Source organism: Pinus tabuliformis, chromosome 5_2, assembly GCF_031772625.1.
Source record: "Pinus tabuliformis cultivar Carrire ecotype Pingquan chromosome 5_2, CPIR1, whole genome shotgun sequence".
Lineage (NCBI taxonomy): Eukaryota > Viridiplantae > Streptophyta > Pinopsida > Pinales > Pinaceae > Pinus > Pinus tabuliformis.
Window position 1 is genome coordinate 797,246,287 of NC_142306.1, and position 72,089 is coordinate 797,318,375.

General features: G+C 40.6%; 4 pseudogenes; 2 read left to right on the forward strand and 2 right to left on the reverse strand.

The window, feature by feature from the left end:
- The first annotated feature begins 7,710 nt into the window (after positions 1–7,710).
- Positions 7,711–15,034, forward strand: LOC149161717 (uncharacterized; annotated as a pseudogene).
- LOC149161718 (inactive leucine-rich repeat receptor-like serine/threonine-protein kinase At1g60630 pseudogene) lies at positions 10,148–13,464 on the forward strand (annotated as a pseudogene).
- Positions 15,035–27,112: 12,078 nt separating the features above from the next.
- LOC149161719 (uncharacterized) lies at positions 27,113–33,714 on the reverse strand (annotated as a pseudogene).
- A 2,020-nt stretch (positions 33,715–35,734) lies between these two features.
- On the reverse strand, positions 35,735–37,398 carry LOC149161720 (dnaJ protein homolog 2-like; annotated as a pseudogene).
- Positions 37,399–72,089: the final 34,691 nt, after the last annotated feature.

Genomic DNA, 72,089 nt, shown 5'->3' on the forward strand with positions numbered 1-72,089 from the left:
ACTAATGCATCTTGTTATGCTTGGTATCAAAAATATCAGAATCTAACTTGAAACAGCACCTATAAAACTGCCTCTATAGACGCTCTGCCTTCCATTCATTACATGAGGAATATATATAACAAACACACATTTAAGGAAGTTGAAACAACGCTCTAGAAAACATGAACATAATCCTAATCTAAGGTTCGGTTTGAACTCTTAATCCATTAATTTAAGGTTCAGTTTGAACTTTTACTCTATTAAGCCATTTCTACATTAATCTCAACACTCCCCCTTAATGGAGAGATGGATTCACAAATATGCCTAACAGTTCCCTAAAGGACTCAAATTTGATTCTACGAAGAGGTTTGGTAAAAATATCAACATCATTGTCACAACTATTACAATATTCAATATGGATTTCTTTTGACTGAAGTTTATCCCTGACAAAATGAAAATGTGTATCGATATGCTTTGTGTTCTTATGAAATAATTGATTATTTGCAAGTTTGATGGAGCTCTGGTTGTCGCATTTGATCACTGTTGCAACCTTCTGTTCTCCTCAAGCATCAAGGAGAAGTCTCCTCAACCAAACTTCTTCACATATTGTTGCACACATAGCTGGATATTCAGCGTCCACAGAAGACAAGGAGACTGTGTTCTACTTTTTGCTGCTCCATGTAATGACCCTGGATCCAATGCTAAATGCATAGTCTGTTAGGGATCGTCTTTCATCTACATTTCCAAGCCAATCAGAGTCTGAAAAACCTGTCAATCTAACATCACACAAATCAATATAAACAATACCAAAATCTAAGGTTCTGTCACCTGTGGAGATACCTTGAAACACCTTTTTCTGCAACCCAATGTCTCTCAAGGGGCTTTGACATAAATTAGCTCAATGCACTAATTGCATATGCCAAATCAGGCCTAGTTGTAGTCAAGTAGATTAGACTCCCAACCAGCTACCTATACAAAGTCGCATCTACCTCTTTAGATCCATCATCATTCTAAAGTTTTAAGTTCTGTTGTAAAGGTACTGGTGCAACTTTGCACTAATCCATTCTGAACTTTTCTAGTAAGCTCCATACATACTTACTTTGTGATAGAAAAGTTTGTTCAGAATCCCTCTAGACTTCCAACCCCAAACAATAATGTAGCTCTCCAAGGTATTTCATCTCAAATACTTGTGACATCTGCTCCTTGATTTCTTTAATGAGATTATCAACATTCATGGTAATGATTAGATCATCTACATATAAAGAAATCAAAACAATCCTTCCCTCTTTATCAAACACAATATAAAAATTAGGGTCATTTTTTCTCCTTTTATAACCATGTTGCTGGAAAAATGAATCAATTTTGTCATACCATGACTTGGGTGCCTATTTTAGTCCATACAACACTTTCTTCAACCTGCAAACTAAATGTTTTTCACCCAGTTTGACAAACCCCTCAGGTTGCACTAAGTAGACTTCTTCTTTTAAGTCCCCATTTAAAAATGCAGATTTAACATCTAGCTAGTGAGTCATCCAATGGTGTTTGGTAGCTAAAGCAATTATCATTCTTATTGTGTTTAGTTTAGCTACAAGGGAAAATGTTTCATCATAATCTATGCCTTCTTGCTGCAAATACCCCTTTGCAACCAGCTTAGCTTTATACTTATCTATGCTCCCGTCTACTTTAAATTTAGGCTTATACAACCATTTGTATCCTATGGGTTGTTTGCCTTTAGGTAGTTTAACTAAATACCAGGTTTTATTTTTGAGGATTGATTCATATTCTTCTTCACTAGTAGCCCTCCATTCACTATATTGATTGGCTTCTGTATAACTAGAGGGTTCAAGAACATTAATCATACTAGCTATAAAAGCATTTTCCCTATATCTTGTTGGAAACAACTAAACCTTCCTACCTGATCTCCTGAGTGGTGGGGTAGCTTCAAACCTTGTTTGATCATCATTTTCTGGACTTGGCTTCACAGCTACACCATCTTCTTTCCCTTCTTGCTGCTGTTGCTCATTGTTGTCATCTCATTCATCACTTCCTTCTTCCACCAACAAGGGCACATGCCATTCTTCATTAGCATTCTCATGGCTTCCTTCATTAACTTGCTCATGCAACACTACATCTCTGCTCGCAAAAAATTTATGGGTAAAGGGATTAAACAGTTTCTAAGCCTTAAATTTTGTATAATACCCAACAAAAATACATTTGATGGCCTTTGAGTCCAGTTTCTTTCTATCTTCCTTTGGAACATGGGCAAAGGCTTTACTACCAAAAACTCTCAAATGCTTAACTGCAAACTTATAACCAAATAAAGCTTCAAAAGAAGTTTTAAAGTCTAAACTTATTGTTGGACTCTTATTCTTTAGATATACTGCATTATTAATCGCTTCAGCCCAAAAGTTGTTAGAAAGATTCTTACCTTTTAACGTACTATGAGCACACTCCACAAGGGTTTTGTTCTTCCTCTCTGCAACCCTGTTCTGTTGAGGAGTGTGGGGTACTGTAAACTGCTATTGTATCCCATTATCTTTGCAGTATTTGAGGACACAATCTTTCTTGTACTCTCCCCCTTGATCCGAGTGGAGAATTCTTATGCTTTTACCTATCTAGTTTTCAACCATACTTCTAAACTCTTTGAAGTATCCAAAAGTGTGGCTCTTCTTCCTGAGGAAATAAATCCAAGTAAATCTAGTATAGTCATCAATAAATAGTAAAAAATAGTATGCACTGCCTAACGATCTTGTCTGCATAGATCTGTGTGTACCAGCTCAAGTATATCTCTCTTCTTTCTGTCAGGGTTCACAGGAAATTCATATCTATGCAACTTTCCTCGTGCACATGCATCACAGTCAATATGAACAAGTTTTAAAACAAGAAGACCTTCAACTATACCTCTTTTTGTAAAAGCAATAGAACATTGAAGGTAATATGGCCAAACCTATGTTGCATTAAGTCCAATGTAGTCATGGCAGGTGATGTCAATGCTTGATGTGGTGCGCTTTTGACATTTAACTTGTACAATCCTCCGACACGAATACCTGATGAAATAGGTTTCATACAATCCAACATGTCTTTAATGACACAATATGATTTATAAAACTCTACCTTGAGATTCTGATGAGTTATGGTAGAAACAAAGATCAGATTCTTTTTGATCCCAGGTACATACATCACATTATCAATATGTCTAATATTTCCATCAAGAAAAACAATATGAATATTACCATAACCTTTGATTTGGTACCCTCTATCATCGCCAAGATATATGTTTGCTCCACTGCTGGTTTCTTTGACATCTTCAAACCACTGTCTATTCTTTTTCATGTGGATGGATGCACTTGGGTCCACAAACCAGGTATCTGCTTCATCATCCTTAGCCGGAAGCGTAAAGTCAGATATGTTAAATAGACTTTTCAAAAGCACACCCAAGTTTCAAATCCACGTTCAAGGCACGTTTAATATGTTAAATAGTTGATAATGATCTTGCCAATTGTAAATCAAAACAGGAATAGACTGAGGAAACTTAAAAACGGTATTTGGAAACATATGATTTTATCAATTAAATCATGTATGCTAGAAGGAATACTCATATATTGTTTAGTCTAAACTATCTCTAACTTTTTATAGTTAAAAAGATGAAAATTTAAATTACTTTTAAACAAATATACCATGGCCATGCTAACAAAAACAAAAATAGTTTTATTATAGTTTTAAATAATAAATATGGTTTTTTTTTTAATAATAAATATAGTTTGATATTATGTTTGACTAAAAAACAAATATCTAAGTGTCTATGTGAATGTAAAAGAAATTAAAATATGGTTTAGGAAGAGAGGAAAACGAAAATCCTGTAAACAGGGCCCCACTCTGATACTGTCCATGTTGGCCGACAGGCCACATGCACCCTCGTGCAGATATGCAGTAGTTGTTTGTTGCCTTTGATGTTGCTGTTCAGTCTAGGTGGATCCCATTATAAGCTTTTATAGGGCAACAGGACGGCTCGCTATCTTGATAACATCTGCCACGTCCTTTGTATTCCCGACGGAAATGAAATTTTACCTACTATACGGAAAAACGGAATACGACGCGGTATCTTGAATTCATCCTTTCCAACATTTTTCAGTAGAGCGGAGCTCCATATTCATTTGTATCATAAATTTCGTGATTACTTATGCTATTAATTTTAATAGGGTCAATGATTTGGTCGGCCACATATCTCAGATATTGAAAATTAAATACTGCAACCATATCAAAAACATAGGCATATAGGTTGGAAAAGTTTTGTAATAATTATAGTTTGCTGTTAATGTGATATGATATATTTTGCCCTACTAATTACTGGTAATAATCATCACCGCCAGATCTGAGGTGAAGCATAGAAAAGTTGAGGTGAAGCATATTTAAGGTAATTTTAAGCCGAAAATGAGAAACATCGTGGAAGCTGAGTCATGTTATGAGTGGGCAAGCTAGGGACTAGTCATAATTATTATCAACAAATCTGCATAGATTAATTTTTTGATTTCCTGGTACGTATAAATTTTCGGATGCAGAGTATTTACGCTGATTCGAAATGGGTAGTCGGAAACTATAGATATATAATATCAGTGTGTAGTGTCACTGGGATAATTGATATCTTTCTGGATGGACTGTGGTGATCTATGATATGCGTTAATGTGTCCCTGCTTGTCTTATTGCATCGCTTTCCTTATATTGAAAGCTTGCCCTCGTACTAACTATATCATGTAATTCTGAAATGTTATCGTACGAACTTTCCTCTTCTGTCGATGTGATCGAATTTGGATCTCTCATATACTTCTTCTAATATTATCATAAAACAAATTCTGTCTCTGATATAATATTATCATAAAACAAACTATCACTATGTATATAGTGATCATGTGCATATTAGTATAGTTAGCATTCTTGCTCGTCAACTAAATGCGTGGTGAGTTGAGTTTTATTAGATCAGATGCTTTACTTATACTCCACTTTTGCCTTGAAGATGAACCACGCAGGATTTAGAAATACAATTTGTTAATTGAAATTTAGAGCGAAAATCATTTTGATACCTGGAAAAGAGTGAAATGGATCAAGAAAAGGATAAGTTCACGGCAATTGAACCAAAACAGTTTACTTGTTGGCTGCACAGTTGGGGTTCCTTTAACTACATCATGCCTCCATTGAATTTCTAAGGCCAACTCTGTTATTATAACTTGTACCTTTGTTCCAACCAACAAAATTATATGTATACTTTACAGATAAAATGACATAAAACCCAAAGAATTCAATCAAAAAAATTGTTATGATTATTATCTCCCATTATCAATAATTCAGTGTCATATAAGTCCAAGATTTTTGTGCACTTACATCTAAGGGAACTAAAGAGAGCCAACCCAATGAATACCAATAGTAGCAGAAACACAAATTTTAAGAATATGCAGATTGAAGTCAATAGAAACATAGATAGAGTGTTGAAGACTTACCATACACACTGAGAAGCAAAAATATTACAGAAAAGGCTCACGATGGAGGACTATAGATAACCCTTTTTAACCCTTCTTAGTTCCTCTTTTCTTGTTGCCCTTACTCATCTTACTAACGATCACACCCTTTTTAACCCTTCTTAGTTCCTCTTTTCTTGTTGCCCTTATTCATTTTACTAATGAGCAATAGTATTAAGTATTGTCTCCTCTTAGTTGAAGTCATTCCATAGCCTCCTAAAAATGGGAAGCTTTTTTTGGCCAGATGTCATAGCCAAAAAGTTTCCAAAAACAACAAGACCTATTTAAAGCAATGGACATTGAGTACTAGCTCTTTACCCTTCACCTACTAATTTTCATCTTCAATGATTCTTTGTATGTCACAATGCTTCTTGAATTTATGCCTTACGGGGTTTCTTTTGCAACATCTGGTGCAAATGCTAGTTTATTTTTATGATCAAAAAGAAGGGAAAGAAGCATTCCTAGATCACTATAATTTTGTTGACTTAACAAGTTAAGAAGGTTGGTAGTGTGGCAAATGTTTTGGAAATGAGAACAGATGTGAATGAGAGATTAACAATCCAAGAGAAATTGTTTTTCATCTTTAACCCTCTTAGTATCACAACAATGACAAATTCTTCCATGCCAAGGTGTTTTGGGAATTGACAAATGTTTGGATTCACTTTGAAGCTCATGAGAATTAGTTCTTATCTTCGTAATGTTCATTTTCATGAGAATTAGTTCTTATCTTCGTAATGTTCATTTTCTACTTAGAACTGGTCAAGATAGAAAGATAATTATGGTTAGCAAAGATTGAGGTTAATCACCTCCTTATAACACATTAACTTTCTTTTCCCCTCTAACATCTTATCATCCCACAACTTATCATTAAATTTGGAATTAATAGTATTTTAATATTATCCTTCTTCTCCAAGTTGATCTCCACCTTTATCCCCTAATGGTTAAGCCAAGATTGGGCATCCTTGTGCCATCCCACTTGAGCTAGAGGTGGGGATTTCGGCTAGAATTAGAAGCAATTTTGAGGAAACTCTTCGCTTCCATGTTGTAAAGCTTCTTCTTATATATTAAATACCTAAACATAGTCATGATTTCAATGGGGGAAATGCTAGCTTCAATCGAGAGGATAGAAGATTGACTATTTCCTTTAATCGTGAGGTTGTAGGTTATAAATTGCTTTTGGATCAACTCAATCTTCCTCCACGATTCTCTAGATATATTGCAACCACAAACCTCACAACCATACAAAATAACAAGGGTGATGAGAGTCTCAAAAAAAACTTTTATTTTACTCCAAACTCAAATATCAGTGAACTTACAACTTTTTTCAAGCTCATAATAAATTTTCCAACTTCCAATAATCATGTTCTCAATGTTATAATTCCACTTGAGCTAAAGATGAAAGTCAATACCCAAATATTTGTAGGAAGAAGCATTCTCCAAATAATTTTTATCATAAATAAAATTATAATAAATTTATTTTTTAAATTTAATTATCATAACTTTAATCTTATTGGTATTAACGATTATACCCATCTTAAAACAATAATCATTAAAAAAACAAACAAACAAAACAAAAGAACTACATTTACTTTACTTTATACAACATCAACCAATAAACAAATAAATATAAAAATATTAACTTCAATCAAATAACATAAAATAAATAAACTCCTTCCCTATCTACTAATTAATTCACCCCATTAAAAGTTATTATATATTATTATAATATATAAGTATTTACTTTACTTTTTACTTTATACTACCAACAATTAAATAGAAAAATATTAACTCCAATTTAAAAACATAAAGTAAATGACCTCCTTCCTTATGTACTAAGTAACTCACCCTGTTAAAAATTATTATAATATATAAATATTTACTTTAATTTTTACTTTATGTTGTATGAACCAACAAATAAATATAGAAATATTAACTCCAATTAAAAAACATGAAGTAAAGTGCCCACATTGTAGTAACTTCTCGAGCTTATTTTCACGTTTTCTTTGCAACGATGGGATTCGAACCCAACGCAAAGGGCCACTCATAAATGCTAGACGATTCACTGTAGTTAGGCCGATAGGCCTTCCTTTGAAACAGAATTTCGTCGTCTTTTTCATTCTCAGGTCGACACGTGGCGTGAAATTTGGGTCCAGCGAAACGCGATTTGCAGAGGAAGGTCGGGCATTCAGGATGGCACGTGGCGTAAAATTTGGGTTCCGCCCCCTTGCCTCTGGAAGTTGCGTCACTGGCCAGACTCCGGTACCTCCATCTCGGCGGAAATTATTTCTAGGGTTCGGTTCCTGCTTGCTACGGAAACCTGACGAGTCTCCACTACCTGGGCCTCAACGGAAATGGCCTCACCGGTAACTTGCCGCCAGAGCTCGGCAAACTCGCCGAGCTGAGATACCTCTTCATCGGCCACTACAACAATTATTCCTGCGAGATCCCGCCTCAGTTTGGGAACTTAAAGAAGCTCATCCGACTGGACATGTCTAACTGCGGGCTCACGGGTTCGATTCCCGCGGAGCTAGGCAATCTGAGCTCGCTCGACTCGCTCTTGCTCTTCTTGAACGTCCTGTCAGACCCCATTCCTCCCCAGCTCGGCAATCTGAGAAACCTCAAGTCGTTGGATCTTTCATTCAATGAGCTGACTGGACAAATCCCGGAAGAATTCAAGAACCTGGTCTCTCTCACGCTCCTGAATCTGTTCCATAACAGGCTCCATGGTGGAATCCCCGATTCCATCGGCGACCTGTCGAACCTCAAGGTGCTGAATCTCTGGAGCAACCTTGGGGTCCTGCAAATCTCTTGTCATTATTTAATATCATCTTCGAACAATAATAATTTGCAGAAGAATGCTGTAAGTCATCACCGTATTATCTGCTTTCTTACTATTTTCTTGCATTTTTCGTGTCTTTATTTATATCTATTGATGCTTCTGTAGGTTGATGAAGGTGGAGAGTGCACTACTGAACAGAAGAGAAGCAGCGATCAAGCCGGGCTTTCCAATGCGGCTTTCAAGAAGCCTAGAACAGAATCTTTTTCGGGCCCTCCGATGAAGGTCACAAGCTCGATTCCCACCCGGTGTAGTAATAACCTTAAATTTTACTAATTAAAGAGGCTTCTGCCCAAGGTTTTCTTAATATGCTCAGCGGACCCCTACCTCGGACTATAGGTAAGTTCGTTGGTTTAACAGAGATTTTGCTTAATGGAAATGAATTCACAGGACCTATTCCTACTGAGATTAATGAACTAAGACAACTGAGCAAGTTGGATTTCAGTAACAATAGATTCTCGGGGAAAATCCCAGATGGGATAAGCTAATGCAAGCTTTTATCATATATAGATTTGAGTAGGAATAATCTGAGTGGCCCAATTCATTCCACAATCACCAGTCTGGGCATCCTTAATTATCTGAATATCTCACAAAATCATTTCTCTGGAAGCATTCCTAATGAATTAGAGCAGATGCAGAGCTTGACTTCTGTGGATTTCTCCTACAATAATCTGTCTGCTGTTGTACCAAATGGTGGCCAGTTCACTTTCTTCAATGCAACTTCCTTCGTTGGGAACCCTGGATTGTGTGGGCTGTATCTGGGACCTTGCACAGTTCAGCCCAATTCGCCGCATGCTCATGTTAAGGGTTCTTTGATTTCTTCCACTGTAAAGCTGGTTCTGGTCATAGGTTTGCTATTATGCTCACTGGTTTTTGCCTCTGCTGCCATCATCAAAGCCAGGGCTTTGAAGAAAAGCAATGCTTCAAGATCCTGGAAGCTAACAACATTCCAGAGGCTGGACTTCACCTGTGAAGATGTCTTGGAGTGTTTGAAAGAGGAAAATATTATTGGAAAGGGAGGAGCAGGGGTTGTGTACAAGGGTTCGATGCGGAGAGATGAGGAATTTGCAGTGAAGAGGTTGTCTGGGATTGGAAGAGAGTCTTCTCATGACCATGGTTTTTCTATAGAGATTCAGACTTTGGGCAAGATTCGACATCGCCATATAGTGAGACTATTGGGGTTTTGCTCAAATCAAGAAATCAATCTACTTGTTTACGAGTACATGCCAAACGGAAGCCTGGGAGAGTTATTGCACGGGAAGAAAGGTGGGCATTTACAATGGGCTACCAGATACAAGATTGCTGTTGAGGGAGCTAAAGGGCTCTGCTATTTACACCATGATTGCAGCCCGATTATAATACACCATGATGTAAAGTCCAACAACATTCTCTTGGATTCCAATTTTTAGGCCCATGTAGCCGATTTCGGCCTTGCTTTGCAGGATTCTGGGGCTTTGGAATGTATGTCTTCCATTGCAGGTTCCTATGGTTGCATTGCTCCAGGTAAACAATCAAGCTTATCAACTTGCCTTTAATATTATTTCAATGTGAAATTTCCATGCCCTATGTTTCTCTGAAGAGAATCAATTAGATGAAGGTTGCTGATGGATCGAATGCTTATATGTAAGTTCTTATATAGTATTTTTCTTGTGTTATTTTTTCAGAATATGCATACACGCTGAAAGTGGATGAAAAGAGTGATGTTTATAGCTTTGGAGTAGTGCTGCTGGAACTAGTCACTGGTAGAAGGCCGGTGGGGGAGTTTGGAGATGGTGTAGATATTTTTCAATGGGTAAACAAGATGACTTAACTCAACCAAAGAATGAGTTTTAATCAGTCTGGCATGAAAGTATTCAATGTCTCTAATAACCAGCTCTATGGAAGAATACCGGCTACTACAGTTCTGGCTATGTTCAATGCTTCTTCGTTCACAGGAAATCCTGGGCTCTGTGGGAGCCCATTGCCCAGGCCCTGCGTGCTTAATGCAGTAGTGACCCCTTCTCCAAGTCCTATTATTACAAGCTTGCCAATGGAGCAATCTTTTAGGCCAACTGTTAAGAGGCATGAAAGGCTAAATCGGGGAAAAATAGCAGGAATTGTTGCAGGATCCATTGTTGGGGTGATTGTCATGTTGTTCCTTATTAGCTTTTATGGTAAGAGGTACAGTCAGCAGAAGCCTGGGGATGAGGCTGAAAACGTTGCAGGTGAGAAGCTTTCGATCGAGGAAACTGGTTTTGATCTGTATTTGATAATACTGATGCTAAGAGCCTTCAGAATGAGCAACAGCGGAGTGGGGTTCTTATGTTCTGCAGTGGGGAAGCTCAGATGTACACTTTGGAGGATCTGCTTTGCGCATCTGCTGAAATTATGGGTAGAGGCACGTTGGGGACTACTTATAAGGCTCTGATGGAGAACAAAACGACTGTAACTGTGAAGAGATTGAAGAATTCTAACAAGATGACTAGGGATGAATTTGAGAGGCATATGGAGATGGTGGGTAAGCTTCGACACCAGAATATAGTTTCTCTGAGAGCTTATTTCCAGGACAAGGAGGAGAGGCTTCTTGTCTATGATCACTTTCCTAATGGAAGCCTGTTTTCTCTCATACACGGTATGTGCATAATTCCTTCTAAATGCCTTCTCTTCAAGCTATCAAAATAGAAGTAGAGCATTTTTATTTTGTCCATGGTTTTTGTTTCTTAGCCTGATAGCCACTCATGTCTTCCATGGGGTTTGAACATTGCTCTCATCTATTTGAACCCAAGATCTTTACTATTGCTTGCAATCCATGTTGACGAGTTGCAATTGTGTTGAATATACAAGCTCGGCATTGAATAGACCAGCATACAAATAGACTCTGGATAAAAATAAGTACCTTAGGAGTCTCCCTCTGTGCTCTGAGAACCCTTAGATCATAACAAACTCAAGGTCACAATACACATCACAGATATTAACAGATTATTTGTCCTCAGGAGCTGGGGTTTGGACCTCTTTGTATCCCATTCCCTTGACCATTTGGCAATCTCTATGGCTCTCTTTCTAAGTTTCATTTATACTTGAAGGGTTCTCTATGGCTTTCTTTCTGGGTATCATTTGGACTTGTTTATTTTATTTTCTTTTCCCTTCGAAGTCTACCAGAGATATTCCAGTCCCATTAACTTAGTTTGGTTAGTGGGGGTCTCTGATATCAAAATTCCAATTTCGTATATAGACAATTTAATTAAATAATACAAACTTGCAGTGAATTTAAAAAAATTGGTTTGTAACTAGTTAATCAAATAAAGCTCAAAATCATCCCCCACCCTCAGCTTGCTTGTAGTCTGAATACTGATTCTCAGGATTTAAATTGTTTCCAGATCCATTGCATAGGGTTTTTCTCTTTCTTCGATGTTTCGATCATCATCAGGATGAGACACATATGTTGGTTCCAAAGGTCGAAGAAAAAAGAATAATACTAATAACACTATGCAACGGATCCCAAGACAATTTATCAACAGAACTCATCTCGTAGAAGTCTCAAATCTGAAACCCTATATGGTGTTGTCATAAGTCATCCTTTCCTAATAACATGACTTTCAGACCACATATTTAGAAAACGGATATGAAACTACAATGAATATAGGTGTTTCCAGAAAATCACCAGAAAACATAATTTGAGGTGATGAACTGAGAAGAGAGGTTTATAATGGCCCAAGATGGTTGTCTAAAGTTTAAACTCAGCATATGCAATTCTCCAAGGAAATGGACTGCTTGTTATGTCACAATCAACCCAGAAAGTCTTCACTGGCACAACCTTAACTGGTTAAGGGGGATTAAACTTCTAGTCAGGACCAAGCCAGTAAGACTTGTCAAGGCCAACTTTTTGAAGAGTTACCCTTTCAATAAGGATTGCATGCAAAACTAACGGGGATCATTGAATTACACAGGGTTTATATAATTATATAATATCATGTAATTCAAAGAGACAACTTTGTATGTGGAATTCCATGTCTGATTTATGTAATTTGACTAGTTTCTTAGGCTCAAAATCAAAGGGGAAGCCTCTGCACTGGACGTCTTGCTTCAAGATTGCTGAAGATGTAGCCCGTGGCTTGGCCCACCTGCATCAACCATCCAGATTAATTCATGGTAACCTCAAATCTAACAATGTTCTACTAGGAGGGGATTTTGAAGCTTGTATTACAGACTATGGCCTTACCGTGTTTGACACAGAGCAAGCTGAGGACACAGCCCTATTAGTCTACAAGGCTCCTGAATGCCTCAAATATAACAAGAGAATGGGACCCAAAGCAGATGTCTACAGTTTTGGAGTATTGTTACTTGAGCTTCTTACAGGCAAGATCCCATTGCAGTCCATCCTCAATGGAGAAGCCATGGATCTACAAAAATGGGTTCATTATGTTCGAGCAGAAGAACTTGAATTGGGTGTTATTGATGGCTCTGTCTCTTCCACTGACTGCCCTGAGGATAAGTTAATAATACTTCTAGATCTAACAGTTGCCTGTATAGCTCCAGCTCCAGAAAGAAGGCCAACAATGAGGCAGGTTTTGAAGATGATTGAGGAGGTCAAAGAAGGCCAACAATAAGGCAGGTTTTGAGGATGATTGAGGAGGTCAAGGAACATTCAGCTTCTTCATAGAGAGGTGGATCCCCAGTATATTATGTATCCATGGCTCAATGTCTTTATAGAATGCCATGTATTGAGGCTAGCTTATAGAAGTTCTATTATATCATGACTTCAGGTATTCAACTTATCCGTTGAACTCACTGAGAACAATTCATATTTCTGGTTGGAAGTATTGTGCACAGACTTCAAACTTCCATGTCTGGCTGATAAAACATGGTTATCACATCAACCACAACTTTAAATGTGGTTATATTGGTAATCACTGTATTTGGTGCAGGTTTGGCAGAAGATGATGGATATATCATCAACTTGTATTTGTGGTTTTCAGTAATTTATATTTATATAAAGCATAGTTTGATTTGCAAACAACCAGGAGCGCTTTGCTATGAAGATCATAGAGCCTACTTACCACAGGCATAGAGACTTTGATTTATAAACAAAATTAGAAATAAAATATAAATGGGATTTTCCTGTGTATCAAGTTGAAAAATGGAATTCTATATTTCCATCTAGTACAAGTCCAACAAAAGTGCAATTGCCATCGCTGTTTGTTCTCTCTCTTACCATGATTTGAGGTGCTATACAATTCCGAAGGGTTTATAACTTTATATTGGTTAGATATATGCATGTTTTTATAGTTTTTCAACATACATATATATTTTAACATGTACATATATAGTCTGTTGTTGTACCGAATGGTGGCCAATTCACTTTCTTCAATGCAACTTCCTTCGTTGGGAACCCTGGATTGTGTGGGCTGTATATGGGACCTTGCACAGTTCAGCCCAATTCGCCGCATGCTCATGTTAAGGGTTCTTTGATTTCTTCCACTGTAAAGCTGGTTCTGGTCATAGGTTTGCTATTATGCTCACTGGTTTTTGCCTCTGCTGCCATCATCAAAGCCAGGGCTTTGAAGAAAAGCAATGCTTCAAGATCCTGGAAGCTAACAGCATTCCAGAGGCTGGACTTCACCTGTGAAGATGTCTTGGAGTGTTTGAAAGAGGAAAATATTATTGGAAAGGGAGGAGCAGGGGTTGTGTACGAGGGTTCGATGCGGAGCGGTGAGGAATTTGCAGTGAAGAGGTTGCCTGGGATTGGAAGAGGGTCTTCTCATGACCATGGTTTTGCTGTAGAGATTTAGACTTTGGGCAAGATTCGACATCGCCATATAGTGAGACTGTTGGGGTTTTGCTCAAATCAAGAAATCAATCTGCTTGTTTACGAGTACATGCCAAACGGAAGCCTGGGAGAGTTACTGCATGGGAAGAAAGGTGGGCATTTACAATGGGCTACCAGATACAAGATTGCTGTTGAGGGAGCTAAAGGGCTCTACTATTTACACCATGATTGCAGCCCGATTATAATACACCATGATGTAAAGTCCAACAACATTCTCTTGGATTCCAATTTTGAGGCCCATGTAGCCGATTTCGGCCTTGCAAAGTTTTTGCAGGATTCTGGGGCTTCGGAATGTATGTCTTCCATTGCAGGTTCCTATGGTTGCATTGCTCCAGGGAAACAATCAAGCTTATCTCCTTGCCTTTAATATTATTTCAATGTGAAATTTCCATGCCCTTTGTTTCTCTGAAGAGAATCAATTATATGAAGGCTGCTGATGGATCGAATGCTTATATGTAAGTTCTCATACAATATTTTTCTTTTGTTATTTTTTCAGAATATGCATACACGCTGAAAGTGGATGAAAAGAGTGATGTTTATAGCTTTGGAGTAGTGCTGCTGGAACTAGTCACTGGTAGAAGGCCAGTGGGGGAGTTTGGAGATGGTGTAGATATTGTTCAATGGGTAAACAAGATGACTTAACTCAACCAAGGAAGGAGTTTCAAACATTTTGGACGAGAGGCTGTCTTCAGTTCCTTTGCACGACGTTATCCACGTTTTCTGTGTGGCAATGGCATGTGTTCAAGAAAATAGCGTAGAGAGGCTACCATGAGAGAGGTTGTTCAGATGCCCAGTGAAATTCCAAAGATCAAACCTTCTGAAAATCCCCTACCTGCTTCAGAAGGAGATGAATCCCCCCAACAAGCCGGTGCTGCCCACCCTCTTGATCTCCTCTCTATTTGAATCCATTTTCAAATTTTCATTGTTAGGATACATGGTCAATGCTAGTTAATATTGTCAAAATTCATACACAGAATATCAGTTAGGAATCGCCACCTCAAAATTCCTTTCAGGAGGGTGATTACTTTACTCAGATGCATTCTGTGAGTCCTGTTGTTTGTTGTGGGAGTGAAATTTATTCACTCATTTTCCTCTTGTGAGACACCATTTAAACCATGCCCTCTGTAGACGCCATATTCATGAAGGTAAGTCTTGAACTTGCTGAGCTGTCATGTAATTCAATTAGAATGAGCTGAGAGCACGTTTTGACTATACAATTTGTTTGTGCGATATCATCAGTGGATCATGCATGCCTGGGGCGACGAAGACTGTATCAAGATACTGAAGAGATGCAGGAAGGCGATCCCGGAGACGGGGAAGCTCATTATTGTTGACGTAGTGGCGCTGGACTCTAATCACAGAGGTGGTGATAATAATAATGGTGGCCAGAAACAGAAGCCGGTTGTGGATCCTAATTTAGTTCTAGTATTTGATCTAGGAATGGTGGCGCACTACTCTGGTGGGAAGGAAAGAACATAGAAAGAATGGAAGAAGATTTTATTAGGTGGATTCGGTCGTTATAAAATAATCATCATCCCTGATTTCCAGTTTGTGATTGAAGCATTTCCTTCTTGATTATCTGCTCTTTATAAGCTTATTTTTAGTATTTACAGTGTTAAAATGCAATCAAATTATTGTATTTACAAAATAAACGAAGATTTATCAAAGGCCTTATGGAGACATGAAACATCCGTAGCTAGTGATTTTCTTTAGTCTTACCTCGCAGTCCTGAGAAGACAATGCATCAATGAGTCATGGGACGCTCCTCATCTCCTTCAGAGACATGGAGGATCCGTAGACAGTGCTGTCCTTTCATCTTACCTCTCTCTGAGTAGATAATGTATTAACGGGTCAGGGGGTTTTGTTTTTTGTGGTTCTGTTATGGCTCATGAATGGATGCGTTTATGGATTGAAATTTAAGGAAAATATGGGTTTATTGTAGCATATGAATGGGATGCATCCAAGCATTGAAATTTTAGAAGTTGGGTTTATTGTGCATATGAAATGGCATGTGTTCATGCTTTTGAAATTTTACTCAAAGAAAAGAAAAGATGGATTTGGTATTGCATATGAATGAGATGTATTCTTCGTATATGCTTGACCATCTATAGAGGTTTCTTGATTTTGGGTATTAACTTAACCTCTTCATTTTGGGTAATTAACTTACTCTAAAATGAAATAAGACATTCAATGTGTACCTTCTAATCTAGATATAAACAAAACATCTAAAGAAAAGTAATCGCACAATGATTCAGTGCAAGATAACAAGGTTTTCCACAGACCAATTATCTCTTCTAGAAAAATTCAACAATTTCAATTTAATAATCCTATCGGCCTCTCTTTGTACCTTTTGGGACAATTGCTAGTTTTCTATCCATATTATTAGGGACGAGGAGATACATACTGTATACATCGCTTGTGGGGAATCCGAGATTATCTGCGGTACCCTGCCAATGGTACGCCACGGATTGAAAAAGAGTGTGAGACGCCATGGATGGTACGCCATAGCGGGTTATGTGACGGTAAGTGAGCGCTAGAAAAGGGGAATGCCAAAGTTAATGGTGTGAATTGAAAAGGTGTGTGAAACCCTACCATAGTGGGTTATGTAATGGTAGGTGAGCGCTAGAAAAGGGGAAGGCCAAAGTTAATGGTGATGATGAGGCAGGTGAACATATCCTTTCAATCAGTGTTTAAAATTTAACACGTCATAGCTCTTGAAGAGGTTTGTGGTATATCAAATAAGTATTCATTAAAATTTACCCATACCACATATTTATTTTAAATACGGATTTAATATAAGTCGAGAAGAATCTAATTTTTCTAATTTTTTTCGAGTGCAAGTTTTTTTAGGAGTTAATGTTATTTAAATGTTTTATATAGTTTTTTATATATATATTTTTTAAAATTTTTATTTTTGCGTGACCAAAATTTCAATTATGATGACAGACAGACATTGTTACACATCATAATAGGTTGTAGAATGTTATTTAAATGTTTTATATAGTTTTTTTTATATATATTTTTTAAATTTTTTATTTTTGCGTGACCAAAATTTCAATTATGATGACGGACAGACATTGTTACACATCATAGTAGGTTGTAGAATGAGCCTCTCGGCTCAATAAAAAAAATGATTTCTACAATTTTAAAAAATAAAATAAATAATATTATAAAATGTCGTGTGAAGGGCTATGTATCCACCTAAATTTCTGAAAATTTAGGTTATCTTTGAAATTTTTGGTTACCTATTACCTCGATCATCCGGGTCGGTCATCGACGCTAGGTCTTGGTTGTAACTTTCCTCAATGCCTTGTTCTTTGACAAACGTGTAGAGTCACTCTAGAGTCTAAGGTAGTGGTACTCAGGGGAGGTCGTTGCAGCATTAAAGAAAGTAATGGGTAACTTGTAATGGAGGTTGTTGCATTGAATTTTCCAGGGCAATAGTCATAATGGCAGGTGCGACACTGATATTTTACTATGCCTCTGGTGGGGTGTGTCGTGCAATTCAGAAGATAGAAATCTATTTACATTAACTTGCTAGCATTTTCTTGCTCCCACATACCTTTGACATACCTAGTATAGAAATCTATTTACATTAACTTGCTAGCCTTTTCTTGCTCCCACATACCTTTGATATACCTGGTCTGGGACTATCATCTAGGAAGACAGGGGTTCGTTACTAGAGAAGAACCTAACTAGCAGTTGCCCCAAAAGGTGCAAAAAGAGGTTAATAAGTTTTTGAAATTGGAGAATTTGTAAGAAAATTGGAAAAATGGTATGAAAATCGCATTTGTAGATATGTATGCCATATACCATATGTATTGGAAAATTTAAATTTTATATATACCATTTGTAGATATGTATGCCATATACCATATGTATTGGAAAATTTAAATTTATATATACCATGACGAATATCTGGAAAATGCGCACAAATGTCAGTGGAGAGCAGAAGGGTAGCCCTAAAAATTTGTGCACAGATGTTAGATAGACATTAAAAGTGTAAATGGTCGACTGATTCAAAAGAAGGCCTATCGGCCTAAAAATCAATATTGCCTACAAATAAAATACTTTAACTTCAACTTTAATTTTACATCAATTTATATAGAGATATAAAGAGACTCAAAGTTATAAAAAAAATTACATTTTAGTATGAGAAAGATATTTAATTTCTTCACTACTTAATATATATTTGCAGATGGCATGTGAAAATAATATTATTAACCTTACATGATATATACTCATTCCATGTTCAATTGACATGTAATATTTTAAAAATATATATTAATAAAAAAATAATAATAATAATCATAAATAAAATTCATATTAAATAAGATAATTTTATATCAATTTTGTGTAGAGAAAATTAAAATAATTAAAATTAAAACTAATTTTTTTCTTATATGTTGATTTTCCATTTCCAATAAAATGTATAATTTATTCCATTTTTAATATGAGGTTGATATATAACATTTTAAAAGAGAGAGCGCAGCAATGGAGTTCTGACCTAGCTAGGGTTTGGCAATTACGCAGTGGTAGCAGGCCTGGAACACCACAGAACCACTCTGGCAGCATTGTTTCGAAGGGGGCAACTGCTGTCGGACTGGATGGGAGCAGAGGGGTCCAGTGGGACCCCAACTTTTAAGCAAGTTGTTTTGCAGAAACAGCCACAGAAGATGAAAGAAGGAGTCAGAATTGAAGGCATGAACAGCAGGATGCAAAGCAGCAGGAAAAACAAGGAAAAAAGGCCAATAATGTCTGACAAGACAGACAAGACCTCAGAAGACGGGAATACAGAGAAGCAGAATAATGCTGATAAACAAGACAAAACTGCTGACAAGTCGCAGCCCTCAGAAAATGAGAAGGAACAACCTACAAAAGACAAAGAACCAAAAAATAAGGGAATAATCCATCCGGAGAAGGAGGGGGAGACAAGCGCGACCCCCAAAAGAACCCACGTGACCAGCAACGCATGTAAGCCTAAAAAAGAAGACAGCCTGCGGGTTACAATCATCGACCCTGAAATCCAAGCCTACAGGGAACACATGGCTGAACATGCCATCATCTGCAAATTTATGGGAATCTGGCCATCTGAGAGGACTCTGTGCCAATGGATAAGACAGCAGTGGAAGCCAAAAGGGGATGTGCAGTTACATTTAGGAGCTAAAGGATTTTTTACAGTTGTCTTCACAAGTCTAGAAGACAAGGATAGAGTGTTTGAGGGCGGCCCATATTTCCTTGCAGCAGCAGGATTATACATGAGACCTTGGAGGCCAAACTTCGTCCCAGAGAAGGAGACTTTTACCCAGGTGCCTGTCTGGATCAGACTTTTTTCTCTCCCAATCGATTATTGGGGTTTGAATGCACTCAAGCAAATAGGGGACAAGCTCGGGACCTTTGTTAAAGCATCGGAAGCCACCATGCAGAAAAGATACACAACCTATGCTAGAATCTGTGTAGAACTGGATGTTTCAGGGGCGCTACACGAGGGGGTATGGCTCGAATATAGGGATGAAGAATACTTTCAGGCACTAGACTACGAGCAAATACCTTTTAGATGTCGAAAATGCCACGAGCATGGACATCTGGTAAGGGATTGTCCTTTGAACAGAAAGGAGGCAGAAGAAGAGAAAATACAGAACACCAGAGACAAGAACAACTTCACCAAACCCAAGAACAGGCAGCGGGCCAACAGGAGGAGGAACACGAAAGGAAACACAGAAAGAAATTATTTCAGTAATCCCTTTGAGATCCTAGACCTGGAGACGGACTCGGAGGAAAAGCAGGATATGCCCAACAGGGAGGCAGGGCAAGAGGATCCGGAAAAACCCACAGGGGAAGGAAGGACGGACGAAGCAATCACAGGAGAAATCCATATGCAGGACAGAACAGTAGAAACGGAAGAAGAAACAGATATGCTAACAAGTGAAGCAGGGAGTGAGGATTTGGAGCTAGAAGAAACCCTAGCAATGGACGGGATGGACCTAACCGCGCTCGTAGAAAGCTGGAAAGCCAAAGGGATTGAAGCAGTACCGGAGGAAGAAATAAGGAAGGTCAATAACCTCTTTATAGCGCGGCAGAAGGCAATAATGGAAACACAGAAGAGAAAGCTAGGTATAATCAAGGGAGGCTCACCTCACTACCAAACACTGCTAGGAAGGACCTCAGGCTCGAGACACAAACGCCGAAGAGGCCGCAAGACAAGCATAGAACACCTACAGGAACTCGGAGAGATGTTAATCAATGCCGGTTTGATAAGGCAGTTAAGTGACTACCCGTCCTTCCAACCAAATATTTAACTATGAAGATTGTCTCATGGAACGCAAGAGGGATAAGCAGTCAGGCCAAACAGAGGGTTCTGAAACGGAAGATGGAAAAGTATAACCCGGACATGCTGTTTCTACAAGAAACCAAATGCAACAGCGCTCTCATAGACAGGCTACGAGGGAAGTTAGGGAGAAATCTTGAAGTTTTGGAGATCGGAAGTAAAGGACGAGAAGGGGGCTTAGCGACCTTCTGGGATACAAGAAGATACCAGCTTATAACAGCTGAAGCTAGCAAAAATTACCTGGCACTGGAAGTGCAGCCCACAGGTAACTCATCATCTTTTTTATGCATCAATGTCTATAGTCCTCAGAAGCTAGAAGATAAAATTAGTTTCCTAGATTCTTTAACCAAATTCATAGATAGGCACCATGATGCTAAACTCATTTTGGGGGGAGATTTCAATATGATAACCTCCCTCCTGGAGAAAAAAGGAGGCCTAAGGAAACTACACAGGGATGGAGAGGCCTTCATAAGTTTCATAGACAATGCAAAACTGGTTGATGTTTATCCCAAGAGTGGCAATTATACTTGGAACAACAGAAGGGGGGGCGAAAGGCTCATTTCATCCAGACTGGACCGTTTTTTAGTCTCAGAAAGCCTGATTTTAGATGGGACGGCTGTTGAATCAAACATCCTCCCTAGTGGAGGTTCAGACCACTGGCCGATATCACTAGCCGTTGAGATACAGGGCACCCCCAGAAACAAACCCTTCAGGTTTGAAAAGTTCTGGATAGAACACCCAACCTTCCTCACGATGGTGGAAAAATGGTGGTCAGAGCCCTTAGGGGAGGAAGGCTCCAAAATGTATATTCTTCAACAGAAATTAAAAAACATCAAAATGAAACTGAAGGATTGGAACAAAAACGTTTTCGGAAATATATTTCAGGAGAAGGCCATCATCGAAAACAAGCTGGAACAGATTCACAAGGAAGGCATGGCAGGACGCAGAGAGGAGGAAACCAGCAAGCTAGAAGACGAGCTAACTCAGCAATGGCACAACAGATGCAAGCAGGAAGAAACATTGTGGAAGCAGAAATCTAGAATCCTTTGGTTGAAAGAAGGGGAGCAAAATACCAAGTTCTTCCACAGATCAGCCATGGACTACAGAAGCGCCAACAAAATACTGGAGCTAAAAAACAGTGAGGGTGTTATCATCAGAAATCATAATGAAATTTCAGCCTCCCTAACAAACCACTTCAGCCTCATAGCGCAAGAACCAGGGATTAATAGGGAGGAAGCCATCAAAGAAATCACCAATGTCATACCAAGAATGATCACAGAAGAGCAGAACTGGACCCTTAGAAGAACAATTACTATGGAAGAAGTTGAGGAGGCAGTTAGAAGCATGCCCAATGACAAAGCTCCGGGTCCGGATGGTTTCACCATCAACTTTTACAAAGCCTGCTGGAACATCGTCAAGCAAGACATTTGGGAGATTGTGGAAGACTCAAGACGATCCAAAACCATCCTTAAATCTTTAAACTCCACCTTCATCGCTCTTGTGCCCAAAGTGGAGGAGGCTAACACTCCGGAAAAATTCAGACCCATAGCACTCTGTAATGTCATCTATAAAATCATTTCAAAAGTCATAGCGAACAGACTGAAGGCTATCCTCCCCGGCATCATATCGCAAGAACAGTCTGGCTATGTGGAGGGAAGGCAAATTATGGACAATATCTTGCTTGCCCAGGAGATGATTCACTCTCTTCATTCGCGAAAAGAAGCTGGTATGCTCATGCAGTTAGACCTATCCAAAGCATATGACAAGGTAAGCTGGTCTTATTTGGAAGCAGTGTTAGCAGCTTTTGGATTTAGTAGACAATGGATCAAGTGGATTCTAGCCCTCATCAAATCGCCCAGATACTCCATCCTGGTGAATGGTGTTCCCTCTGCTCCCTTCCACCCCACCAGAGGCATCAGACAGGGAGATCCCCTGTCCCCCTTTCTGTTTGTCATTCTCATGGAAGGCCTTAGCAGATTGATAGCCAGGAAAAAAGTAGAAGGTCAAATTAGAGGTCTACAACCAATTAGAGCCTGTCCAGCCACAACTCATCAACAGTTTGTGGACGACACCATGTTACATGGCTCCCCCACAGTAAAAGAAGCCTTGGCCTACAGAGATATCCTCAACTTGTTCAGCCAAGCCTCGGGCATGGAGATTAACTTCCCCAAATCCACTCTTTTCTTCTTCAACACGCATCAAGCTATCCAATCTCATCTCTCCCGACTTCTGGGGTTTAAAATTGGCTCTTTACCATCAAGATACCTTGGTGCCCCCCTAACTCTAAAACCGTGGCAGAAAGGACATTGGGAGAAAGTCCTAGCTAGCATGGAAAGGAAGTGTAAACATTGGACCAACAGGGCCTTGAATTTTGCAGGCAGATTAATTCTAACAAAAGTGGTTTTGCAGGCCATTCCTCAATATATGCTCTCTATTCTTCCGGCTCCGAAAGGGGTTTTAAACCAAATACGAGTCATCCAACGTTCCTTTCTGTGGAGTGGAAGCAGCGAGAAGAAAAAATGGTCTCTAGTAGCCTGGCAGAAGCTATGTAAACCTAAGAACAGGGGGGGTCTGAATTTAGTTGATCCCTCGACAGTAAACAAAATCTGCGGAGCCAAGATTTGGTGGAAGTGGATCTCAGAAACGAGCCTTCCCTGGGCAACTCACTGGAAGGAGAAGTATATGCCAAACAACAACTATCTAGACCTAATAAGAATGCAGGATACCCCCAACGGCTCACCGATATGGAATCATGCTCAAGCCAATAGAAGCATTGTCCAGGACTATAGCTTCTGGGAGATAAGAAATGGCAATCAAGCTCTCTTCTGGGAGGATGCCTGGCAGCAGTCTCCCAAATTGGATTCCCCTCAACTCCTTCCCCTGAAACATATTCATCAAAATGAGGGCAGATTCAAAGTGAGTCAATACTGGACTCCCAACAGTGAAGACCAGGATTGGAGGGAGTGGATGGTTTTCGACTCCACCCACAATGAACACACTCAGGAAACCATTCAAGATCTAAATCAACGAATCTTAAAAAGGAAAATTCGAGTTGCTGCTGAAAATGACAAGCTCAGATGGGGTCCAAAAGGCAACGGGGACTTTTCCCTGAAAGAGGCTAGGAGCATCATAGAGGGGGAAGAACAACCGAACATAATGCCCTGGGCCACTAAAGTTTGGGACAGCCTTCAATGGCCGAAGATCAGAACTTTTCTCTGGCTACTTATGCAGAAGAGGACTCTCACTTGGGAGAACTTAATGAAAAAAGGGTTCAGGGGACCCTCCAGATGTCCTATGTGCACAAAGGAGGAGGAAACAATGAATCACCTTTTTAACTCCTGTGATTGGGCCTCCCAGCTCTGGCACTGGATGGAAAACATTCTTGGAGCTTCTGACCGGAACAGAGACTCCATCCAGGAAACTATCACCAACTGGAGGAGTAAATTTTCTAGAGTGAACAGAGTGGAAAGTATCTGGAAATCTGCCCCCGGCTTTATTGTTTGGACAATATGGAAAGAGCGAAACCGGAGAATTTTCAGAGAAGAAACTCGAAGCCTAGAATTAGCACAAGATTCTATAACAATTAACATCAAACAGCTCATACAGGCAAAATGTAAGGTAGAAGCAGATGAAAAACCTACGATTCAGGACTTACAAATCTTAAAGGTGTTTCAATTGGAAGCGTCCAGTAATCAACCAACAGGGGGAAATTCTTCACAACCTTCATCGCAAATCTTAAAATGGCAGTGCCCTCCTGAGGGTGGCCTGAAATTGAACTTTGATGGGGCTTCGCGGGGCAACCCAGGTACAACAGGCATTGGTGGTGCCATTCGCAATCAGGCTGGGGAAATCATCCATATTTTCTGCAGAGCTCTGGGCGAAAGTACAAATAATGAAGCAGAGTTTGCTGCGCTTGAGCAGGGCTTAAAAATTCTAAGGAATCTCCGGCGAGGAAATGTAATAGTCGAGGGGGACTCACTCCTGGCCATCATGGCGGCTAAACGCCTACAAGCAGGAACGAGCATCAGCAAGGCTACCAGACACTGGAGGCTAGCCAAAGCAACGGAGAGCATAGCAGAACTAATTACGGAGATGAGAGGCCTAGTCTTCCAGACCGTAAGGAGAAAGGCTAATGGATTGGCGGATTTTTTGGCAAACTATGGAGCTGACAACCCGAACAATGTTATGGACAGGTGTTGGCAGGAGGTCGCTTGCCCAATCATCAAAGTTACATGCGAACAGCTGGCGGAAAAAGATTTACTCCAGGCCAGCCAACCTTAATTGGTGATGGCATTCGGCTTTGGTACCGGAATTCTAAGGATACCGGTCATGGATGTAAGGCCAAACCATACTACGGGATGACAGGACGTCTCAAACGGTGGAGATCCTGGCGGCGGCAGGTTTTTCAGAAAGGCGATCATTACAGATCGAGAAACGGAATGCACAACATCAGCAAAAGCACAATCAATACGCATGGCGTGGATCCGTATAGCAAGGTTTCAATGACATTAATGGCAATCCTGCTTGAGGAGAGGTGGAACAAGGCTCCGCGGATTAAGATCGAGCATGCAGGCATACGGGGCATCTCAAGCACAACCTTCCACCATCCCCACCGATGGAAAGTACCAAACACATGGCTTAAGGTCAGTCAGATTGGGAGCAGCCATTTGCAATCCTATTCGACCTGCGTCAGCTCCGCTTGTGCGATCCTCAATCACACTTATTATCAAAGTACTCCCACCTTCAACGGCATTAACACCATCCTCATGAGGATGCACAAGGGAATTCGCTATAAAGCAGCGGGCAACTGCCCTGTCTTCCTCACAGTTCTTCAAGTTAGTATTGAGAACGAGACTGTAAACAGAATTTGCTTAAGTCGGAAGAGGCACGAAGCGTCGGTGATGGATGCGGGAGGAAGTCGTTGCGCAGCAGCAAACCGGGACCTCCAGGAGGCCAAGGGAGGTTATGAAACCCGGACAGTAGCAAGAATCAAACGGAAGATTGCTGAACTGGAAGCACAAGCCAAGCAGGAGGAGGAAGGGCGAACGGAGGAGGAAATTGCAGAGGAGGTGGACTGGCTGAAGGACCCGGGAACCCCCTCGAAAAGGGCAACTCAATTTGTCAGGACAAAGGCGGAGAGCTGGCGCACCAAGACCCTTATAGCCAAGGCTCTGGAGTCGATTGAAAAGGAGAAGCAGCACATTGTCACAGAGGTGAACCTCACGGAGGCGCAAATGGCTAAGATTGTTGATTACAATAGCGCGCTGGACAACAAGATCTCCACTGTGCATGAGGCGGTTAAGACTCTCAATCGGATGCTAACGCTGCTCATCAGGCTTCTGAGAGACACTATCAACACGGCTCCTCCGACCCCACAGCCGGCTACCACTGAAGAGTACAAGCCCGAGTCCCTTGAAGCAATGCAAGCGAAGGTGGATCGCCATGTGCGGGAGATAGGACTGGACACCATCGGCCAGATGGGCAAATACATCTAAGGAGGCACCTGTGTAGTTCTCCTCTGCTTTCTTTCTGTCTCGGCATAAGTCTGTTTGTGTTGTTGTTTCTTACTGTAATGTGTCGGCAGTATCAGTGTTAAGGTTTTGTTTTGCTCTGTTCGAGCCACCCTGCGCGGTGAGCTTCTATTTGGTCTTTTTGTGTTTGAACTTCTAAGCAGGTGATTAGCTCTCGTTTATTGTACATCCCTGCTTTGATCTGCCTCGGCAGATTTTTTGTATTATACTCTGTTCTATAATATAATCTTCTAACTTACACAAAAAAAAAGATATATAACATTTTAAAAAGATTATTAGCCCAAAAAAAGTTTCCAGAGAGTTTTAAATCAAATATTTCAATATGCAGATTGAGTAAATGAATTTAACCATTGTATATATATATATAAAGAGCCAAAAAGTGTTTTTTTCATTTACAGGTGAGGTGTTTTCTAATTAAAGATATAATATAGATTTGCAATTACTTAATATGTTGGCTACATCTAACTTTTTAAAATATATCAATAACAAAAACAAAGATATTATATTTTATTGATATATGTTATTTACTTTTGAATATAAGAGAGAAAGTATTAACATAACATATGTCAAATATGTATATATATAAATTAAGTGAAAAAAAAAAAATATTATAATTAAAATATTTTATTAGTGTTGCTCAAAATCATCATAAATTTCTTAACTTGAAATCTATTAAAAGTTAACAAAATTCAAATTTTTAACCATATAAAAATTTCTTCAAATATTATGTAGAATTTTTTTTGCATATTGAAATATTTAATTTCTATAAACTTCAGATAAATAAAAAATCAAAATGAATATATATTGATCATATAAATATACCTATATTCATAGGTTGATTGAAACTTATTCTTAAATAAAAATATTAAAACGAAATGAAATAAAACATGTTTGGAGTGGATCTAAAGTTACGGTTACCAGCTTACAAAATTTCAATGACTCTCATCTCCCGACTACATGTAGTCATGACCAACATTCGGAAGTATATCTCAGTAAATATTTTGTTTTTTACAGATATTTTCTCCCAAATATTTTGTTTTTTTCCCAGATATTTTCTCCCAAATATTTTGTCTTTTATGGATATTTTCTCCCATGATTGGGCCGTCGGCCACATCTGCTTTTTCCATCTAATCATGACAGAGCGATTAATCACGAAGCAAGTCCATGGCAGACTCTACGAGGGATGAAATAGGTAGACGATGCCTACTCAATCCCACACTGCCGGAGAATGTACTGTAACTCTCCAACTCCGACGTCGTCTCCATCACTGCCTCCAGAGCCTCCTCCAATTCCGATCTCATTTCCATGCTTAAACTGCTTAATATTGCAACCCTGTCCATCTCCATGACACCGATCAGAAGCTCGATGCTAAATCTTCTAATACTCAGAAACTCCTTTGACGGACGCGGGTGCCTCCCGAGAACCCTTACAAGTTCCAAAATCAACGATCTCCTTGTTATACCGTTGGATTCTTCGAACAGACGATCGAAATCCGATTTGGTTATGAACTTGAAGATCTGAGCAGCAAGTCCTATTGTTGCTTCCTGATGCTCACCTCGTTTCTCCATCACAAACTTCAAGACCTGACAAAAAAATATCACAATAAATTAATCCATCGGATAAAACTGTTGTGAGATCGAGCCCCAATGCAGAGTTGTAATTTCAAAAAGAAATGCTATTAATTGAATACATTCTTCTACCTTTGTTGTCGTTGCAGTGGCTTTCCTCAATTTAACGTAATTTGCCTCTAAATATGAGCACAGATTCCGAAGAATCCTCACAACATAAAAACCCCGAATTAGTTATCCAACACAGAGATGAGGCTCGCGATCAAATTCAGGCGATTTTTCCGCAGCTTAAGGCTCATCATTCTTCTGCAATTTTGTTTATTCTCCAGTGAAAGCAGAGCCAGGGCTTCTCCTGCCTTCCTCACGAGCTCCCTCATTTCATCGTCGCCCGGTCCTCTTGTAATATTAATATTAATATTAATCCTCTCCATGTGAAACGCAGAGAAGAGACAACGCAAAGCACCGCTAGTGTCGTCAATGCTCTCTCGACCCTCTTTATCACGCCCCCATGCCAGCAGTAGTCTTTCAACCGCTCTTGGCGAGGTGCAGCACCACTGAACAATTTCTTTTCACCAATATTTATGTTCATGGACTACACCTAACCACTTGTCCTACTTAGTTTGTGCTTCTCAACCAAGTAATTATTATGTTTCCTTTATACCAATGAACACCCATACACATTCATTATCATCAGCAATTATACACGAAGAACACAATTGATAGTATAAAGGGAGGGGCAACTCCCAGAACAATGAGTCTGCCCGAATTCAATATATTATAAAACTTTACAATGTTTACAAAGCTTTACAAGTATACTTGGAAACACCAAGTTTCATATTTATCCAATTTTACAACAAGGTCATACCTTCGTGTGCCAACCAAAGTTCCTTGCCTGAGTTGGGCAGGCCCGCCCTCACATGAGCTGCCAACCGCACTCCTCAACCGAACTTCGTTTACTGCTGCATGACGAGCGGGCGACCTCACCTGAGTCATCCCGCGTTTCTTCTTGCACGACGGGCAGGCGACCTACCCGAGTCACCCTTCACACACGCAGGCGGACGACCTACCCGAGTCCCTGTTCACCTCCGCGTTTCCACCTACACATTGGGCGGGCGACTTTACCCAAGTCACCACCCGCACCTTCACCGAACGTCGGGCGCCTTCACCCGTGCCCTAGCCTTTCTCCCAAGTCTGCGTGCTTATCTTCGTGTGGAGATGCTCAAGGATAGGCGCATTAGAATTGCGCCTCATTGTTGCGGCTTTACCTTCCCTTCGCACTCCACTTGCCACCAAAAGACTTTGCTCGAATTGCTTGCCTCCAAATGCCTCATTGCACCGTTTACTTATATCGTTGGTTGGGTAAGTCACGCTACCCAAGCCAACTTGCCAAATGCCCTACACATCGCAACTCTTCGCTCGTTTTGTATGTTGGCCTTCATTCAAGTCGCTCCACATGTAGGTTGGCCCGTGGGTTGAGCCAATGATCCCCATGCCATATAAACACTGTCACTTCACTTCCTCATCGCATTATTAACTTGTCCTTCGCACATTTCTGTCCAAGCTCGCACTTCATCCATGTTCCAACTCGCTCATTCACCAAGTCAAGTCGCACTTCGTGCCAGTGGTCGTGCCAAGGACTGCAGGTCCTTACATCCTCCTCCGCCTGAAGTTGTTGTCGTCCTCGACAACATCCCATCCTGGTAACCATCCACCAAGATCATCATCGCTAACTGTCTCATCCTTGGTCCATGATATCGACTCCTCCCCATACTGCAAACATCCCTGCAACATATGAAGAACCACCATTTCCATCATGTGTCGTCCCATCTTGTGAACTGTCCTCCTGCCTGATGCCAACATCTCTCTGGTACACTGCTAGCCCCCATGACATGAACTAATCGGGTGATCAGTCCAACTGTCACACTCAAATCATAAGAATGTCCATCCTTATGCCTTCACCAGTCTATCTCAGATTCTGCAACATCCTGGACTCGCCAAGAATCTCATCCATGCTCAGGTCCATGAAAACTCCATCCCATCTGCAACATGTCATGATGCTTAATGCTGAACCATTCCTGCACCATCTGTCATACCTGCTCAACTTGTTTTAAGGACTCACTACCATGAGTAGCTAACAATGAGCCCCATCTTCTATGTCATCTAAAAAGATGTAGAGGGAGTAGACCCTGAAGGCTCACCTTCACTAATAAGCTCAATCCATCTGTTAGGATCTTCTATCTCCATCCTCTATAGATATGCAACATGATCCTCCTCATGGATATTTGGTCTCACATAAACCTCCTCGTCATCATCATCCTCAACCTCCTCTAGCCTTCTTGACAAATCCAAGATACTATCAGATAGTGTCCTGATAACCAATGACTGCTCAGTAAGATTTGCCTCAACAGTAGACAACCGCTTACTCATATCTTCCATGCGCTTCTCATCTTCCATCTACATCATTGCCAGTTTACAATCAGGTCTTGTCACACCAATGGTTGGAACACCAATGGGTACATCTTCCCTTCCATCGTAAATGTACAGCTTCTTCAAATGTGGAACAATCATAACATCAAATTGTTTCAAGAATTCCATCCCTAGTACAGCTTCATAGTCATCAATCCGCACTATAGTGAAGTCGACTTTCCCGGTCCACTCACCTAGTGTTGTGTCCACTCTTTCAGCTACACCAAGAACACAATCAGGAGGAGAATTCACTGTCTTCATTTGTGCCTTCACCGGTACAAATTTTAGCCCAATCCTTCTTGCAGTATCTTCACTCATGAAGTTGTGAGTAGCCCCACTATCCACCATAGTGAGTATATCAGCACTCCCAATCTTCATCCGAACATACTCCAAACTATTCCTCTCAGGATCTCTCCGAGAGATCACCTCTGTAGCAATAGCAGCTCCAAGAATCTGCATCATCCCCACAGAAGCTTCTTCATTCTTTGTATTAGACTGTGCAATAGCGGCCACTTTCGGTCTTGAAGGACAATTCTTCACCGTATGTGGTTCAACACATATCCAACACTTCAAGGCTTTCTTCGTCTTCGTCTTATCATCCGATTTCGAAGCATCATCCTTCTTCTTCTCTTTCAGCTTATTGGACTTCTTCTTCTGCTCATCAGAAGTCTCATCATAATGCTCCACCAGTCGATCCACAGAAGCAAAAGCTTCCTCAAGTGTCTTAATCTTCTGCCTCTTCACTTCATTGTGTGCCTAAGGATTCAATCCAATAATGAAGTTGAACACCTTGTCCCTCTCCACCATGTCAGAAAGTTCCAGAACTACACTTGCAAACTCCCGTTGATATGTCTGTAGGCTCCTTGTCTGCTTTATAAACTTAATCTTCATCCTTGCTTCCCATGTTTCATCCTGAGGACTAAAGTGGGTCTGCAAAGACTTTTTCATGTCATCCCACGAAGTTATGTCATCAGCACTGCCATTGGCAATCTAATCCATCCTCCTTCGCCACCACATCTTAGCATCCTTCGTTAAGAATTGAGCAGCCACTTTCACCTTTGTCTCATCATCGGATAAACCCAAGCGTTCCAAGTATTTCTCCATATCCCAAAGAAAGTTACCAAGAGTATTTGCACTTCTTGTATCATCATAAGGTTCTGGTTCCTTGACTTTCACATGAGGCACTCCTCCACCTGATTTATGCCTCACGGCCTTCTCCAACACCGCAATCTCATCTCTGGCTTCATCAAGATATTTTTGCAAGTTCAAGATCTCTGCCAGACCTCGATCCCTCGCTTCTCCAATCTCCTTGACTTCATTTTCAAGTTTTATACACTTAAGATCAGTGTACTCATGTTGAGCCCAGAGTTCATCGAGTTCTTCCCTCATCTTCGAAGTATCCTCTTGATCTTTCATGACCAAGTCCATCTTCTTAGTCTAGTAAGACTCTAATTCCTCCATTCTTTCCAACACTTTTTCGATGAAAGCTAGCAAAGCATCCTTCGCAACATGGCTAGATTCTCCAACCTGAGATTCACCTGCCATTTCTAATAGCTTCCTCCTTTGTGATCTAGTATTGACCATCTACCAGCTTCACCAAGTTCCCTGCACCTTGAACCAGCTCTTGTTCCACTTGTATGTGAAACCAACTTCCTTCACCTGCAAGTACCTGCTTCCACTGTCATCAACCAACTCCAAACACTTGTCAAGATGTGTATCAGCTTCAATGCTTCAACACCTGAACCTGTTCACGAGCTCTAATAATATGCTCCAATACACTGGCTTCACCCACTGTGAACCTGCTCCAATACCACCTGTCATGCCCCTAGGCCGGCGGTAGTCTTTCAACTTCTCTTGGCGAGGTGCGGCACCACCGAACACTTTCTTTTCACCAACACTTATTTTCATGGACTACGCCTAACCGCTTGTCCTACTTAGTTTGTGTTTCTCAACCAAGTAATTATTACGTTTCCTTTATACCAATGAAAACCCATACACATTCATTATCATCAGCAATTATACATGAAGAACACAATTGCACAGTATAAAGGGAGGGGCAACTCCCTGAACAATGAGTCTACCCGAATTCAATATATTATACAACTTTACAATGTTTACAAAGCTTTACAAGTATACTTGGAAACACCAAGTTTCATACTTAGCCAATTTTACAACAAGGCCACACCTTCGTGTGCCAACCAAAGTTCCTTGCCCGAGTTGGGCGGGCGCACCCTCACATGAGCTGCCAACCGCACTCCTCAACCGAACTTTGTTTACTGCTGCACGACGGGCAGGCGACCTCAGCCGAGTCATCCCGCATTTCCTCTTGCACGACGGGCGGGCGACCTACCCAAGTCACCCTTCACACGCACGGGCGAGCGACCTACCCGAGTCCCTGTTCACCTCCGCGTTTCCACCTACACGTTGGGTGGGCGACTTTACCCAAGTCACCACCTGCACCTTCACTGAACATCGGGCGCCTTCACCCGCGCCCTTGCCTTTCTCCCAAGTCTTCGTGCTTATCTTTGTGTGGAGCTGCCCAAGGATAGGTGCATTAGAACTGCGCCTGGTTGCTGTGGCTCTACCTTCCCTTCGCACTCCACTTGCCACCGAAAGACTTCGCTCGAATTGCTTGCCTCCAAATTCCTCATCGCACCATTTACTTATATCGTTGGTTGGGAAAGTCATGCTGCCCAAGCCAACTTTCCAAACGCCCTACACATCACAACTCTTCGCCCGTTTTGTATGTCGGCCTTCATTCAAGTCGCTCCACATGTAGGTTGGCCCGTGGGTTGAGCCAATGATCCCCATGCCATATAAACACCGCCGCTTCACTTCCTCATGCGCATTATTAACTTTTCCTTTGCACATTTCTGTCCAAGCTCGCACTTCGTCCATGTTCCAACTCGCTCGTTCACCAAGTCAAGTCGCACTTCGTGCCGGTGGTCGTGCCAAGGACCGCAGGTCCTTACACTCTTCTTTGAGAGCCAGAATCGTCAATGTGTCGATGGCCAAGATTTGCAAACCATGCGTCGTTACTTCTCTTTAATGAATAACATCTCTTAGATTACTTATGGAGAAGACTATCTCCAAGATGCCTCTCCTGAAGGCCTTTACAGTCGAGCCTATACTACTTGTCAACATTCTCATAAGCTCTAGAGCGAGCTCTGTCATCTTGATCTGGGATTCAAGCACATTAGGATTTAGTTTTTTGAGTCCTATGATTTTGGGAAGCAGCCCTCTGCTGCTTCCGATTTTAGCACATTTTTCGTGCTTGATGGCCAAGCTTTTTAGTAGCCACAGTCCTAGCATAATGAAAACCATGTAATTATATGCATCTCCGTACTGCCTTGAATGGATTTCAATCTGGTTGCTATCATAAAGAAAAGACGCAATAGATTCCATGGAGCCAGCGATGGTCGTGACCCGGACGTGATTCCTGTCTTTCTTAACCAATTTGGAGATGATCTCTGCAGCCGCTCTTCGAATCCCTTGCTCCTGATGGTTCTTCCAATTTAGCATCTCTATTAGCCTCTCCACCACATCTCGCATGCTTACGATCACCCTCAAAGTGTCACTAGAAAACTCATCTTTATTCACAAGCGTCGATAGAACTCGAGCCCCTGTCAATTGTCGATCACTTATACCGCAGGACTGCAACAACTCCATGCTACATGACACAAATTCCATCTTCAAACCATTGAAAATGCTTCCATTGATGCACTGCGAATATGTGTCATAGAAAAATCGTCGAACGGTGGGGAGCTCTGAATCACTGAAGCCATATTTTGTGTTCACCTGTAACAGCAACTTTCGTACAATGATCTTCCATTGCCAGTAGACCTTCTCTAGCAGGAATAGATGCACTTCGGCTAGGGACAGGCCATAGAAAATAATGGGAGAGGATTTCTGATTCTTGGTGTCACTACCTGCCAGAATAAGGCTCCTGTTGACTGCTCGAATACACCGAATTAGGCTTCTATGTTAGGGGTTATACAAGAGCACTATAAGGTCATGCGTGATTGATTATCTCCGTAGCTGAAGTGCTTGGATTTTAAGAGAGAAGGGCAGTTTACAATCTCTGCATGGAGATGAGGCATCGAGTGGAACGCATCCATCGGTTTTTGCCATCCATTGGTTGTTTCTGCCCATAACAGAAATGCCCACCATTCCGCCCGTAAATGAAGACCATGACGAGTTTCGCTAGTAACTGAAGGATGAAGACCATGACAAGTGAAGGATGAAGACCATGACAAGTAACTGAAGGATGAAGACCATGACGAATATTATGAAAATGCACATAGATGTCAGTGAAGAGCAGAAGGGTGGCCCTAAAAATCTGTGCACAGATGTCAAATGGACATTAAAAATGTAGACAGTCGACTAATTGAAAAGAAGGCCTAACGACCTAATTAATGGTTCCATAATCTTACCTGGTTACTATTACTCTGGGCGAGTGCCCACTGCTGAGGATTTTCTTTTATTGCCCCATTTGATGCTTGGAAAACACTAGTTATCTAAGATAAACGTTCCAAAAGGGTATAGTTTATAGATAATAAAACCTAGTTTGAGTTCCCAATGATGGGATCTAGGACTCCTCAAAATAGCATTTTTATTAATAGAAATCCACTGCCCTCCCAGTGGTCGGGGAGTGAATCTTCTCCATGAATTAAGCAGTTTTCCTTTCATCTGGTTGCATTTGTTGAAAGGGAACTTGGTATCTTTCCCAATCAATCTATGTCAGGTATGGGTTGTATCATGAGCGGTAGCAATCCTTTTCTTTTAGACTTGAGAAAGAGTTATCAATCATTTAGACATGGGGGCAAGGCATTTATCAGTCCTTCCTATTACAAGCAGTGAAAGAGTCATTTTCCATTTTTGCAACTATGAAAGAGCCATTTTTACAGGCATTTCTCGACAACCCAAAAGAGTATCTATCTCTATGCCAATTCTAAAACCCAAAAGAAAATATTTGGTCATGTGAATTCTATCACCTTACAACCTTGGTCTGAAATGGGTTTCTACTATATTTTATAGAGACACCATATAACTAGAAACACAATTCTTATCATCATTCAATCTCATTAAATCAATGGAGTATCTTGGGACTAGGAGTGGGTATTTTAGTACGCGAACAATGACATTCCCATTTGGAATTGCACCAAATCTCATGAATTGACCACACCTTGGTCAATGATTCAACAACCAGAAATTTGATTTTTTTTACATTGCTTAACGCAGAGAAATCCTCAGAGAATCGATCTTTGACCTGAGTTATAGACTCACTTGACTATCTTTGTCAACACCATTTACAAGTTGAAGTTGTTACAAATACATTATGCAAAAAATGTATTTCCAACTGGGGGATATTAATTGTCTATTCCACAAGATGAGCATTATTACCATGTGTCTTGCATCTACTTCTCAATTTGATGAATTAAACTCAGATCCATGCTTCTTCACATAGATAGAATCACCGCAACCATTTGTAATCATTCATTAAATTGTGACAAAATTCATAAGAATTATTTTACGTATTCGCCTTCATCTCAACTGAATAAAATTTCCAAGAAGATGCTTAATCACATAATACAATGCACATTTCACACAGTCATCTCTCACAAACCAGCCTAAATTTTTGTTGTTCACACTGCACATGGTGACCTTGAGGTTCGTCATCCTCTTCATATGCTTCTTTCTACTATTGCTTCTACTTCCTTCTTAGTTCATCCTCAATATTGACTTGTCTCTTTACATTCATCCAACTACATGTCTATCATATAAGTAGCTAGATGTGGTGGCAGGATAGCATCCAATGCCTTACATTGTTACGGGGAAATTACTCCGGAATATGGAAACTCAACATTGAAATGAATGTACATATGACCTTTTAGGAAAGGCCTTTGATATTGATGCATACTTTCATTTATTGCTTTGTATTGGCCAGGTTTGATTATCTCTAGTGGCCTTCCATCAAGGTAAGGGGAAATTAGAATCCACACAATACCTTTGTCAAATTTAGTGTGTGCTCAAAATAGAGATCATCACCCTTTCATTTGAACTTAGAGTGGTCTTTCAATTGCAGTATAAAAAAAATGTTCCAAGTTATAGTGTTCGATACCTCATCCGTTTCACCCTGAAACACTATCCTCTTTCCATGTTGCATTCCATTCTCAATGTGTACCTTTAGTACTTTCTTGCCTTGAACAAATTTGGTCCCTTTACACTACAAGTGACCACAATTATCCCTATCACTGAGCATCTACAATCAGGGCAGACATGTTGCATTTATTGTATCATCCCCAAACTAGTTTCCTAATAGAAACCTTCATACCAAAACCTTGGCATCTCTTTATAGCAAAGCAATATATAACTGAATCTAATGCTAAAATTTGATGGATACAATACAGGGACAATTTACTCTTGGAAAGGCTTTAAACACACTATAATAGAATATTTAATATTAATTCTCTAAAAGTTCTGTTGAGTTCTGATGAGTTGGGAAATGGATAAACAATCAATCTTATAAGAAAGTTTGGTGAAAATTCTTATCATAATGTTTTAAATGAGTGTGTGATATCGTTGGATTTCATTATATTTTACATTCAAACCTAACAGGACACTTAATCTACTAGATTTCCAAACATTTATGATGTTGTGATGGGTTGAACGATTATCCAAATAGATTTCATACTTTTCATGAGGGGAATCTATATACTTTTGATTCTTCAAAAAGTTTTAAAAATTGACCATTGCAGTAACATTTTTAACTCCAATAAAAATTTTATTAGAAAGTGTGCTATAAATTGTCATTTAGGAAAGTTTAAACTACCGGCTTCCATGCATCACCCAGAAGCACTAGATTTAGAGCATTTCCCCTTAAACTTTGAACATATAACACTTTTGGAGAGTGATAGCTTAACATATAACATTTCTAGAGAGTGATATCTTTCTGGATGTTCCATTGCATAGGTCTTCCAGAGAAACCTTCATAATATGTACAACATCTTCAACTTGATTTTGTGTTCTGCCCCTTGAGCTACCACCTCCAAAACTAGATCATCCAAAAGAACCTCCAAAGAATGACTCAAATATGTCAAAGGGATTATGGGAAGAATTGCCTCTTATGATTCCCTCTTTCAACTCATATTCTCCAACTAATCATATATCTCCCTTTTTTTCTGGATCACTCAAGAATTTGTAATCTTGAGCCAATTCTTTGAATATTTCTGGATCCCCACCCTTATCAAGGTGATTTTTGATGGCATCTTTTCTATAAGCCTTCTTCAACTCATCAAGTGTGCCACTTTTTGACACACTCAAAATATCATAATACTTTGTGTTCTCACTACTTTTTGCTGCACACTCAAACATAGTTAAGATTTTAATCTCCACTCTAACAATTGCTATAAAGCTATATGTGAAATGGGGTATATTTTGAAAATTCTGCTATATGTAACAATTTTCAATTAACATGAATATTGTTGGTTTTTTTCTTGTGAAAATGAAATATGAAGATAATATACTATTATCAATTAAAATTCCTTTTTTTTAATCTTTTCATAATGGAAGAGAAGCATGAATATATGCCCTTCTAATTGAAATTAAGACCGATCCTTCAAGTTTGATCATTGCTTTCAATCCCCTTACGTTTTTTTCTTGGTGCAAGTTTGTTCCCCGTACTATGTCTTTACTTCAGTTTTAAGTCGTTTAAATGGAACTTTAGGGTATGAAAGAATGAAGGGTTTAATATCACATAAATTAATAGAATATCTTTTTAATAATATTGTGGTTATTTAGCTTAAGAGTTTAGTTGAATTTACTTTTGTTGTGAGCATTTTCCTAGTTCATGTAGCATGTATTTGGTTTAGTTCAGGTAGTATGTATTTGGTTAAATTCTTCTAAGTTGAGTATATTAGTTTATATTGATGATTTATTAGGGATGTCATTTGTGAATGTGGGGAAATATCCTTTAGATTTATCTTCAAATTTTTCCTTATAAAAAAAATAAATTGTCATGGTTGAGAATTATTAAGAAGTAGGAGATTACTCTCCAATGACTTAGAAATTTATCTTCAATATTGTTTTTGGGAACGGGTTCCCCTAGAGTCATTTTTTGGGTCAAAAGCCCAAGTTTTGGGGTTAAAACCCCAAATTTTGTATAAAATAATGTAGAGTCTCTGCATTTTGTGGCCGCAGAGCGAGAAAATGTAAAGAGTCAACAAGGGTTTTCTTCCCTTCCTTTGTGTAATTCATGTCGGCTTTAGAGATCTACCCATGGTCCGCGAGTCATGTCGGCTTTAGAGATCTACCTGTGGTCCATGGACCATGGGATTGTATAAAATGAAGTATTTTAAGAGTCTCTTAGTAGTAGTAGTAGCTAAGTAAATTTGATTCATTGATGTAAATGGGTATGTGAAGAGCTAAGAGCAAAAGCCTTAGCGTAGGAAAGAGGCTTTGCCTCTTGTGCTTCCGAGTGCAAGGATATCCCTTACATTATGCTCAGGTAAGCAACGTAGATCTATAGTTCATTCTGGGAACACCTCCATTCTGTCACTATAGATCTATGTTGCCGTAACAAATTATGAACCTACACACACAAATTGGGTCTTAGGAAGAGCCGTATGAGGCAGCCCACGTACAGTTCGGGAGCCGAGCCCTAGCACACACAGTGATGGTGCGGCGACTTAGGTCAACACTTATATATTAGCTGGTCATCAATCGGAAGCAGGCAAGATGGTGATGAATTGCAATTGGTCCAAACCTTCGACCTCGTTCAACTTAGGCGGCTACCACCAACCCCATAATTTGATAGCCCATACCTTACCTTTCCTTGTTCGCATAGTAGCGAATGAAGGCCGGGTGGAAGAGCGCCCCTTAGAGAATAGTCATAGTCATAGTATTAGTCAGCGGGCTCTTCTTGGCCATGCCCCCAGGCTTATAGATACGACATACTCGATCTGCATTATCAAGTAGGAAATTGCATACCATCCGCCGATATACGTATAGGAACATGGGTACATAATATTGAATATAATCCAGGTCAAGGCACAAAGACGACTCGAGCTGCAGGGACCTTCGCTAAAACAATGAAGAAACCTGGGAATGCACCACAATGTCTTGTGCGGTTACCTCCGGGTGTTGAAAAACTAGTGTGCAGAGGCCTAGGGTAGAATTCTGCAGCTAAGTGCATGGACCCTTGTAGCTGTGTGGACCCATTCTGATGCGTGAATCTATATGTTTCCCTTTGTTATATGAACGCAAGTAAAGACATATGTTACGTGAAGATAATCATAATGGATGTTAAACTAGTTCAATGCTTAAGATAATTCAGGTAATTATACAGTATAGTAGTTACAGAGGCGCGTAAGTGCCTGACTCACCTGTTAGGGTTGTACGAAGAATGATCGTATACCTTTGCGGAGGTTCAAAGGATGAATACGAGAAGTATATCGATAAGCCCTAAAAGGCTTATTGATCTATGCGAGGATAGATTTGAAGGTATAAAACCGACATCACAACCATCTCAAGGTGCGAAAACTTGGTTCTTGCATCCCCCCATATTGCTTCAGGTGAGACTTCGGTCCACGCTCCGCGGACTGATTCTGAAAGGGCCAGTAGTGTAGGGATTTGCTTGGCTGACTAACGTTTAACTTGGGTTAGGGCTCATCAAGCCAACAAATGGTTCCGTTGCTAGGACCGGGATCTGCATGAGAGACGTGTGATGTCACATCACTGGAATCCAACTAAGAAAGAGATTGAAGACTGGTTAGATAGAAAGATCCACGAATTCGTGGCACAGGAGAACAGGAATCTATGATTGACGAAATAATAGTGGTTGGACATATATCTGTACACAGAGATACACGAAATCTTCTTATGTTCCTTCCCAGTTGAGTTATACGAGTGGATCACGAAATTATCAGATGGCCTGGGGAGGTGGAGGCTTGACGGTCTGATTGTTTGGACCCCAGAGTTAGTGCAAATATTGGAATCCTCTGAAGATAAGATCACATGCATTGTCGATCACTGGCTCGATCATATCATAGGAGGGTTTGTAACGGAGTTCACGGTTGATACTTTGGTTAGTTACAGTGAAGTAGAGCAACGTTTCTTCAAAGGACCGTGAGGTAAGTATTTAAGGTCTTTAAATACTTGGATTAAGATGCTATTATGTGAAAAGTGGGTTATGCAGTTAACTTGATGTTTGGGGCTATGTGAAGTCGAAGGGCTTACAGGAACGGAGGGAGAAGGGGCCCTGAATATAGCTCGCTGATTGAAAATCCTCTGGGTGACGATGAAGGAGCATCATAGACCTCTCCGCAGAGCGCTATTCAGTTGATAAGGTAGGGGTTCCCTTGAATACCACATCCACCCACACCGCTTCCATCTTCACCTCCACCACTGACACCCTCGCCCACACCATCGTCACCTCCACCACAGTTTTGTATGGAAAATTTAGTAAAGTTGATTGTGTTCAAAGGTTTGGGGAATGAGGATCCAGACCAATTCTGGTTCATCGCAAAGGTTGTATGGGAAGCTCAGGGTATCACGGATGATCAAATGAAGAAGGAAACCTTGGTTAGTGCTTTGCAGGAACGTGCACTAACTTGGTACATTAAGTACTGTACTGATAACCCAACAGCTACATTGGCAGATATCCAGACCGCATTGAATAAAGAATTCAGTAGACCTAAGTCTGAAGCACAGTCAATTGTGGGGTTCAAAGAAATCATGATGAAACCGGGCGAGACACCCTGGGAGCTAGATCAGAGATTGAAGTGTAAGATCCATGAAGCTAATATGAATTTGACAGATGGGCAACACCACGAATGGTTTGTGGCTTCGCTCCTGCCTCACTTAAGGGTTGTGTTATTGCAATAGAATATTGGGACCCAGGCAGAAGCCTTGGAGATTGTAATGAGACTGCATGAAACACCAATGCAAGATCCGAATCTGGGGGTTCAACAGATTCATGTGCAGTTGCAGAACCCTTTCTTAGAACTATAGAGTCTGAAGAATGATAGAACAGTTCAACTAGAGGTGCACGAAGAAGTTTGGTGCCTAAAATGCAAAGGACAAGGGAATGACAAAGATCACTGTCTGGTCTTCGTGAATTATGTTGTAGTAGTAGGACCACTGCCTCTAAGGCCAGAAGCTGAAGCAGGACCAAGCATAGGGCCTTCACTATGGTGTGCTATCTGTCAGGTAGTAGGAAAACATGTGACTGACAATTGCCATTTGCTGCAAAAAATTGTACAGACGCCGCAACATCTCTTCTGCAACTTCTGTCAATCGGTGGGTCATGACAAGAAAAATTACCATAGTTATGAGTTGATGATGGAAAGAAAACATGCATATAGAGTTCAGGCAGAAACACGACCTCTTGATCAGGGTGTTGGGGTAGCGTGAATAGGCTTTCAGGGGCGCAGATGAGGCCGAGGCGGAGGAGGACCTGGTAGAGGTCGGGGATAGGTAATTTTCTTTAATTGTGGAGGACCAGGATACTACGCACGATAATGCACAAACTTGATGCATCTATCATGCCGATATTGTACTCAGTTCAACCAGGAGACTGAAGATTTCCCCGTACTATAGCAAGGATACATGAGAAGGGGGCACAACCTCTACAACCGACCCAGAACATGTAGATGATGAGGGTTGAGCCTCGCGAAGAGGATACAAACATGAATATAGCGTTGCGAAGCAGAGTTACAATAGGCGAAGATAAGGGGAAGCAGCCTGAAGAGAATACGTGGGTCCTCAAAGCTCCAGAAAAAGAGGCCGAATTTGATCTGGAGCGTGCATGTGAAACATTTATGGAAGCGAAGAAAAGCTTTGCTGAGGCCTCTACCTCAGGAAGCCAGAATAAGCCCGCTGAAGAGATGGATCCTTCTATGCTTACTACCTTCTTAGAGACCTGCATGAATAATACACGATAGCAAGGTTGTAAATGGATTACAGGAGCTGATAAATAGGTGTGCTGGAAAAGAAAACACTCCTGGTGAACCATGCCTAGTCAAAAAGATTGTTAAGCATAAGGCAAGGACAGGAAGAGAGATGAGAGTCACCGTGCAGATAGGAGAATATGAAATGGATCAAATCATTTTGGATCTAGGGTTAGATGCAAATGTTTTGCCTAAAAAAACATGGGAACGGATGGGAAGAACTGTGCTGTAGTGGTCTCCAATTCAGTTAAGGATGGAAAATCAGTAGAAGATCATCCCCATGGGACAACTGCAGGGAGTAACCATGGATATTGAAGGCGCGAGCACATTGGCTGACTTCGAAGTGATAGAAATTATGGATGATAGAAACTCCTACCCTGCACTCCTTGGGATTGATTGGGCTACTATCATGAATGGGGTGATTAACCTTAAGAAGTGAAAGATGACATTTGAAAAGAAATTGCTTCGCGTAGTAGTACCCATGGATCCTGAAGAAGGACCGCGCTATACCGAACCAGTCCGTGATTATGAAAGTGATGATAATTTGGACCATACATATAAGATAACAGCGCGAGATCAAGATTGGGTGAATCCGACAACAGATGGACATATTGCATAGGATCGTGAAAGTTCTTGCACATCAGATTCGGACGGAGAATTGGAGCACCGGTAGAATCGATTACATGAAGTGTCTACGCTGCACTATAATATGATGACTAAATCACTGTGATGTGTGTCATCAGAGGTAAGGAAGCTGCCCTCTTATGATGGTTTGACTGATGTGGATACATTATTGGATGCATTTGAAAGGTAAGTGCCAGAGAATCATCACTTCCAGGCCTTGGGTTGGGCATTGGTCACTACACCCGCAAGGTGGTGGGGTACACACAAGGATGGTTTTGATGATTGGCGCGGATATAGGAGGATGATGAGAATACGCTTTGGATAGTCGAAAGTGAAATGCGACCACTTTTCCAAATGGACTAAATTTTATGGAGTGGAGGCTTAGCCAGAACGGGTGCATCTATTTTGCCATACTTTAGATGTGATACTGATGAATTGGTACTTGGAGATGGAGCTTCGCCATGGTACTGAAGAATGGGATATTTTGTGCCGAGGGTTCATAATGACATTCAACTTTGAGGATGGATTTGACTGTATTGATGAAGCGCTACAAGAGGTCAAAGAAGCGATCTTCAGGATACTAGAGGATACTTTAGATATGATTCAACTTGATTGGGCTACGTAGTTGAGCCATGCACTGGAATGCTACAATGTGACTGTTGAAGAAGAAAATGAAGATCCAAGAAGGATTAATATTCTTGAGACTGAAGGTCACCGCGAAGTTGAAAGACCTCAAATAGAGAATCCTGACATAACCTCGCCGCTCAAAACTAGACAAGTAAACATTGGCACAGAAGCGGAGCCAAAATTTTCAAATATTCGAGACTGCTGGGATGACACAATGGTAAATAAGGTTGCTTAATTGCTCCGCGAATACCAAGACTTGTTCCCTATGAAGTTTTCAGACCTAAAATGGATAATAGGGATCTGGGCATTATGAAGATTACTTTAAAACCAGACGCGAAGCCAGTCAAGCAAATGCCTTACTCCCTCAATCTGAAGTATAAAGAGAAGGTATGCTTATAGCTAGATAAGATGCTCGTGGCAGGGATTATTGAACCAGTGGATGAATCCAATTGGCTAAGCCTAATGGTAGTCCAGGAAAAGAAGAAGAAGGATGCAATAAGGATATGTATAGATCTCAAAAAGTTGAATGACGATTACGTGCATGATCTTTTCCCATCTCCATTTATTGACGAGGTAATGGATAATGTAGGAGGCCAGGAAGCATATTCATTCACGGATGGGTTCTCTAGGTACCATTAGATCAAAATCACACCTGAAGATAGAAGTAAGATGACCTTCGTGACTGAATGGGGATGCTTTCAGTACACTGTAATGCCTTTTGGGTTGAAGAAAGCATCGACGATCTTTTCGCACGTAGTCATCACAACGTTCAATGACTTCATCCATAAATTTCTGGAGGTATACTTTGATGATTGGACAATGTTTGGATTGGTAAAGTGCCATGTGGCAAGCCTGCGCTTGATGCTAGATACATGCCGGAGGTACCAGATCGCACTCAATCTGAAGAAATGTTTGTTTTGTGTACCTTTTGGGATCTTGCTAGGTCATGTTGTATGCAGAAAAGGCTTGATGGTAGACCCCACGAAGATCATAGTTATAATCAATTTGGAGGTGCCAAGGAGTGTGAAATAGTTGCGCGCAATGCTAGGGTATACCAGATACTATAGGAAATTCATCAATAATTATTCCCAGATCACCGCGCCGATGAAAAAACTATTGAAGAAGGATATTGCATTTTTTTGGAATGAAGAATGTTAAAAGAGCTTGGATGTGCTAAAGGAGAAAATTGTCACCATGCCGATCCTAGTCTTCTCGGATTGGAAGAAGAAATTTCATGTACATGTGGACGCATCATGTATTGCATTGGGAACAGTACTGACACACGTTGGTGAGGGGGACTTGGATCATCCTATAGCATTCACAAGTAGGAAGTTGTCCAAAGCTGAGAAGAATTATTCCACAACAAAACTCGAAGGACTAGCTATGGTGTATGCGCTCCAGAAGTTCAGGCATTATTTGTTGGATGGACATTTTAAGATGTATATGAACCATTCCGTGTTGAAATACCTGGTCAACAAGTCTGTGGTGGGGGGGAATATATGTAGGTGGTTGTTGTTGTTCCAGGAGTATGACTTTGAAGTCATTGTGAAACCATGATAATTGAATGTGAGACCTGACCATCTATTGCGCATTAACAATGGGGAAGAGCCTAGTAATTTAGAGGAAGGAACACCTGACATTTAGCTATTTGCAGTACACATCGCAGGCAGTCACTTTGAAGATATAATACACTTCCTGACGATGGGAGAAACTCCAGAAGGATATACAAGCCAACGGAAGAAGGAATTGGTGGTGTGCGCGACAGACTTTTCTATCATTGCAGGGCACTTAATCGGATGAAATATTGTGACGTTATGTACCAGAGTTTGAATGAAGTAGCATCCTCGCTGAGGCTCATGGGGGAGCCGCGGGAGGACATTATGTAGGAAAAGAAACAATGCAGAAGATTCTACACATAGGGTTGTGGTGGCCCACCTTGCATAAGGATTCGAAAGCATATTGTAGGGCATGCGATGCATGTCAAAGGACTGGTAGGCCATCATGGAGGGATGAGCTACCTCTAAATCCATAGGTGACATTACAACCATTCGCGAAATGGGTGATTGACTTTGTAGGACTGATTCAGCCTCCAGGAAAGAAGACGGGTGCGCGGTACATCATCACCACGATTGAGTATTTAACTAGATGTCCGGAGGCACAACTTGTGAAGGACTATATAGGTGAAGAAACAACAAAGTTTATTTTTGAGTATGTACTGACAAGGTTTGGGTGCTCGAATATTTTGAAGAGCGATCACAGTACACATTTTCTTAATGAGACAACTAGTGCACTAACGAAGGAATTTCAGGTGTACCATTAGAAGAGTACGCCTTATCATTCACAGGCTAATGGGATAGTGGAAGTGTTCGATAAAATGTTGGAGAGCACGCTGACAAAGGTTTGGAATGCTCAGAGAAATGACTGGATGTGCACGTACCCATGGTGTTATGGGCTTATAGAATGACTAGCAAGAAGTTGACTGAACAAACTCCTTTTAAGCTGGTTTATGACATAGAAGCTATGATGCCGATTAAGTACATTGTACCTAGTCTCCACATAGCAGCATTCACAGGAATGGTGGATCACAGAGCCCTAGAGGAGAGGCTCGCACAAATAACAGAGCTTGAAGAGGATAGGTTTCTAGCTGGATTCCATCAACAAGTTTAAAAGGAGCGTGAAAAGGCATAGCACGATCGTCACATCAAACTGTGCACCTTCAAGGTAAATGATTTAGTTTTTTTATATGACAAGAAGTTTGATAAATTCCTAGGAAAATTTAGGATGCATTGGTTGGGGCCATATGTCATCAAGGAAATTACAGATGGTGGAGTAGTTTAGTTAGTAAAGTTGAATGGAGAACCCTTTCCAAGGAACGTGAATGGTAGCCGATTTAAGCCATTCACCGGTGATTCGGCTAGATGACTACATGAGGGAAGCATAGTCTTAGCACTCTAAGCAGCTAAAAGGAGGTGTAGGACTATAAACTACACTGCTCGGGTTGGGGAGCTGCGTGATTGGGGAATTGCGTGGAACAAAGGAGTGTCACAGTGTTAGTAGAAGCGCACAAGGAGCCACACTATTGAAGAAAAAACTGCATAGGGCAACCAGAAAGTGACTGTTATAGTCACTATTCATGATTTGACGGTGAAAAAATGACTAAATGGAGCAGGGGGTGACATTTAAATCAGAATTTAAGGGCAAGATCTTTGAATATCTGCCACCAATCTAGCATTTATGATCAAATTTTGGGGGGAACAGTCAAATTTGAATTTGAAAATTCCTTTAAATTACAGATGGCTGCCCAACAGGGAAAACTTTGCATGTACAGAATTTTTGAGGTGTGTTGTCTGTTTTGGATGAACCGCGCATTCTTCGAAGAATTTCTTGATTGCCCAGTTTTTGATCGATTTCCAGAGTCTGACCGCAAGATCATCCCTGAAATTATTCTATGACCAGGTCCTGTAGAGACCGCAAGTGGTGGAGAAACAATGGAACCTAAGGGAACTACCCCAGAGGTAGAAATGGCAATAGAGGGAGCTGCCCCGGAGGTTGTGAGTGCTGAAGTACTAGCAGAAGTGCCTAAATTTCCAAGGTCGCCTAGGCCGAGGCCTACCCCGACCAAGGAGGGTCCAAAACTAAGAATGGTAAGCAGGCAGTGACACCACTGGTGCACGCATCACCTAGGAACACCCACAGAAGGAAAAGCCCACCGTGTAGGAGAAGGGCAATGTCGTTGACCTGAAGCCTGAAGAAGATGTTGAATAAATCCATCTGGGTAAGGAAGATATTGGCATGGGGGCAGAGGACGTTGACGTGGAGGAGTCCGAACCTATCTCTAAATAGCTTGAGTACATTCCTCCGTGCAGAGGTAAGATAAAGGTTCTGAAGGACATTGATGAAAGTAAGGTCATGTTGCATACACCCTTACTATCGAACAAAATTGTGTTTGAAGGATCGCGCCTGGGGCTTGTCCCCCATTTAAAATTGGAGGATTGGGATTTGGCTGATACGGAGTGCTTCCCCCACTTAGTGACAGATAAACTCATGCACCACATCTTCTACAAAAAATCTGGTGTGACCGCCCTCGAGCCAAGGAAGTGGCTAAAAGGGATCAACAAGGTAGGATTGCTAAACCTACTATGGGTGCCACATTACAACCACGCGCCCATAACCATGATAATGATCAAGAAACTGTTGTGCTTGGTGCACGATGGGTGCTTGTTTCTAGAAGAGTCGATACCCATCATTGACATGTTGATCCATAGGATCACCCGGTTGTCGCACTCAGGGGAAAATCCAGCCATGGCATTTGGCGGAAAGAAATGTGAGCATGACCTCACTGAAGTAATGAAGGATAAATTTAAGCTCACAAAGAAGCCGCGCGGATACGCCATCACTAGCATAACCGACCTCGCAATCAATGTAGCCACTCAGATCCTGGCAGGGAAGATTATGTTGAAGTGTCATGCAGATGAAGTTTTGTCACCCGTAGTATCATTATAGGCCCAGTGCACGGAGGGCATACAGTTCAACTGGGCATGTTACCTCTGCAGCGAGTTCCTCGCGAACTGCAGAGAGGCATAGGATCAAAGAAAAACGTTCCACTATGCATGGCTGCTGCTGTCCATAGTTCTGGTTGCATGGGAGTTGCTGGAGGACAACCGTTTCCTCCGGTCGTGCATGATTTACTGGAAGCCGCAAAATTCGCTTCGCTCTGGGCTATGAAGGACCCCCAAAGGATTAAGGACAACAAGATCTTTTGGATATTGATGGAGATGAATATCCACATGGTGATCAACGGAAAGCTGTGGTTATCACTTACAATATTTTATCAGCTGACAGAGTATGTGGAGTTCAAGGCGAACTTCCACCATGTCTCCATGTGCGTGCAGAAAGACCCTGAACAAAAATGGCATGAAATTTGATACCTGGCCATAGACGATGCGATCATAGTGGTCCTCGACTGTTGGCCGGCAGATTAGCACATTGCTTTGAACTTGACAATCACGTCCAACAAGTCTGCAACGAAGCGAAAGAAGGAAGAGGCTAGGTTGAATATGGAACAGTTGGCTGAGAAAAGGAAGAAGGAGGCTGAAGACAAAGCCAAGGCAGAGCACGCTGCCACAAAGCAGATAGGAGGACAGGAAGAAGAGGAGGATCGCGGCTTTCACAGGAGTCAGAAGTCACCTTCCCCGAAGACAGAGGTGGAAGAACAATAGTTAGAGCAGGGAGGAGTGGACCTAGAAACTACTCCATTCCTGGTCAAGCTCAGCAGAGAGCATGAGAAAGTAGGGTTGGGAAGAAGTCCAAGGATAGAAAAACCTCCCTTGACCCAATCACCTTGACAGAAGGTGATTTGAATGACATCAGTGATGTGGTGAGGGATGCGACTGCGTAACTGCTACAACAGTTAGAGCAGCAGCAAAAACACCCCTTGGGCACCATTCAGATGGGTCTGTGTGAGCTGCAGATCCAAGCATTGCAGGTACAGACCAATGTGGGATGGAGCAGCGCAATGTCAATTGGTTTGGTGCTTGGCACCTTAGAAGTAGCAAGCATGGTGTGCACACTAGATCCCTAGGAAATAATGCTGTCGGATGGCACGCTGGCTATAGAAAAGAACCTGACAAGCCCATTGTTAGCGCCCTCAAGGGGGTTGGACTCAATTTGGCCGCGCTTCCAAGTGAAGCCCTTCACACTTTGTAGGATGGTGTGATCACGGAACTTTAGGCCCACGAACAATGCACACTACACGTTATCAATGTGCAGAATGTGAACAACGCTTAGATGGATGCGCAAAAAAAATCTGCTATTGATCTCGTTAAGGCCATCATGGACAAAAATGAGTGCACAACCAAGGTAGTGGCTGAGGCATGCAAGTCTGTCCCGGAGCTGGACATTCCTGAAGATGAGCCAGTGGATGTGCAGATTCGAGAGCTTGCTGCCAGAGTGCGTAAAGCAAGAACATAGTTGGCGAAGGTTCAGTTTGACCTCAACCTTAATATTGCAGAACTGCAGTTGAAGGCCCAGACTTCGACTCCTCCAGAATTTAGAGAGTAGTATGAGGAAGCTATTAAGGATGTCGTTGCAGCAGTAGATAGTGTAGTAAAGGATTACACTACGCTCTTCGAGCAGTCGCTTGAAGTAGTCACCACCCTGTAAGAGTATCCCAATGTGTAGATGCTGGAAACAAAGGCGCGGAAGCTGAAGCAGTGATATGACAAGGTTAAAGCGATGACATGCACCATCACCATTACCCAAAGGCTAGTGAAGCTGCAGGAAGCAAAGGCACTGAAAGAGCAGGTGGACGCAGCACAGGACAAGGAAGAAGTACTGAAGGCTTGCTTTAAGCCTTAGCTAGACGAAGCATATGTGCTCACGGTCACCATTGAAGGAAAACTAGCTAGTTTGCAGGGAACACGGCAGAAGGCATATGCAGATAGCGCAGGGCCAAGGACGGAGAAGCTGGTGGAGCAGATGAAGCAGGTGACAACATAGTGCATCGCCCGAGTCGCAGTAGTCCAAGTGGAGTTGGGAGGTCTTCGTGACAAGATCTCCACACCAGTAGAGTGACTCGAGGGTGAGTCACCATGTTTTTGTTGGGGGCCTGTTGGGAATGGGTTCCCCTAGAGTCATTTTTGGGGTCAAAAGGCCAAGTTTTGGGGTTAAAAGCACAAATTTTGTATAAAATAATGTAAAGTCTCTGCATTTTGTGGCCATGGAGTGCGAAGATGTAAAGAGTCACCGAGGGTTTTCCACCCTTCCTTTGTGTAAGTCATGTCCGCTTTAGAGATCTACCCATGGTCCGCGGACCATGGGATTGTATAAAAAGAAGTATTAGAAGAGTCTCTTAATAGTAGTAGTAGTAGCTAAGTAAGTTTGAGTCATTGATGTAAATGGGTCTGTGAAGATATAAGAGCAAGAGTCTCAGTGTAGGAAAGAGGCTCTGCAGCTGAGTGCGCAGAGGCCTAGGGTAGAAGTCTGTAGTTGAGTGCGCAGATGCCTACAACTGTGTGCGCAGGGTAATTAGAATCTGTACTAGAGGTTTGGATCATTAATAAAGAGAAGTATTATGAAATTCTAGTGTATTTTACTTTTGTTAATTGTATGCAATTATGTTATGTTGAGCATTAGGTTTATGTTTTAATTCCATTCTATTGCGCGAATCTATATGTTTCCCTTTTTTACATGAACTCCAGTAAAGACATATGTTTAGCGAAGATAATCATATTGCATGTCAAAGTGGTTCAATACTTAAAATAATTCAGGTAATTATACAATACAGTAGTTACAGAGGTGCGTATGTGCCTGACTCACCTGTTAAGGTTGCGCGAAGAACGATCATATACCTTCGCAGAGGTTCAGAGGATGAATGCGAGAATTATATTGATCAGCCCTAAAAGGTTTATCAATCTACGCGAGGACACAGTTTAAGGTATAAAACCGACATCACAACCATCTCAGGGTGCGAAAACTTGGTTCCTGCATCCCCCCATACTGCTTCGGGTGAGACTTTGCTCTGCGCTCTACGGATTGATGCCGAAAGGGACAGTATTGTAGGGATTTGCTTGGCTGACTAACATTGAACCTGGGTTAGGGCCCATCAAGTCAACAATTTCCTATTTACATTTTTTTTCTCAAGTTATGTTAACACTCAAGTTATATTATCACACCTATTTTGTAAACATATGAAAATTGAGTAGTGCATTCCTTTAGATGTAAGTGCACTTCTTAAACATAAAATTTTTGTGCTTTATTTTACATTTATTGACAATGTTAGAATATGAATCAATTTCATTTTCTCTTATTTTCATATCATCATAGAAAGTAGATGCAAAAATTAGTAATGATATACAAAAGGGATGTTATTTGAATTAAAATTTCAGTGTGATGGATGACATGTTGAATCTTATCTTCATATGTTTACTTACTATCTCATATGTTCTGCCAACTTTGTGTGGTCATTCAAAAAGTCATTTTTTCACATAAGGGCCTATGCATGAAGTTGAGTCCATTGTTTGGGGTACTCTAGATTCCAAAATGTGTCTCAATTAACTATATGAATGTGTAAATGTGATCTTGTTTCTCATCCTTACGGATGTGGAGCCTAACACTCATGCAATGAAGAAGATTATAAAATGCAAGTGAGAAATAGTATATATGTGGTTTTAATCAAAGGCAAAAAATAATGCAATCCCCAACAAAGAATTTATTTATAAAAACATAACATATATGCATTATAATGGGTATGTATTGCATTTGACCATAAAACCCACTCGTTTATTTAGTTAATTCTTCCTAACCTTGTTTTATCCTTATGTTGACGGCATTGGACCTGCCAACATGTCAAGAGGATCTCCCCGGTAAGAAGTCCCAATTAGATCTCAGACCGTTTTGTGTAGGAGTCCCAGCAGTGGGTCGTATGGTAAAGCCTTGATCGTGATTTCGCACAGAGTTATGTAAGATAACTATGTTGGATCGTGATTTCACACAGAGGTATGTAAGATAACTATGTTGGTGTAAAGGGTGTGACAGCTACAGTGAGTCAAGGAAGGTGCATGAGATGTTCTAACACATGTGGGTTGAGATGAGTGCGCCCCTTGGAAACCTATAATAGTACTCGAATGGGAAGGGAACAAACGAGCGAAGATGCATCACAAGCTGGAAATCCAAAGTGATTGTTAAACCAACAGTGCATATGCAACAATATTCATACAATTGCATACAAAATAGTTCATATACAAATACGTAAGTTACACAATATACATTGCTACAACAATCAAAATAGTCCAACTACAATAACAACATATGCATGAAAATGTGCTGGCTCTATTTTATTAAGAAGTGTAAGTTCCAGTCATATAATACATCCATTTACACCTGCTAGTTCCAATAGTGTAATGTTATAGCCACAACCGCCTGCTCCTCCAAATAGATATACTAGCTCTGCGCATTGGAGAAGCCAAGGCTCATTACAATACTATCCAAGCTTTCTCTAAGATAGTCTTATCGAAGCTTGGCTGACCAAAAGCCTTTATAATGAGTTATGAGGTTCTATTTATAACAAAGGGTGGGTTGAACCTTCACATTCCCCTTTGTGACATTTCATTTTCCCTCATGACTCTTCATCTACTCTATGACTGTTACATCCAACTATCGAAACTTGACTTACACTTGACATGAAGTTACATTACAATGCACATGTACTCATGTGAGAAAACATGGATTGAGAAAGCCATGCAAGACAACATTGACACTTGGTCTGTTGTGATGAGACCAACTCTTTGACATGCTTGTGATAGTGAAGGTGGTGAGCTGATGCCAAGCTTGGTCATCCGTGATGGTGTGCATGCACCCCATGGTGACATCTTGCTGAGGCGAACTCTTGCCTCAGTTGCAACTGGTGCATTGGTTCAGCTCCTTCATCCAACTCGTCCGCTAACATATGCATTGTATTCTTTGGTGCGGCTGAAACGACAACACATTGATGGATAGTGTCTGTGCTAATCTTCAAGTGTGTGGTGGTGGTCATGCACACCAATTTTCCGAAGTACATGTTCATCTTTAGTTGGACTTGCTTCTTGTCTTTGCCTTGGTGAGTGCGTTGAATGGTTGGATCGCATGTGTGTGCACATTGACATGCATGCTACTGAATGCCTTGCATGTGATCAAAAACACTTCTCACCATGTCTGCTCCTTGCCAACTATTGGGATGGATCTTTAATTTGTACAGGCGCAGTTTCATATGTGAGTGCATGTTGCACCCACTGTTGTTCATGTTCTTACTGCAACTCATTCATCAGTCTATGCATCTTTGTGTTCGTCCTTGAGTTTCTTCTTTAGCACATGCAACCCCTTCTTTGTTCCATTCTTTGTCTTCATGTGATCTTCATGGCGTGCTGCCACCTCATAGCCCGAGTCTCCAAAGTTGCTTTCATCATTAGTTGATCTACTTGAGCTCGCAACTTTGTTTTGCCTCTATGTTGTCAACAACCTTCCTCTTGCATTCATTGCATTCTGTATGCCATCTTCAACAGTTGTTCATGATGTTGCTCACTGTGATGTTGTTGCCATCATATCTTGATGCCCTCATCTACGAACAACTTGATGTCTTCCTGGGTAGGAAAGTTCATAGACACTTGAAAGACTACATGCCCAAGTGTGATCTGAACGTGTCTTCGACTCTACTCTCTTGAAACCATTTTACCTGAACTGCTGAGAGGTATATGAACACCTTCAATACCTAGAGACATGGCAACACTCATGGCAAGCAATCTATCAGTGGAAAACCAAAATGAACTTGAGAGCTGACTTGCAACATACTTGTGTAACTAATCATGAAGGTTGCACAATTTCGGCCGAGAGGTCGGGAGATTGACTGCCAAGACCGCGCAAGGCATAGTCTAGACTACTGGGAGACTGACTAACTACTAGAACTGCGCAATGCATAGTCCAGTCTAGCTGCTGACTATTGGAATTGTGAAATGCACAATCTCAGCTGGAAATGGCTATAGGCTCAGTGACTACATTGTGCAATTTTCTTGGCCAACAGTCACTGTCCCTCAGAAATGTGAAAAAAATTCTTGGAGGACAGTGCCTGGGTAGAAATGTGCATTTCTGGAGAGGAAGACAGACCCTTCCTTCCCTGAATTGCGCAATGTTATCTCAGTGAAGGAAGAGTCCGGGCCAAGGTTGGTCAGAATCGCCGACGGGAAACTGAAAGAAAATATGACAGTGAATGGATGGCGACACTAAGTGAAAGCAATAGTGATTGATCGTGCATGCAAACATTGAATGAAATATTCAGTAAATAGATCAACATGTATGTGGGTGAAGCGAGTTTCCGAATCGGTGATCATTCATATAAAATAGTTTCATGCATGTGACAATAGTGAGATAGCAACGAGAACTAAAACAGTCCTAGGACAAGCTACTACACATGTAAACGACAACAAGCGTTCAAAGAAATTGAGAAAACAACACTCACACAAGCAAATACACAAAAGTGACAGAAATGCAACACAAGACATGGAAGGCGGGCTTACCCCAAAATAGCTGAGCTGAATGTGCCAAAAACTCCTAGAAGTGATGTGGGATGTCAGAGATGCAAGGTTAATGTGATGAATGAGATTTGCAACATTTGGTTGATGAGTTTTGATAACATCGAAGTTCTGATGTGCATGCCACAAATATAGGGAAAGCGACACTTGGTGGGAGGTTTCTGAAGTGATCCTTGCATGTAACCTCCAACTGCTAAAAGCAGATCCCCAAATCAAGGGATGCCTTTGCATTCTGCCTTGGGAGAAGTAGCCGATGCATGCAAGTCTATTTTGCTTGGTCCTAGAGGGAAACAGTCAACTCAGCTACACATGCAAGAGGCTGCTCAACTGCTAGGATAAAATGTGTATTTCTGGTTGGGAGTTGGGCTGGATGCCTAAGAGATTTGTGAAATTTTTTGGTGGAGAAGCTGACTGCTACCCATATTTGCGCAAATTCTGGGCTGTGCAGCCCTGCTGGGGAAAATTGTGCAATTTTCACTGTGAGTGTTGACTGGTAGAATTGTGCAATTCTGGAGCCCAGCAGGCTGCCAAATAGGATTGCACAATTTCTGGACGAAGATTGGTTTCCTTCCAAAAATGCGCAATTTCTTGGGGGAGCTTCTCAGCCTATCGCTGGACCAAGTCCGGGTGAGTAACCTTTGAGGAGAATGCATCAAGATATTATCGACAGGCTGCCTTTGTGCAAGAAAAACATTGAAGCTTGTGCACTTGATGAAGCAAGACAAGGTGCTGTGAAAGTTTTGTAGGGAGGCTCCAAAACAAAGCTAAGGAAAAATTTTGGAGGGTGGTTGTAGCCACTACAACACTTCGTGACGCACTGATAGAACTCCAGCTCTATGAATGTATCTTGTTCGTCAAAAGAAAGTCTAACATCTCCGAAATTATTATTCAGTTATCAGGTCATCTTGGTTTCACACTAGCTTGATTGTAAGATTTAGCATCTGCCCAAGCTCTTGCTCGATTGACACACATTCCAAGAAACATAGTTGTTTCGATTAGGGTTGAAGGGCATATTGGTGCACAAGCAGTATAGTCGTCAGGGCTTTAGTTTCATCTATGGTGTTGCTTCGTTGCCAGCAGGCATAAACATTACCCCAGTGGAGTCACATAGGAACATAAGCATGGCTCCGCTGCCAGCGAACCTGGTCAGTACCCCGACGGAATCACACAGGAACACAAGCATGGCTCTACTTCCAATGAGCCTGGTCATTACCCCGAAAGAGTTACTTGCATCACCTCCCTATGCAGGAAACCTTTCTCTTCTTTCACCTTATTCATTTTCATTTTTCATTTTTTAACTGTGCATAACACTTATTCATTTCAGAGGCGGAAGAGGGATCCCGACTTATTGAGAGCAGAAGAGGTTGTTCTAGCATAGAAGTAGTTTGTTATATCTCTGAAGTGCTTGTTAAGGTTTTCCCCCCACCTTACTCTACTTAACTGAGCTGAGAAGGGTTAAACCAAAAACAACCGACTAGAGAAGGTGACACTAGTTAGCATGCAAGCATTGTATTTTCACGAAAGTTCACTTCGAACAATACACATTTTCCTTTGACGTATCACAGACTAAAAGTAACAAGTTCTTCATATAGAGGCAAGATGACAAATAACCAAGTAATGATAGTTGTACAAGCCCTCTTGTACTTCACCCAGCTCGTTTCAAGAGTCATACATGGTTTCATGCGAAACTAACCTACAAACGAAACAAGCGAACTATACGAATGAAACAAGTGAACTAACAAACAACAAAGCAAAGCAAAATCAGAAGCAAAAGCGAAAACAAAGCAAGTAAGAAAACAAGAAAGAAGACAAACAAACAAACAAAGTGAGTAAGCAAACTGACTGAAAGCAAACACTACTCCTACTCCTACACTAACGGTGCATGGGCCTGATTACATGAAGTGACATTTCCAATACAACCATCGGCACATTGGTTGGCCCATATTGGTGAAGGCTTTGTCCGTGAGCAACCCAGTTGTGCGAACCAGCTGTAGAGCCTCTAACTTGCACTTGATTATCCATCATTACCTACAGCTTTTCCTCACTTATCCCTCTCTTTTGCTTTATTTTCCTTGTAAACTCACCCAGATCATTACATTTGATGTCTTTAAGCATGATTAAGTGAACTTTGCTAATGTGTGACTGTTTTGTTTAGATTTTGACATATTTACAGAGATTTCGCAGCTGTCTGGCGACTCCGCAGCCATTCAGCGATTCCGCAGCCATCTGGTGATTCCGCAGCCTTTTTGTTAATCTCAAGGTTCCACGTGTCATTTTGCAAAACGATCCACATGGGCACGTGGCAATAAAGGTGCTCAAGGTTCCTGTGTTGTTGGTTCGGTCAGCCACATCATCTACACCTCCGGTCAACGAGGGTCAAGCCACGGTCAACAAAGGCAGCTTAAACGGTGTTGCGTAAGCTGTTGGGTCACGTCAATACAACTGGTGATTTGTCCGTGTTACGCAGGTTGTGGGAAACATAATCCAACTCTGGATTCAATTCCCATAACGACCAGAACCTCCAGCTCATCCACGAGGCTTATGACGTGTTGCTAAACCTTTATTACGCATGACAGATTAGTTAATTTTCAGTTTCTAGCTTTACGCATTAGGCAATCGTTTAGATGCCTATAAAAACTAGCGTCTGTGTACGCTTAATGTTACTTTTTAGTTGCTGTGTTTTATGAAATTGTTATAATTTTAGTGCATTTCAAGACTCTGTTTTGATAGTGCTGTTCTAGCACTCTTGACTGTAATTTTCTGCATATGGAGTAATAGAAGACAATGTTGTTCTGACGTTTTCAAATCCTTGAGTCTTCTTTGGGTCTTATGAATGGAGGGCCCCCGTTCATGACTGCCCTTGTATAGTATTTTATATTCATATTCTTGCTATTTCCTTATTTTCCATTCAGCATTTCCTTTTCTTTGAAACATGTACAACTTGATTCACTTTCATTGTCATTTCATTTGCAGCATTCATTTTAAACTGATCAGTATTCTTTTTGCAGGTTTTTAACCCGGGATTATTTTGTCTTTGTGTATTTGCTTTATATCTGGTGGTATTTTCAGTTGACAGATTCAAAGTTGCTGCCTTTACTTTATTTTCATAGCTTACTTCTAGTTTAGTTTCTCAAAGTTATATGTTAATATATTGATGGTCTCTATATCATAAATTGATTATCTTTCAGAGAGCAGAATACTAATAAATTAGAGCTGGCTTTGAGTACTTTTTAGACTAATCTTTAACTACTTTCTAATCGTGCTTTACATAGTACCATATGATAGAAGCAGAGAGTTAGAGAGAGCTGAACATTATAACTAGTCTTTAAAGTAGATTTTTCTCATTTTTTATCACTTTTTAAACTCATTTTTAGCTACTTCCTAATCGTGTTTTACACAGTACTATGTGTTAGAAGCAGAGAGTTAGGAAGAGATAAACATTATCATTGGTCTTTAAAGTGATTTTCTTACCTTTTTTTGCAGCAACATGAATGGTGTTTAGTACCATTAGAAAGTGGTTCTTTGCTTTCAGCTCATTTCAAGTTATTTATTTCTTTCAAGCTTTTTCTTTTCAGCAGATAGTTAGAAATCACCTGTAACACACACTCACTCATCCAGAAATCACCTTACACACACACTCACTCATCTGTTTATAAAAACTCCATTCCATCTTAGGAAGATAAATTGACCACAAACAACACCCCCAAAACGACAAAAATATCTAAGAGGTTGCTTAAGTACATATAGTACACCTTCACTTCATCAGCTTACGAGCCCCGGGTTGACAATTAATGACATCAAGTTAGGAACACTAAATTGACTAAACATTTTTGCGTCGTTGCCGGGGAAGTGAAATTAAGTAGCCATATTCTTAGAAAAAAAAAACATAAAAATTTCAAGGAAAGAAGTTGATAACCTATCAAAGTATGCTCTCCTCTTGCACTGCAAGGTGATCTGGAGGATCAGAAAAGAGAAATTTATTGATTTGGTAGTTTCTTGAGTATGCTCTCTTCTTGCACCTAGAGTGAACTGGAAGATCAGAAAAAGAACTATTAACTTGACTTGAAGAAAAATAATAAAAAATGACATGCATAGAGCTAGAGATTCTAGGGGAAGGTTTTTAGCTAGAGCTCGAAGTTCAATTTTTACAAGTCCATCTGCTTCAAGGGATAGACAAGAGACACCTCCCTTATCTCCAACCAGCACTCCTAGTCCTAGAATTCCTAGAATTCAAGAGCCAAGAGTTGACTGTCCTACACCTTCTATTGAATTTGAACTAGGAAGAGACTCTTCTCTTTCTCCTACAGAAAGACCAATTGTCATTGAGGAAGTGGAATCATCTGAAGAAGAAGGAGAAATTTCTTCTCATTCACCTTTTGTAGAGGAACCAGAAGATTTTGAAATCCCTAGGAGAACCATCATGGCCGAGGAAGAAGGAGGTGGTAGAGGTAGAGGTAGAGGAGGAGGAGGAAATAACAACAATAATGGAGGTAGAGGTCCCCTTGGAGGAGGAAATAGAGATGGGGATAATTCATTTGGGTTTCCCATTGTTAATGAGGATTCCCGAGCCACTATGAAAAACATATCACCATCTGTCCTCCCAAATTTCCATGGGTTAAGAACTGAGGACCCTGAAACATTTTTGTTTGAGTTTGAAGTGGTGTGTCGAACTTATGACTACCTGGATGACTCTCAGAAACTAAAATTGTTCCCTTCAACACTGAAGGATCAAGCCTTGAAATGGTTCATGGGGTTACTCACTCAATCCATTAGGTCTTGGGATGAAATGAAACAGACATTTTTGGATAGGTATTTGGACCTACTAATCATAAGGACGAGGTTTTTAAAATGATACAAAGAGAAGATGAGAGCTTAGAAGATTTACTTGAAAGATTTCAATATAACTTGAAAAGAGCAAAAAGGAGTAGCTTGGATGAAGAGACCTTAAAAGCCCTCTTATTAAAAGCCATTAGGGATGAATGGATAGATATCTTAAACATGATGGGGAAAGGGGATATTTCTCAACTTTCACTCAATGATATAGCAGAACTCTGTATCCATCTCTCAAGGGGCAAATCAAAAACTCAAAAAGGGCCTAGAGATCCTTCTCTCCTTAGAGCAAATAAATCTGCAACAGGATCAGTAAGTAGGGCTGAAATCGGCAATATGCTTGATGAATTTAAAACTGACATCTTAGGGAGTCTTAGTGAACAACTAGATACCCTTAAGATTCACAATAAACAAAAAGCAGAAGCTAAGGCTTTGGCCATTTTTTGCCCGAAATGTAGAAAGAAACATGCTTTAAGGGAATGTCCCTTGGACACACACGTTGTAGAAACATGTGTAATTTGCTCAGAAACTCATGAGACTAAGGATTGTCCTTCAATACCTGGCCTCAAAGCAGTCTTTCAAGAGGATCCAAGTACACTTGAATCTCTCTGTTTTATTGCAAGGAGACCTTGGCAAGGGCAACAGAATCAAGGGTTTAACAACTCTATGAATTCTCAATCCCAACCAAATTGGAATCCTTGGCAACAACCTTGGCCTCAACCTCAAAATGCTTTTCAAGCATGGATGCAAAGCATGCAAAATCCTTATGGGAGATTTGCTCAATTCTATCAATATCCTCCATCATTTCAGAATCAGCAAGCTCCACAACTTCCAAATCAAGGTCAACAACTATCATTGCCATACCCTCAACAACAACAACCTCCTCCACAAAATCAAAATTCTCAATTATCGCTTCAATCCCAGCAGAAATCAAATCAAATTCCCTCTCAGCCATTACCAAATCCAAATAATAGGAACCCTCAAAATGCTTACATGATGGAAGGTCAACCATTCCCTACCTATATGGTTGTTCCTCTCAATGAAGTACAACTCAGATCAGGTAGAATCTTAGATCAACCTTCTACAAGTGTTCAACAACCAAGCATTTCTGAGGAAGAATCTCTCAAAGTCAATAAGGGTTCTGAAGTATCACTTCAAAACCAAAATATCCAAAAAGAAAAAGAAAAAGAATCAACCTCTACAACTCCCATAGTTGAGCAACCTATACCTTTAGCTACACCTCCTTTTCCTGAAAGATTACAAATTGACAAAGGAGTGGAAAAGCAAATATGGGTGCCTGACTATAGCTTTCTAGATGAATTGAAGAATGTCTGTATCAAGATCCCCTTGTTACAAGCCATTAAGGAAATTCCCATTCTAGCGAAGACAATAAAGGAGTTGAGTTTGAAGAAAACAGGAAAGAGAACCAGAGATACCAAAAGGATACATCTAGTTGGAAAAATTGCAGACATTATGATGGGTAAGATTACCATGCAAAAACATGTGGATCCTGGTAGCCCTATTGTCAAAACTCATATTAATGGGGTTGAAATCCCAAATACTTTGATTGACTTAGGAGCTGCTATCAACATCATGAGTAGACAGACCATGGATCAGTTAAAGCTTCCTAACCTTCTCTTTACACCTACTTTACTGCAACTTGCAGATAGATCAATCATTAAACCTGATGGTGTATTGGAAGACATTCCAGTCTCCCTAGATTCTTGGGAATATCCAGTTGATTTTATGATTTTAACTCCCAAGAACAATCTAGGAGGACATCCTCTTATTTTAGGAAGACCTTGGCTGGCCACAGCTGATGCTTTCATAAGTTGTAGGTCTGGGGACATGTATATATCAGATGGTAATTCCACCAAGAAATTCAACTTGTATCCTCCAGCAAAGGCAATAACAGAAATAGGTGAAGATGAGTGGGTTGATGATGAGGATACTATTCAACCTGTTCTAACCATCTCTGAGATCAGTGAGGATAGTCAAATTCTAAATACATTAGAAAATTTTGAAATACCTTTAGAATATGACTCTACACAGTTTCAGTTAGATGCAGACATTGAATATCTCTCCTCTAGACAGATGTCTCTCTTCTCAATGGAAGAGTTTGGTAGTTCTACAGTTGAAATCCTTCCAGGAAAACCATTGAACATTAACAAAAACTTGGAAAGACCACAACAAGAAGAATTAACTAAACTGTTGCAAAAACATTCCACTACCTTTGCATGGGAATACAATGACATGAAAGGAATCGATCCTAAGACTTGTATTCATCACATCTATATTGAAGAAAACAGCAGGCCTATTAGGCAACCACAAAGAAGGATGAATCCAAACCTTAGGGAAATCGTGAAAGAAGAACTCCAGAAATTGCTCAAGGTAAACTTCATTTACCCCATTTCAGATAGCCAATGGGTTTCTACCTTGGTTATAGTGCCCAAAAAGAATGGTAAATGGAGAGTTTGCATTGATTATCGAGAATTGAACAAGGCAACCTTAAAGGATCATTTCCCTCTACCTTTTATTGATCAGGTACTAGACACTTTAGCAGGTAAAAAGTATTTCTCATTCTTGGATGGTTTTAGTGGGTATAATCAAATTCAGGTAGCACCTGAAGATCAAGACAAAACCACATTCACTTGTCCTTGGGGAACTTTTGCCTACCGAGTACTTCCTTTTGGATTGTGCAATGCACCCGCTACATTTCAAAGGGCTGTACTAGGAATCTTTTCAGATCTGATTCATGATTGTGTAGAGGTATACATGGACGATTTCACAGTTTATGGTAATACATTTGAAGAAGCTTTGGAAAATTTGGAAAAAGTACTGATAAGATGTAAGGAAACAAATCTTTCTTTAAGTCATGAAAAGTGTTTTATGATGTTTACTGAAGGGATTGTTTTAGGACATCATATTTCAGGAGATGGGATTAAGGTTGATAGATCCAAAGTAGAAGTCATCTCTAAGTTACCTGTTCCAAATTGCCAGAAAGATGTTAGAAGTTTTCTTGGGTTTACTGGATATTACAGAAGATTTATTGAAAACTTCACTAAGATAGCATCTCCTCTTTTCAAATTGCTTACCAAAGACTGTGAGTTTAAATGGGATCCTGAGTGTCAATCTGCCTTTGAAGCTTTAAAGACTACAATATCTGAAGCACCCATCTTAAGGGGGCCAAATTGGAAACTCCCTTTCCACATTTCTACTGATGCTTCAGATACAGCTCTAGGAGCTGTTTTGGGACAAAAGGATTTGATCCCTTATGCCATTTATTACACCAGTAAAAATTTGACTCCCACTGAGTTAAATTATACTGTTACAGAAAAAGAGTTCTTAGCTGTGGTACATGCGATCAATAAGTTTAGACACTACATAACCGGCTATGAAACCTTTGTCCATACTGATCACTCTGCCATAAGATATTTAATGAACAAACCTGTTACTAATGGTAGAGTTACAAGATGGCTTTTACTCTTACAAGAATTCAACATTACTGTGTTAGATAGACCTGGAAAACAAAACACAGTAGCTGATTTCTTGTCTAGAATCCAAAACACTAATGAGGATTCTCCAGTAGAAGATAAGTTTCCAGATGAATACTTGTTTGCAGTAACTACCAAGACCCCTTGGTATGCAGATATGGCTAATTATCTAGTTACAGGGAAGCTTCCTCTACACTTATTTCCTAATGAAAAAAGGAAAATCATTCAGGAGAGTTCACATTATTCTTGGATTTCTAATGAATTGTTCAGAACAGGGCCAGATTGTATAATCAGAAGGTGTGTTCGGGAAGATGAAATGCCTGACATCCTTAAGGCATGTCATGATGAACCATGCGGTGGGCACTTTGCTGACAAGAGGACAGCCTATAAAATCCTTTCTCTAGGATATTATTGGCCTTCTCTCTTTAAAGATGCAAAGCAGTATGTTAGAAGGTGTGACAGCTGCCAAAGAGTTGGGAGACAAACTCCTTCAAATGAAATGCCACTACAACCTCAGGTATGCATTGAACCCTTTGAGAAATGGGCTCTAGATTTCGTTGGACCAATTAATCCACCATCAAAGCAAAAGAAGTATATACTGGTTTGTATTGATTATGTTACTAAGTGGGTAGAAGCCAAGGCATTACCTTTGGCCACTGAAAATTCAGTTGTTCAATTTCTTTTTGAGGATATTTTCACTCGTTTTGGTGTCCCAAGGGAAATTGTAACAGATCAGGGCAGCCAATTTACATCTAAATTGATGGAGAAGCTGATGGAGGAATATAAGATCAAGCACAGAACATCTACTCCCTACCATCCGCAATCCAATGGCCAAGTGGAATCTACCAATAAAGTTCTTGAAGGCATTGTCACCAAGACTGTTCATCTTCATAGAAGAGATTGGGCGGAAAGGCTTCTTGAAGCCTTATGGGCCTATCGAACCACATGGAGGAACACAACAGGACATTCTCCCTATGAACTTGTTTATGGGAAGGAAGTCCTGCTCCCCATTGAGTTCCAAATCAAGACCTTCAAGATGGCAGTCCAATTGGGAATGAGCCTCTCAGAAGCCCAAAAACACAGAATGGACCAGCTAAATGAACTAGATGAAATAAGACAAGATGCAATTCTAAGGACCGATCTAGTTCAGCACCAAAGATCTAAATGGCATGATCGTCATATCAAAGAAAGAAAGTTTCAGAAAGGAGATTGGGCTCTATTGTTTGATTCAAAGTTCAAAGACTTCAAAGGAAAGTTTCAAACTCATTGGCTTGGGCCATATGAGATTGATGAAGTCTTTAGCAATGGAGCAGTTCGAGTGAAAACTATTGATGAATTTCATACTCCTCTTATTGTGAATGGCCATCGCCTGAAAGTCTACCAGAAGCCACTCTCAAAAGAGGAGTTTGTCAAATTGTTTAAAGAAGATTCTGCAATCAGATTGGTGGAGAAGGATTCTTCTCCTCCATCAGCCTAATCTTAGGTTTTTCAAAAAAAAAAAAAAAAAAGAGAGAAAAAATAAATGTATAAGCCTGAAAACCAATCTCTGATTGGCAGTCTTATGCAGAAAACTTGAGGTGAAAATCAGGGTCACCAGACACCTCATGTTTTCCAAAAAAAAAAAAATCTCTCTCTCTTCCATCTCATTTCGCCATTTCATCTACTTCATTCACCATCTTATTCATTCAACCACTCTCACTCCACCTCATTTTTTTCCATCCATCCATCCATTCATTACATTTCATTCCATCAATAAAGTTTTTTAGATAACTAAAGTTGTTTTATGCAGCCGGAGGGTACCACTGCAGTTCCCGCAGCTGTCTGGCAATTCTGCAGCCATTCAGCAATTCCGCAGCTCTCTGCACCTGCATAAAAGAAACACAGTCTGTTGAAAAGAAATTTACAGTTCAGAAGTCATCAACAATAAGTGGAAAAGAGTCATGCAACAACAATAAAACAATGAAGGGTTAGTGGCAAATGATCAAAGGCAATCCAAGCGCGGATATGAGGTATGATCTAAATCCTAAACTTACGGTTATCTCATTTTGCAAAGTTTTCGGGTTATGTTTTTTGCCATTTAATGTAATGATTACCAGTCTTTCCCATCATGCGACAAAAAATCCACGTATCCCCCACACTTATCGGTCCTGTTCATCACGATTTTGAAACTCAATTGCGGCTGCTCCTCCATTAAAGGTTTTCGTACCTAAGTGATGTAGACTACTGTACTACGTCTCTCTACATCATAATCCTGCAGCCAAGTGTAAACCTATGACCGAAGCCTAAGGACCTAACCGTTTCTACCCATCATTTCATAACCCTCCTACGCTCGTATCATTCCATTCACGCTGTTTCATTTCCACAGTTCCCTTATTCCGCTGTGCTCACTACGCTGCTACCTTAGCCATACCCTGTTTTACTTCTTCCTCTCTGCTAAATTTGATTATCAGTGAAAGTATGTTACGGCTGTTACATTAGAGCCGTAAATTTACTGTGTTAAGGCCACTGTTGAAGCTGTGTAACCTTTTTTCCAAAAGTTTTAGAACAGAGCCGTAGAGCCAATGGGTAAACTCTTAAGAGCAGAACCAGAGGGTTCAAAATTTCTGGAGGGATATCCTCAAGTTAAAGAGGCTTTGCAGAAAGCAAACTGGCTCCAATGCATCCAGAAATTCAGAGGTTACCACAAAGAGGTTACGAAGGCCTTTGCACGTTCCTTTAGAGACAAAGACAATCAAGTGGAGATAGGGGACCTAAAGTTTACAGTCACTGAGAGCATTATAGCACAGGCCACTTCACTCCCACAAACTGGAGAAAGATGGTTTAAAAACATATCAGTACAAGACCAACAGTGGAAGCAAATCTTAAAGAATCCAGGTATGGATACCAGCATTTTTACAAAAGGGATTCCTGTTACTTATGTCAAGGAAGAATGGACAACTTTACTTTTACTAGTGCAAAAATTCTTTACTTGTGAGGGAAGGTTTGGAGTTTTATATGTTTACCATGCCAAAGTCATGATGCATTTCTTAGGAGATGATATTAACCTTCCATATTTTCTACTCTCAAGTCTTAGAAAAATGTGTTCAATTGTCCAAAGGAACCCAAGAAACATTGAACCACATCTATATCATCATGGTCTTGTTAAGATGCTAGTTGAGGAACAGTTAAAAGCAAAAAGAGATACCTGGGAGAGATTTCTTGTGAGAAACCATTTCGAAGAGGCAGGAGAAACCTCTGTGCCTAGAAAGAGTAGAAGAAAAAGAGAAGAGGCTACCCCTGAAACTGTTGTCCAAGAAGAAACTGTCCAAGACCCTGTTGAAGAAGAAAATGTTGCCCATCATTCTGAACATGAAATTGACCCTGAACCTGCTGAAGACATTGATCAAACAGCCCAAGGAATTATCACAGAAACTCTGCAAGAAATTGTACAAGAAGCTGCTCAAAAGAAAAAGGAAAGTAGGAAGAAACAAAAGAAAGATAAAGGAAAATCCATAGCCCAAGAAACCTACTTTACTCCTGAGAATTCTAGTGAGGAGGATACTCAGCCATTGGCACATAGGTTGGCCCAACTTCATGAGGCTGCCCTCTCCAAAAAAATGCAAAAACAAAAACAGAAGCAACAAAAAGAAAAACAGAGCATCACCACCGTGAGAAGGAGCAGCAGGTTACAAAGCAAAAAGGGGGCCACAGAGAACAAAAATTCATTCTTTATTGACTTGAGCACACCTCAAAAGGTTGCTACAAGACTTGACTTTGAGAAAATCTCCCCACATGTTGAGCAGGTTGAGACTAGCCCTCCACGTGAGGAAAGTCCTTTTGAGGATGAGCCTGAATTTGAACATGAACCTGAATTTGAGCATGATCCTAGCCCAAAGAGGTCACCAGAGGTTGACCCAGATCAGCAGAAAGTTTATAATTACCTGGAGACGTTAGAACAAGCAGCTGCTGGTCCAAGCACTGTTCAACCTTTGGAACAGCAAGTTCAATCACTGAAGCAAGAAGTATTTGAGCTAGAGGTACTAAATCGCCACATCAAACAAGAAAATGAAAGACTGAAGGAACAGAGCAATGTGGACAAGATGGTCCAAGATAATACCATGCTTCATATGGGCCTTTGGCAAAAAGAAAACAAAAAGCTCAAGAAGAGATGCAGGAAGTTGAACAGAGCTTTGATCAACTTAAAATTCAGGTGTTTGATGAAAAGACCAAGAGTCAATGTGGCCACACAGAGGAAGAGGAGAAGAATGGATGTCTTAGCAGAGGCATCCCAGCAGGTGGACTAAACAATGTCTTTGTTGCATGAGGACATGCAACACCCTCATAGTGGGGGTATGTAGAGCCTCTAACTTGCACTTGATTATCCATCATTACCTACAGCTTTTCCTCACTTATCCCTCTCTTTTGCTTTATTTTCCTTGTAAACTCACCCAGATCATTACATTTGATGTCTTTAAGCATGATTAAGTGAACTTTGCTAATGTGTGACTGTTTTGTTTAGATTTTTACATATTTACAGAGATTCCGCAGCTGTCTGGCGACTCCGCAGCCATTCAACGATTCCGCAGCCATCTGGTGATTCCGCAGCCTTTTTGTTAATCTCAAGGTTCCACGTGTCATTTTGCAAAAAGAGCCACATGGGCACGTGGCAATAAAGGTGCTCAAGGTTCCTGTGCTGTTGGTTCGGTCAGCCACATCACCTACACCTCCGGTCAACGAGGGTCAACCCACGATCAACAAAGGCAGCTTAAACGGTGTTGTGTAAGCTGTTGGGTCATGTCAATACAACTGTTGATTTGTCCGTGTTACGCAGGTTGTGGGAAACATAATCCAACTCTGGATTCAATTCCCATAACGACCAGAACCTCCAGCTCATCCACGAGGCTTATGACGTGTTGCTGAACCTTTATTACGCATGACAGATTAGTTAATTTTCAGTTTCTAGCTTTACGCATTAGGCAATCGTTTAGATGCCTATAAAAACTAGCGTCTGTGTACGCTTAATGTTACTTTTTAGTTGCTGTGTTTTATGAACTTGTTATAATTTTAGTGCATTTCAAGACTCTGTTTTGATAGTGTTGTTCTAGCACTCTTGACTGTAATTTTCTGCATATGGAGTAATAGAAGACAGTGCTGTTCTGACGTTTTCAAATCCTTGAGTCTTCTTTGGGTCTTAGGAATGGAGGGCCCCCGTTCATGACTGCCCTTGTATAGTATTTTATGTTCATATTCTTGCTATTTCCTTATTTTCCATTCAGCATTTCCTTTTCTTTGAAACATGTACAGCTTGATTCACTTTCATTGTCATTTCATTTGCAACATTCATTTTAAACTGATCAGTATTCTTTTTGCAGGTTTTTAACCCGGGATTATTTTGTCTTTGTGTATTTTCTTTATATCTGGTGGTATTTTCAGTTGAAAAATTCAAAGTTGCTGCCTTTACTTTATTTTCATAGCTTACTTCTAGTTTAGTTTCTCAAAGTTATATGTTAATATATTGATGGTCTCTATATCATAAATTGATTATCTTTCAGAGAGCAGAATACTAATAAATTACAGCTGGCTTGGAGTACTTTTTAGACTAATCTTTAACTACTTTCTAATCATGCTTTACATAGTACCATATGATAGAAGCAGAGAGTTAGAGAGAGCTGAACATTATAACTAGTCTTTAAAGTAGATTTTTCTCATTTTTTATCACTTTTTAAACTCATTTTTAGCTACTTCCTAATCGTGTTTTACACAGTACTATGTGTTAGAAGCAGAGAGTTAGGAAGAGATAAACATTATCATTGGTCTTTAAAGTGATTTTCTTACCTTTTTTTGCAGCAGCATGAATGGTGTCTAGTGCCATTAGAAAGTGGTTCTTTGCTTTCAGCTCATTTCAAGTTATTTATTTCTTTCCAGCTTTTTCTTTTCAGCAGATAGTTAGAAATCACCTGTAACACACACTCACTCATCCAGAAATCACCTTACACACACACACACTCATCTGTTTATAAAAACTCCATTCCATCTTAGGAAGATAAATTGACCACAAACAACACCCCCAAAACGACAAAAATATCTAAGAGGTTGCTTAAGTACATATAGTACACCTTCACTTCATCAGCTTACGAGCCCCGGGTTGACAATTAATGACATCAATTTAGGAACACTAAATTGACTAAACACCAGCAAGCAAGAAAGATATAACAATGAAGACAACCACACTTCATTTTTCAAAGTGTCCACAGGACATAAGTGAGTGCAAGTGCATGACGAGCAGTCCATGGACTTATCATGGTGTTGTGTGAGACTCAGCACAAATTTGAAGCATAGGCACACTCTTGATTGTGACATGCAAGAAAACAAAAGAAACAAAGATAACTTGCGTCGTGAACGAGTGCTTGCAATGTAAGATTTCTCTAATGCATGAGCGATGGGATCATGCAGTTCGAGTGGAGGAAGTATAATCTGTGTGTAAGATTGATCTTCAATGCATACAGATGAGTGATGAGGAGAATTGAGTGATTGAAAAGTTTCATGATCGAAAGTGAGACTAACCCCAAGAGAGTGAGGGCCTAACACAACCATCAGCTCGGGCTGAAGTGCCTTGATAGGCTTGGGTGTTTCAACTTCGTCATCAGATAGATCATCATAAACCAGTGGCTTCAAAAGATCAACTATGATAGAGCCGTGATTGTGATCAAATATGGGAACGAATGGATCACGATTACCATGATCAGAAAAATCAATGATTTCATCGGCATCCTCATGATCAGATGAGTCAAACAGAGGGGTAGATGAAAAGTGAACAAACTCATCCTCTGTGTTTCCAGAAAAGAAAGATGAAAGAACAAGTGGATTTTTAATGAATAAGTTATCCTCTCCATTGTCGAATGATGGGCCAACATTTGGTGAGTCCTGCGAGTGATCAAGAATGGGTGCATCTGTGGATGAAGACACACATGCGAAATCATGGATAGTAGGTTCAAAAAAGATGTTAGGAAAGAATGGAGGGGGCTCAAACAGAAGGTAATCATCGTTTGCTGAGTGTCGATGCTTAAGCTTGCACTCATACTCTTCATGAATGACAACGCATGTTAGTTGTGCAACACCAACTCCATCAGTGGGTTGTTCCTCATTCACTCAGATGAGAAGGGAACACAAGAGAAAGGATGAATCAAAAGTTGGAAATCAAGTTAGTTGGCAATCTGAAGTGATGGTTAAACCAATAGCACATCTGCAACAAGATTCATACAACTGCATACAAAAGAGTTCATACACAAATACGTAAGTTAAACAACATACATTGTTACAACAACCAGAATAGTCCAACTACAATAACAACATATGCATGCAAACATGTTGGATTTGTTTTATTAAGAAGTGTAAGTTCTATTCATACAATACATCCATGTACACCCGCTAGTTCCAATAGTGGAACATTACAGCCACAACCTCATGCTCCTCCAAAGAGATATACTAGCTCTGCACATTGGAGAAGCCAAGGCTCGTTACAATATTGTCCAAGCTTTCTCCAAGATAGTCTTATCGAAGATTGGCTGACCAAAATAATTTACAATGAGTTATGAGGTTCTATTTATAGCAAAGGGTGGGGTGACCTTTGACATTCCACTTTGTGATAGTTCATTTACCCTCATAACTCTTCATCCACTCTATGACTGTGACATCTAACTATCGACACTTGACTTACACTTGACATGATGTTACATTACAATGCACATGTACTCATGTGAGACAACATGGCTTGAGAAAGCCATGCAAGGCATCATTGACACTCGGTCCATTGTGATGAGACCAACTCTTTGACATGCTTGTGATGGCGAAGGTGGTGAGATGATGCCAAGCTTGGTTGTCTGTGATGGTGTGCATGCACCCCATGGTGACATCTTGCTAATGTGAACTCTTGCCTCCATTGCAACCGGTGCATTGGTTCAACTCCTTCATCCAACTCATTTGCTAACATGCGCATGGTATTCTTGGGTGTGGTTGAAGCAACAACGCATTGATGCATAATTTCAATGTTGATCTTCAAGTGTGTGTTGGTGGTGTTGTGCATCAACTTGCCGAAGTACATGTTCATCTCCAGTTGGACTTGCTTCTTGTCTTCGCCTTGGTGAGTGTGCTGAATGGTTTGGATCACATGTGTGCACACACTGACATGCATGTTGTTGAATCCCTTGGATGTGATCAACAACACTTCTCACCATGTCTGCTCCTTACCAACTATTGGGATGTATCTTTAACTTGTGCAGGCACAGTTTCATCCATGAGTGCATGTTGCGCCCACTATTGTTCTTGTTCTTGCTACAACTCATTCATCTGTCTATGTAGCTTTATGTTCTTCCTTGAGTTGCTGCTTTAGCACATGCAACTCCTTCTTTGTTCCATTCTCTATCTTCGCGCAATCTTCATGTCGCGCCGCCACCTCATTGCCAGAGTCTCCAAAGTTGCTTTCATCATCAGTGGATCTGCTTGAGCTCGCAACTTTTTTCTGCCTCTGTGTTGTCAACAACCTTCCTCTTGTATTCATTGCATTCAGTATGCTACCTTCAACTACTATTCATGATGTTGCTTGCTGTGATGTTTCTGCCATCATATATTGATGCCCTCATATACGAACAACTTGATGTATTTGTGGGTAGGCTAGTTCATAGACACTTGATCAACTGCATACCCAAGTGTGCTCTGAATGGTGTCTCTGGCTCTGCTCTCTTGAAACCATTGTACCTACACTACTGAGAGGCAGATGAACACTTCCAATACCTGGAGACATGGCAACACTCATGGAAAGCAATCTGTCAGTGGAAAACCAAAATGAACTTGAGAACTGACTTGCAACATACCTATGTGACTGATCATGAAGGTTGTGCAATTTCGGCCGGGAGGTCGGGAGTCTAACTACCAAGAATGCTCAAGGCATAGTGTGGGCTACTTGGAGATTGACTGACTGCTAGAACTGTGCAATGCACAGTCTAGTCTGGATGCTAACTGTTGGAACTGCGCAATGCGCAATCTCAGCTGGAAATGGCTGTAGGCTCAGTGACTGCATTATGCAATTTTCTGCACCATCAGTCACTGTCCCTCAGAAATGTGCAAAACAGTCCTAGAGGATAGTGCCTGGGTAGAAATGTGAATTTCTCAAGAGGAATATAGAGCCTTCCTTCCCCTGATTGTGCAATGGTGTCCCAGTGAAGGTAGAGTACGGGCCAAGATTGGCTAGACTCGCCAACGGGCAACAAAAAGCAAATATGACAGTGAATGCATGGCGACACTAAGTGAAAGTACAAGTGATTGATCATGCATGCAAACATTGAATGAAAGATTCAATAAAAAGATCAACATGCATGTGGGTGAAGCGAGTCACCAAATCGGTGACCGTTCGTGCAAAACAATTTCACGCATGCGACAACAGTGAGATAGCAACAAAAACTGAAACAGTGCTAGGAAAAGCTAGTATACATGTAAACAATAGTAAG